Source organism: Diospyros lotus, chromosome 13 (genome assembly GCF_014633365.1).
Source record: "Diospyros lotus cultivar Yz01 chromosome 13, ASM1463336v1, whole genome shotgun sequence".
Classification (NCBI taxonomy): Eukaryota; Viridiplantae; Streptophyta; class Magnoliopsida; order Ericales; family Ebenaceae; genus Diospyros; species Diospyros lotus.
The window spans coordinates 6,086,972-6,159,060 of record NC_068350.1 but is presented as its reverse complement, the minus strand read 5'-3'; the positions used below and the strand labels follow the sequence as shown (position 1 = coordinate 6,159,060).

The 72,089-nt window shown below is 35.1% G+C and overlaps 3 protein-coding genes and 1 long non-coding RNA gene across 8 annotated transcripts; 2 read left to right on the top strand and 2 right to left on the bottom strand.

Annotated features, from left to right (window-relative positions):
- Window positions 1–14,015: 14,015 nt before the first annotated feature.
- On the bottom strand, window positions 14,016–16,382 carry LOC127789146 (heavy metal-associated isoprenylated plant protein 3-like). The gene is made up of 5 exons (XM_052317945.1): window positions 16,218–16,382; window positions 15,978–16,128; window positions 15,383–15,612; window positions 15,056–15,143; window positions 14,016–14,955 (listed from the first exon to the last, which is right to left on the bottom strand). The coding sequence occupies exons 1-5, from the start codon at window positions 16,224–16,226 to the stop codon at window positions 14,336–14,338; spliced, it is 1,098 nt and encodes a 365-aa protein (XP_052173905.1). The 5' UTR covers window positions 16,227–16,382; the 3' UTR covers window positions 14,016–14,335.
- A 13,289-nt stretch (window positions 16,383–29,671) lies between these two features.
- On the top strand, window positions 29,672–41,342 carry LOC127788438 (uncharacterized). 5 transcript variants are annotated; one of them, XR_008020392.1, is made up of 4 exons: window positions 29,684–30,059; window positions 30,152–35,879; window positions 36,259–38,416; window positions 40,465–41,342. It is a non-coding gene; the product is annotated as an uncharacterized LOC127788438 (long non-coding RNA). The 5 variants fall into 5 exon arrangements; XR_008020394.1 differs by having other exon boundaries at window positions 29,687–30,059; window positions 36,259–36,427; window positions 40,465–41,336; XR_008020393.1 differs by lacking the exon at window positions 36,259–38,416 and having other exon boundaries at window positions 29,688–30,059; window positions 40,465–41,335.
- A 2,728-nt stretch (window positions 41,343–44,070) lies between these two features.
- On the top strand, window positions 44,071–46,839 carry LOC127787957 (uncharacterized). The gene is made up of 4 exons (XM_052316053.1): window positions 44,071–44,221; window positions 44,343–44,451; window positions 44,543–44,605; window positions 46,347–46,839. Exons 1-4 carry the CDS (start codon window positions 44,137–44,139, stop codon window positions 46,447–46,449), a joined length of 360 nt encoding a protein of 119 aa, XP_052172013.1. The 5' UTR covers window positions 44,071–44,136; the 3' UTR covers window positions 46,450–46,839.
- A 9,948-nt stretch (window positions 46,840–56,787) lies between these two features.
- On the bottom strand, window positions 56,788–63,524 carry LOC127788686 (ABC transporter B family member 1). Its single transcript, XM_052317255.1, has 10 exons — window positions 62,793–63,524; window positions 62,541–62,595; window positions 62,261–62,436; window positions 61,839–62,039; window positions 61,298–61,557; window positions 60,899–61,215; window positions 60,527–60,750; window positions 59,155–59,528; window positions 58,355–59,069; window positions 56,788–58,239 (listed from the first exon to the last, which is right to left on the bottom strand). Exons 1-10 carry the CDS (start codon window positions 63,207–63,209, stop codon window positions 56,947–56,949), a joined length of 4,032 nt encoding a protein of 1,343 aa, XP_052173215.1. The 5' UTR covers window positions 63,210–63,524; the 3' UTR covers window positions 56,788–56,946.
- Window positions 63,525–72,089: the final 8,565 nt, after the last annotated feature.

Here is a 72,089-nt window from a genome sequence, read left to right as displayed (position 1 = left end):
ATCTAGTACATGAAGAGGTGATCGAAACGGTACCTTACTACATACTAGATGTGGATAGACTAGAATTGTCACAACGTGAGATGGACACGGTCTCAGTACATAAATAGTTTTTGTACCCGAACCTTACATCAGACAACAGGTATGTGATTTATTTATGTATTCAATTATTGAATATGCGTATTGTTTAAATACCCAAGTTATGTATGGTATGTATATAATATTCCGCTACGTGTGTCTGATACAAGGTAAAAATTTTATTTTTTCCTATTCCCTTCACCTACCTTCCCCAATCTCTCTCTTGTTTTCCTCAATTCGTTGCACCTGCCATCGTTCGCCATTAATGCACACGATGTCGTTGAAGCCATCGCCATCGGCAATTCTAGGAGTTAGTTTACATCGGTCGTTGTTCGCCTCTGACGCGATGGAGTTGGTTTGTGATAGAGGCTGCAAAGGAGTTGATTTGCAACATGATGGACAAATGGAGGCTGCGACGACTTTATCGAAGGAGAACAGTTTGGCGGGTGCAATGTGGGCTACCTTCCAATTTCTCAGAAAATTTGATTTACCCCTCTAATGAGAAAATATTTTTCAACAAAAATGAGAAAATGACATCAAGTGACCAAAAGTGAGAAATAATTTGTCAAAAAATTTAGCTAATCAAATACCTCAAAAGTTAGAATTTGGGTAGAAAATGTGGCCAATCAAACGCGCTCTTGATTCCATGTGAGTCTCAACCCCTATGAGGCTTTTATTTTTATTTTTTTAATTGTAGAAAAATTAAGGTTAATTTTATATTAATTACACTTTAATCGAAACCATTAATAATAGAAGGGGCATTTGACAATTTGATTAAAAGATATGGATTAATTTAGCTAAAAACAAATCATAATCGCGTTTGAACAAAAGTGTCAAATCATAAGGGGTTTATGGTTAATTTACCCATATATTTATTATACATCATTTCTATGCTTAATTTTTTTTTAATTGATAAGAAAAAAATACATTTATTTAAAATAAAATCGACCAATAAGAAAGAAAAACTAATAAAAAAAATGCTTCGGTCTAGAAATGAATTGTAATAAATACTATAGTTTATATATAATTATCTAGAAAAAATATAATTAATAATATGTATGAATATCATAAAAGTTCACATTCAAATTGACATTATAAATATATAATTATATCTAGTTTTAGGATTTGTCTTTAACGGCAATAATATAGGTATAATAAGTGTATTTTATTTTCAAATAAAGTGTATTTATTACATATTTTTTAACATTTAAATAATTTAATTAGTTGGTTAAATATTTTAACCAACTAAATATGGTACATTAATATCAACCAACTAAATTATTTAAATATTATACCAAAAACAAGACACTTTTATTATACCTTAATCATTACCCTTACATGAGCATTTATAACAATTATTTATATATATAAGAATATATACATGCCAGTAAGTATATATATATATATATATATAAATAAGAACTAAAGTAATCATGATTCTAAATTCACAACCATGGTGTCATGTAATACTTGTAATTAGATGATTAACTACTTAATGAATTATAATTAATAATATTTTTGGTAAAAAAACAAAAAATCTCATATGCATTCTGAACACCATCTTTTTTAGAAAAATGCTATTTGTACAAACAATTAAATTATCGAGAAGATGATTGAAGGCGCCAAATGACAAAAATACTCTCATCTAATTTGTAGATTCACCACATCTACCCTTGACCGCCTCCTTCCTCCTCTACCATGATCGCCTCCAACAAACTCCGACTTCGCCTTGCCTCGCCTCGCCTTATCACCGCATTTGCCTTGTCGACTGTCGATGCATCATTTCATTGTCTCGTTGTAACGTCTCGCACGACTGTCGTTGCATCTTGCCATCGCCCCGCTACAATGGCTCACGTGATCACCGTTGCATCCTGTTGTTGCCTCACCTCATTACCTCATGCTGACCATTGCTGTCGCCTCTAGATAAAGCCTGGTCGGATTTCATGAAATCTAGGCTTCTCCCTTTTGCAATACCTTGATTATTGATGATGAAGTTCGATCGGACTTCATCAATATCAGATGAAATCCAATTTGGTCATTGAACTTGTCATCCTATCAGTACACATAACACGGTCCTCATTTTTATTTGCATATATAGATTATGTTTCTATTTTTATTGTAGCGTGCAAATCAAAGTGATGGTATGTTACTTGAAGAAGTCTTGAATGTTACGACAAATACTGTATTCCCTTTCACTTTCAACTCTACTTTGAAGGCTGGATTAATTCTCTAGGTTTAATTAATGTTCAATGGTGGAGCCGTGTAGGGTTTGTTCTTAAGATTATATATCAAACTACCCATCTAAAAAAACAAAACAAAATTATGTTGAACTCGTCATCGATCAAACTAGATTAACTAACAATCGATTGTGAAATCGGTTTGAGAACCCGAGAAAATCAAACTGGGTCATCGTGAGTTTTTTGTTATTAGTATATATGTTATTTTTGAAATCTAAATTGCAATTGTGTGGTCTGGGTGTCACTTGATTTGCATATATAAAAGGGTCTGTCTTATCTAAATAATTAAATCCCTTTTTCCTACTGGTTGGACCTGTTGTGGCATAGTTTGCATGAGACAGAATATCCAACGGGGCATCAAAGGTGATTTGATTTGAAATCACTTTGGCTTTATGCCAAAATGATTGCCCTAAGAAACAGAAATAAAATGAAACAGAAACAGACATTTCCCATCAATTATCGATCGATCAATCGAGACCGCCCAGCCAGCTTGCTTTTGTAGTTTCTCTCCTTTTGTTTGGGCATTTTCTCGGTGTTCATATTTGAACTGGATCGATGAATTTCAAATAAATTCTGCTTAATTTTGAATTTAATAGAGTTCAGATGATCCACTAATTGATTAATTAATAGATAATCTAACATATTTTTGTAGGGAAAATAAACATATATTATCATTAATTAAGTGCGTTCCAGCCAAGGAAAATGAGATTTCTAAAGATACTTAAATAGATAGAGGAATGTGACTTTGCTTCCAATGGGTGTGATTTTTCTCGGCCAACAGGAAAGAAAATAAAATTTTTCTTGGCCAACAAGAAAGAAAAGGAGAGAGAGAGAGAGAGAGAGAGAAAGGTGGTGCCTCAAGAAAGCAGAAAGAAAGAGAAAAGTGGTCCAGGTGGAAGAAGCGATTGGGGTTTTCAAAATCAATCAAAATCGAGCATTTGCAGTGGAAAGTGTAGGGTGATGCAATGGAAACATTACCTTTCTTGAGTTTCATTCTTAATGTATATATAATGATTATATTATAATAATAATAAATTTCACTCAAAAATATTTACAACTTCTTAATCATCACAAATCTGAATAACTAAGCATTCACTCTCCACAAAATAAAAATTCAGTTGCCTTGCAGTTATAGTAGGGCAACTATTTTTATTTATGTGACAATATTATTGGAGTTAAATCTCTTATAGTCATTCACATTTCCTATTTATAATAAGATTGAATTTTATTTGATAGGTTGTAGGAGTTAATTTATATTAAATTTTTTAATTAAAAGAATAAGATTAAGATTTTGAGAGACAATCAGGGTTCGACAGAACAGAAGCAAAAGTCACAACAATATTTTGTTAGATTTTTGTGATAACACCATTAATTATTCATCTAAAGAGGCTTGTGAGAGCCCAAACTCAAAGCAACAAAGTTTACCGATGCAAGTACCATCATCACCCGGGGCCGGGCTATCTTACATGGGTTGATTGCTTCTTCCTATTTGTTGATGCGAGGAAATTTAAAAGCAAAGGGTGTTGCGGTACTGTACTGGAGAAGAAGATGACTTCTGGGGAAGAAACACCTTGATGATAATCATCAGTTTCTTTGGCATAATTTACTTAATTCTTTTGCGTTATCATCTCCACACCTTTAATTACCAGTTGACAATTTACATATATATATTTATATATTGAGTAATATATATATATATACACACACACACACGATCGAAGCTCCTCAAGCAGTACTGTTTTGTGGGCTTGGCTTGTTTGATTTTCTCAAGAAAGAGAGATGGGAATCTTTGACTAAAGCTGAGAGCTCTAGAAGCCAGTCATGTGAATTTCAATCTGTCATTTCGCTTGTAAGTTGAAGCAACTACTGTAGAAGGTGACGACTTCATTGTTTCGATAACAATGTGCCCTCCAATCTATATTTGGGGTGTGTGTGTGTGTGTGTGTGTATAATATTTTTGTATAAATTTTCTGATTTTGGTCGCTGCCCTTCACAGTAAGCTTTCGTCTGGTTCGTGCTGTGGGGTAAGATAAGATAAGATAAGATAAGGATCGTACGTTAACAATCGGTTTCTGGGATTTGGTATTCCAATGGGTGATTGAATCCACCACCAGTTAGCCACTAGGAGATATTATTGGATTAGGATATTATTTATTTTTGTTATATATATCCTGTAGTTACTATATTTTTGGGGTCATTGAATACACAATAACTCATGAAAGACTGTTTCGGGTGTGTAGCACTGGGTAGGATTATTCTTTGAGTAGTACTGTTGGACTAATTTGGCCATGCATGGCTGCCAAAGTGGGCATGCAATGCATCTCTTGAATGCCGTTCTTCAACGTTTGCATGATGATTTCTCTCTGCATATTGCCAACTCAAATGGTTTGGGACGATGATTCAGTTTGGTTGAATATATTTTACATAAAGTTGGGTTTAATTAAATTCAGAAAAAGGGTTGATATTGTTGGAAGAAAATGGATAGAGACGGACAACAAGTATATGAAGTTTAAAGCGTGATAGTAAATGTCACTAATCTTAAGGATCATTTTCACCACTCAATAAACGATACAAAGGCTCAGGTGGTTATTCTCAAGATATAACAAACTCTTCCAAACACATATGCACTCACGAGATTCGGGAATCAAAAAAGAGTAAGAGCCCGTGCATGGACCTAGCAAAATGATTATAGAAGCATTAGGGAGAATGAACAGAGAGAAAGGGCAATGAATTTCGTGACTCATAAGTGCAGCAAAGGACTGCTTTTATAGGTGAAGAAATGTGAATGTTGGGAGAGATAATTAGCAATTAGAGTCTAGATAGATAGATAAGAAGAAAATAAGATAAGGTCACTATAAAAAAATCAGCATTTGGGAGAAAATTTTATTACTACTTATTACTTCAAAGTAATTGAAAATTTTAAATTATTAATGTAAATTACAAAATATAAATTATTAATACAATAAATATTAATTACAAATCATTAATTAATGCAAGTTTTAGGAGGAAATTTCTTTTTTCAAGACTATCATACTTTTATATATATAAAGATTTTGTAATTAATTTAAATTAAAATTTTAATTTCTTTTTAAGATTTTATATTTCTTTTTATTAATTTAATTCAATTTAATTTTAATTTTGAATTATTTAATTATTTTTAAATTTAGCGGCGGTTAAAAACCGTAACTAAATTAAATTTTTTAATGAATTTTGCGGCGATTTTTAAAAATCGCTGTTAAATTAAATTATTTAATGAATTTATAATTTAATTTTAATTTTAAATTATTTCATTATTTTTGAATTTAGCGGCAATTTTGAAAAACTGCCGCTAAATTAAAATTTTTAATGAATTTTGCGGCGGTTTTTAAAAATCACCGTTAAATTAAATTATTTAATGAATTTATAATTTAATTTTAATTTTAAATTATTTAATTATTTTTTAATTTAGCGGCGATTTTTCAAAACCGCCGTTAAATTAAATTTTTTTATGAATTTTGCGGCGGTGAGGTTGGGGAAGCAAATTGTCAATTTTGCCTTAGATTACCCTAATCTTATGCGGGCTATACTCAACTCTCTAAGAGTTTTCGTTAAGTCCAAATAGACTCGATGTATATAAAAAAATGAGAAAAGTTTTCTATCTACCAATGAGAGACAAAGACTCTATAGACCATTTAAAATACCACTTAATTTATAATAGATATACAATATTTAACTCAAAATCAGTCATTAAGGGCTTGTTTGATTTTCCCAATGAGAACTCTTATCTGAGTTCATTTTCATTTTTCTATTAAAACAGGCCAAGTATATGTATATGGCTTTTGGATAGCGTTTGATTTTCATTTTTATTGAGCCTAATTAATCCAATTCCATCGATTTATGTGGTTTAGTTCAGTGTTCAAAACATTCCCCTTTTTATAAGAGATATACATAAAATTAATATAAAAATATTTTTATAGATATAAAGGCATGGAACTTAATTTCCTTCTAAATTAATTACGACATCTGTGCCCAATCTACTCCATTTTGAGGGTAAGCAAGCATTAGTTGATGAACAATGTATCTTAATAAATTAATCAAAAATAAAAAAATAGAAAAAAATTTAATTAATTAATTGGGGGATGACTCTTAAACGCAGTGGCGGATTTACACCTGAGCTCGGGACAGCTCATAATTAAAATTATTTTTTTATATTAAAAAATTAATTTTTAATATAAAAAATTATTTTTTTTAATAATAAATTAGTCTAAAAAAAATTCAACCCACCCAAAATCTGTAATGTATAATTTTGCATCTCAAAAAAAAAAAAATAAATAAAAATTTCAGCCTCCCCCTATCCATCCCTGGTTAAACGATTTTGAAATATCTTAGCCTTTGTTTGGACGAGGGGGCACGTCTTTAATGGTCTTTTAACTGAAGTCAAAGTATACTTAGGGTTGAATTAACATTTTGGCAGCCACCCATTAAAGCTCATAAAAGGTCATTCAAATAATGATAACAACATTAGTGATTAATTTAACAAATAATTGCAATTAGTGGATAACATATATATAGGCAAGGCAATTAGAAAAATCACAATTGGCTTGCATTAGCAGCAGTAAGCCCCTTATTTATTTACTCTTGTTATAGATGAGTTCATCAAATACGTCAAAATTAAATTTAATATTTTATGAGAAGATTGGTTCAACATCTAGGATTAATTAAATTATTTAAAATGATGGGAGAAATAAATTATTGAGAATATTTTCATATAAATACGTAAAAAAAAATATGATGTGATGGTATTATGATAAATACATAATTATACAACACAAATAATAGAATTAGAATTTAGGTTTCTATCACGTTATAAAAAAAATATTAATTAAATTTTTATCTCTAGAATTAAGGTGGTTTCTCTTAAAATTAAAATAGGATGATTCAAAAATTATTGGAGGAATTATGCACAAAAAATAAATGCATAAAATCAGAGAAGTAAAAAGATTTAATCCAGGCATAAGGCATAAATATGGCTTTCAACTATTTGTCCCCCCAACTTGAAATATGACTTATTATATGCGTAAACTTTCAATTTTGCTACAATTATACACCTCATTTACCAAATGAGTGCTTGTGAAATACACGTGCGTTGTTGGTGGGTTGCCAACGAGAGAGGAGGAAACCACCGTTTGTGGCGAAGGGAGGGAGGATCGATCGACGAAGCTTCCTTGGCCAACCGACCCACCAAGCAAAGAAGAACCTTTGTTGGTCGTTGGTGCAAGAAAGCTTTGTCGAATGGCCTTCCTTCTTCCTTATTGTCGATGTCGGTTTCCTCTCCTTCCCTCGCAGATGACCTTTGTTTTCTCCCCCTCCCTCGTCAGCAACTTATTGACAATGCACGTATATCTTACGTGCACTCATTTGAGAAATAATATGTGCAACTACAATAAAATTGAAAGCTTAGAAGTATGATAAGTTACCTTTCAAGTTAGGAAGGCCAAATAACTATTGTTATAAGTATTTCTCGTACTACTTCTTATGGGCTGGGCTTGACTCAGCAAGCCGGCCCAATAGGCCCGAGCTTATCAGAACAAGGTTGCACGCCGTTGAAACTCGAGCTCAAATTGCGGAACCAAGTGAGCTCCTAACAAAGCTTTCAGCGAGCTCTCAGTGATTTACCCAACAAACTCCTAGCGATGCTTTCAATTCACTAGCTTAACTGTTCAGCTCGCCAGTCAAACTATTCAGCTCGCATAACAACATTGCTGTTGAATAACAGGAGGCAGGGACCTATCTACTTTATCTGATGCAAACCAGATCCCTAGTAATACGGAGCCCCGCTCCCAATTTTATGGAATTGATAAAGACATCTTATCTCCATGATGTCATTCTTCCACTTTGTATTTTATGCAACTGTAAACACCACTCACTATAAATAGGGGTAAAAAACACCATTGTAAGGGGGCATACCCATAATAATATACTGTTACTCTGCCGAAATGCCAGAGAACAGTCGTAGAGTAGGTATCGTTCTGGCCGAACCACATAAAAACCTCATGCGTACGTTTTATTCCGTTCATCCTCTTTGCATATGGGCTAATTTTCTTATTACGGGCCTACGAATCACGGTCGGCTAATTTTGAACGTTAACAATTATAAGGGTGAGTTTGGTTGCAATGATGGAATTTGGGGGGAAAGAAAATGAATTCCAGATAATTGAATTATCTAGAATTAAATTTCAGATAAAATATCAATTGAAAGTGTTTGACTGACTTAATTGAATTCTAAGAAATTGTCTAAAAATAAATCAAATATACTACACAAAAATTTTAAAAAATCAAATATATATACACAAATATACATATAGCTTGAGGATGCCATTGTTGCCGCTGCCTTTATCGCCGTCGCTCACCCTCTTTCTCGCTCGCCCTTTGTAATATCCTAAAATTTGAAAATAATTAATAATTATTTAAGGCGGTATTTGAGGATATTATTGAATAATTGAGAATTTAATATGAGATATTTATTTATGTGGGTTTGAGGAAAATAAGGAAAATATTAATTTATTTGGGTATTTAGAGATTTAAGAAAAATATTTATTTATGTTATTTTGGGAAAAAAATTATTTAATTGGGAGAAGTCTTAGGGTGTAAGTGAAATAAGAAGAAAATAGAAGTTAGGGCGAATGAGTAATTAAGGGAAATTGTGGGTTTAAGTATAAATTTCTGGAATGGACTGAGAATCACTTTAAAATTAATTTAGAGCACACATGGTATGAAGATGCGGCTGGGTCAGGCGGTTGCGCGCGCGAGTGAGGAAGGCGAGGTCGCGGATTCGAGGCTGGTCGTGCGCGCGCGGTGGAGATTTTGCTGGAATTTTACCAGCCCAAGGACGCCAAAACGGCGTCGTTTCAGCAAGGCGGTGGGCAGCCAGCCGCGGCCACGTGGCGCGCGCTGGTGCGACCGCGCGGCTGCTCCTTTGCCTTCTATTTTTGCACGAAATTTAATGCTAAATTAGCCATATTTTTGGGCTGATTTCTGCTGCTATTAAAGCTTCAATTGAAGCTTAATTGAAGATTAAAAACAGGAAGCATTTGGGAGAAGGAAAAATGGCGCGAGGCAGCGGCGAAGGAGGAGAAAATTAGAAGAAAATATTTAAAAATTAATTTTATGCTGTGCAATTGAAGATTGAGAGAGCAAGATAAGTTAGTTAGCGTGTATTAAACATTTTTTATGGATTAAATCATACTTTTAAATTGTATTTTGATTTATTTTAGTATTAATATTATTTTACAGTACGTGAGCATTTAAGGCTGAAAATCTGGAAAAAGCTAAGGCAAGCTCCTAACCCTCTCCTCGCGTTATTTATTTCTTGTAAAAGTTTTCGAGGTTTCTTATACTCTAAATCCTCCCTCACCGTAACTCGGTTCTACGCATAAATAATAATAATCCGCGTAGTAATCATTTTATGACTTTTACTTTATTAATGAGTTTATGGTTAATGGGATAAGCTAAGTAAGGATGTCATCGCGTCTTTTATTTCGACCGTCACGAAGCTTCGTATCGCTCCGTTTTCATTGGGAATGATGGCGAACCCCTTGGGGTTAGATTCTTAGAGAAATTGATTATGATCAGAATTAGGAGAATGTGTTAAAAGAGTCTATTATATATGTGAAGATAGTTTTCTATAAATGAGGAAGAATGAGAATGGTATCACGATGTCATATGGTTACGTACGTGAAGAGTTTTGGAGAGAAATGATAAGTTTATAAGCTAATAAGTTAATGATGTCAGTAAGTGTGTCTAAGGGTATGAGTACAAAGCCACTGTCTGTTGACCGTGGATCGTGGCAGTTGATGGCTGGATGTATGGGCGCCAGTCATTGGTTGTTACGATAAGCGCTAGAAGGCCAGAAGAACTGGTACTCTAGATTCCCGCCTTGGTTTGTGCATTTTATGATGTGTGTGCTTCAAGGGGCCGGGTTGCATTCACGTGGGGACATGCTTTGTGTGTGATGGGACGTATGAGCATTTGCATGACCCGGTTGGTCTAAGGGCCAATTTGGGTATCCTAGGCGAGCATATGCATTTAGAGCATGTTGCATATGTGTATTCCTATGTGAGGCTGATGCTTGGTTTGTGGGGGCCTTGTCATCACGTTTATGCTACAACGGCCATTACATCTCCTATGTGTTGCATTGCATGATTTTATTATTATTGTTATTCTGGACGGGAGTACCTTGCCAGGCGTCGGGAGTACCGACTCATGTCAGGATGTATCAAGTATCAGGAAAAGTCGACCATGTCAGGAAGACGGGTCTTTATGGATCATGAAATGGTAGCCTATGTTAGGCTACAACAGGTTTGTATGTGGGACCCGAATGCCAATGTGTGACTTATGTGGGCCCCTGGTTCCTTATGTGCAGTTAACTTTATGTTATGCATGTAGAAGTAAGATACGTATGGATCATGACATGGCATGATTGCATTGGCATGAATCGCATGGGGTGTCATGGAAAGAGTCATATCCTAAGCCCTCAGCCTTTCTTTCATGAGCTTGCTGAGTCTCGCGACTCATGTTGTTTTACATCATTCCAGGTACATTTATCGGGGTTTGGGTTTAGGCCGTCAAGTCATGGTAGCAAGTGCAGAGCTCTCCCAAAACTAGATCCTGGGTGTCATCGTGTCTTTGATAAGGTTAATATTTATGTTTTCGAAATTTATCGTATGTTATGTAAGCCCAGGTGGGCCAAAATGATGAATGGTTTGTAAGGATCATGATGAAATGTTATAATAAAGAAAAATTATGATTTCTAAAAGGATTATGTGTGTGTTGTAGGTGCGTCATTGTTCGATATCATTTTAATAATGACCCTCTCATGGATCCTCTATGCTAGTAGGGGCTCCGGGAGACGGGCCGTTACCTTTCTCTCCCTCAGTCCATCATTGTCGTTGCCATCGCCGCCATCATTGGTCATTACTGCTAAACTTTGTTAGATTTGTATAGCAATGGCAACAATACCTAGCTAGGAGGGGGTGAATTGGATTATTTAAAAATTTGATTGAATTTTGAAAATCTTTTTGATGAAAAATGAGATTTTAGTGCAAATGAGGATTAATGAAATGCTTGGAACAATAAATGGAATAAAAAGTACAAGCAAAAGAAGGGACACAACAATATATAGTGGTTTGGTTTAAACTAAGTCTAATCCACTACCTTAGCTCCTCACTAAGGAATTTTCAACCAATCTACTACAAATCTCCTATCTCTCCGGATAGGCCCTCTAGCAACAAGTTAGAAATTTACACCCTCTTACTTAACCAAACAGGCCTTCTAACACAAAACTAGGTATTTCAACCCTTTGCTTCAATAAGCAAGTCCCCTAGCATAACAAGGTAGGAATTTTACAAAGTAGTACAAGATAAGAGATGATATAAGAGTTATCACTCTTAGTTACAAATTCTCTCAATAATACAACAAGGCTTGAAGATAAATTTACAAAAATAAGCACAAAGTCTTTTTGGAGAGAAATAAAATCACCAATGAAGCACACAATAGAGTAAGCACTTGGAAGCACACAATAAAGTCTTTTTATTTATATTTTACTTTCCATTTACTTTAATACATAAATGTAAATAAGAAAGAACCCCCATTTGGATTCAATAAAAAAATCAAAATTTATAACAATAAGAAAGTAGAATTTTGATTTTAGTACAAATTCAGGATTTAATAATTTAACCACTCCCAAAATATATACCTTCTATTTCTTAAAAATTTCATTAAAAATAATTTTATCACCAATGGATATTAGCTATCAAAGTACTGTCTGATAATTTTTCAAAATGAAAACATTTTCATATATGTTTCCTTATAATTCACTAACCTTAAAGACTTAGAAAAATTATTGAAATCTTATCAAAAGGAGTTTCGAAACATAATACATGAACTAAATGATTTTTTAGACATTTGAATTTTGAGCCAAAACCTTTCATGCATGTTTCAAAATATGAAAAGCTTATTTTGAAATATGAGATTAACATAAATGATTTTTCATATTTAAGATTAGTTTTTCATCAAACACATTTATATTCTAGTTGGTCTTTTGCCTTAGAACAATTTTAACTTCATGTTGACTAACGACTTCAAAACTAATTTGAAAATCATTTTAGGAGATTCTTTTAAGATTGAATATTTGACTTTGCAAATCTTTAACTAATATAGAAAATCATAAATTATTTTGGTTTTCATACTTAACAAAGCACTTGAAATTGATTTTTGTTGAAAACCATAAACTTGACTCATGAGTTGGGGATAAAACGAAGTATTATTTTTCATCATCAAAACTAATATATAAAAATGTGCAACATCAAGATTCCCCTGTCACTATCACCATTCACCCCTCGGTTGCTGTCTCTCCCTCGCTTAGACCGCCGGTCGCACTTCTTTTCTTTCTTGCAATCGTCGACCACTATTTTTCTCCTCTGCCAAATCGCTACATCTCTTCTTGGGTTGATTTTTCATTTCCCTAGAAAATATATTCCAACCTCTCCCATGGGAAAATCTTTTCAAGCAAAAGTGAAAAATGAGATCAAGTGACCCAAAGTGAGAAATCAATTTGCTTGAAAAAATTGGCTAATCAAACACTACAAAAGCTAGAATTTGGATGAAAATTGGCCATTTTTCATGGAAAAAAGTATGCAAGTGTGTTTGATTAGAAAAAGATAGAAAGGGAAAATGGTTTTCAATTTCATGGAAAATAATTCTCACCTCCCATCTAATTGAGCTAGAATTTGGATGAAAATTGACCATTTTTCATGAAAAAAGTATGCAAGTGTGTTTGATTAGAAAAAGATAAAAAAGGAAAATATTTTTCAATTTCATAAAAAATAATTCTCACCTCCCACCTAATTGAGTTAGAATTTGGATGGAAATTTACCATTTTTCATGAAAAAAGTATGTAAATGTGTTTGATTAGGAAAAGATAGAAAAGGAAAATGTTTTTCAATTTCATAGAAAATAATTCTTACCTCCCACCTAATTGTAATTTTTTATGAAAATATTTTATGAAAAATAATTCTCACCTCATACCTAATCGTAATTTTCTATGAAAAATGGGTCAAAATATATTTCAATATGTTACATCATAAAAAAATTTCATAAAAACTGTTAAGCAATCAAACATGCAAGTATGAAAACTTTTTCATTGATATGTTATTTTTTATAAAAAATAATTTCTATCAAACACATATTAAGAAAAGACTTGGAGTACATATTTATGACTTATGCCTTTAATTCACCATTAAGTTATGATCGCGATTACTGTTATATATGGAGGATGATGCCTGCCCTTCTAAAAAATTAAATTCACCATTAAGTTAGTATCTGATTGGACACTTACCTGCTGTGTATATTACACTATGTATCATATATAAAAGCAAATTTTGTTTTCGATCCATCTCACCCTTTATGTGAACACTAAGTGTAACAAATTTTTAATTTTTAATTTTCATTTTTACCTGTCTATGCAACTTTCATTTTTTTTTTAAAAAAAAAAAGAATATCTTCAACATATATATTCTTAAATAACTTTGATCATATTTCCAATTACGTTAATTTTTTTTTTTCTTACTTCCTTTACCTCTTCACTGGTTGCCAGTTACTTCACCGACAAAAGTCGTCAATTGCTGGTAGAGAGAGAGAGAGAGATCTTAGTCCGTGACAAAAGTCGTCAAGGGAAATCGTCCCATAATAATTTTATTAATTCTGGGAACACAAGACAGAATTACAATGGAAGGGATGAGAAGAAAATTGACATTAATTTCGCATCACTGTACGTGAATATATATATATATATATAGTGCAAAATTGAACTTAACAACTACGTAAAACACAAACGAGTGCAGCAATTAAAACCCGATTAGGCAGGCGGCTGGGATCCGACATGCATCTCTTGCGTGCTATATTCTCTATATATCCTTGCCCGTATGATTTATTTACAATTTCAGATCGGTGGGCCTTACCTCGCAGTTCCCCCGCTTTGTATTTTAATTACATGACGGAACATGCATTAGGATTTTCATCGCTAAACATTTGGGGGGCATGGATGTATGACGGAGGCGGGTACGGCTGGTACGCGCCCGGGTACGAGTTCTCTAACATGTATCCTGGGTTAGGATGCCCTTGGACTTGGCTGTAACTTGGATCAGCATAACCCTGTTGATGATACATCATCGGATGAAAGTAACTTTGGTTATACATCGGCGCACCATAACCTTGATTAATGTAGCCGGGATTCATCATTGGTGGGGTATAAAATGAAGTCGAGGCTTGCCCTTGGTACTCCAATTTTTTCACCTCAACCTTGGACTCCTCGCTCTTTTTACCATCTCCACTGTCAGCTGTTTTAGCGGGTTTTGGCTCACCACCACCACCACCACCACCTTCTTGCTTCTTCCCGCCCCCTTCACCTTCCTTCTCCTTTTTGTCTCCGCCACCGCCGCCGCCTTTCTCTTTCTTCTCGCCACCATCGCCTTCGGGCTTTTTGGGGGGTACGACATCCACGCTTCGCTTCAATTTTTCTTTCAAGTACGGTATGAATTGATTCACGTCCATTGTTCCTGTTACCGTGACCAAGTCCTTTTGTCCGTCCATTGTTACAGATTGAACCCCTGTCAGCCATGTTGTTAATAAGATTGATTTAATTAAGCTGCTGATAAACAATTGATCAAATATATATATGATTTAGTGACTTGGTAATGTCTCACTCACCGTTGAACTTCTTTGTGATACGTTTTATTTTATTCATGCATCCATCACAATGCAACCGAATCTTCATCACCACTGTGCTCACGGGCGGCTAAACAGAAAGAAAAAAACAAAAATAAAATAAAATTAATTTATTACCATAAATAAATTGTTTCTAAACTTCGAAAACCAAGCCGAGCTAATCCAAACGTCAACTACAGCCCCCAGTCCCTTGCTAACATGCGCCATGTGCGCCTGGCACCATCCAAATTTTGATGAATTGGCTGCGCACATGGCGCATGTTAGCGGGACCACGTGATGCGGACGCGTGAAGCAAGTTAGGAGTGGTACCGCTTTAGGCTTGTTGTCCTCGGGCTTCTTCTCCAATTTCTCGTCGGGCTTCTTCTCCGATTTCTCGTCGGGTTTCTTATCACCGCCGGCTGCATCCTTCTTCGGCTGAGAGATGATCTCGGCCTTCTTATGGATCCTCTCCTCGACTCTTTGTCGAACCTTCTCGGCGTCCACCTTTCCGGTCACCGTCAGTTTGTTGCTCGCCATGTCCACCTGCACCTCTTCCACGCCTGGAATTCATCAACCACCGACACAAGCAGTGGAAAATCTTAGCCTCAGAGGAGCTCTATCAACAGCCGTGTTCTTACACACGCTGCTCAACGCATATATGCATAAGCGCATGTCGATCCCAATCTTCATTCTATTCTCAGCTATAAGACTAATTTCGGTTCATGTAATTCGTGAATTACATAAACCGAGAATAGAATGAATCCAGATAATATAATTCTACATATACCCAACCAATTTCCGAATTCTAGCTGAGAATAGAATGAATAGATAATACAATTCCATACATGAATCACATGAACGCAGGGGAATTGAGGAAAATTCGACCAACAAAAATGGTTTAGCAATGAAAATCTGTATTCATTACCATCGAAATGACGGACGGCTCGCTTGACTTTCTTAGCGCAGCCTTCGCAATGCAAGTCCACCTTCAACACCACCGGGGCCGGTCCTTCGTCCTTCTTCCCCGCCCCGCCATCGGCCTTCTTCACCTCGCCTTCATTTTTCGGCGCTTCTTGCTGAAAAAAATACGCAAAATTAAAGAATGAATTCAATTCTGAAATTGCAGCAAGAGAATCGAAGAAGACGAGTGGACCAGAGCACCAACCTCTCCCATTTGGGGATATAGCCGAAGTGTGAAATTGGAGTGGGAATTATGCTTTGAGATTGGGCAGTTTGAAATGAGAAAATGGAGGCCAAGGATGGAATATATAGAGAGACGGAATGAACCGGAGGGTTCTGTTGCGGCTAGAAGATCAGTATCACATGATGATGATGATGATGATGATGATGCACCTATGCTATGTATGATTGATGTATGTATTCATAATGTATGTATGTTAAGATAATGGGTATTGATGGTAAGAAACCGGATTGGGCTAACCGTTGCGGACGCATACCCCGCGGTGATGTTTTCGTGCAAAATAATCCAACCTTCTCAAAATACATATTTTAATACTTGTATTTAAACGTTTTTATATATAAATATTTAAATTTTTAATTATTTCAATTACACCAGTGTATAGTTTCAAATCAATTGTATTTTTATTTTTTTATTATTTTAATTATACTTTTAAACTATGCTTAATTTATTATTCTCAACAAATTTATCTACAAATTTATCTACAAAATTATATAGTTAGAGTAATTTACTCAAAATTATATAGTTTAAAAATATAATTAAAATAATAAAAAAATATGTAAATACAAGGACTAAATTAAAATATTTGAACATCAACTTTAGTTTCTGCATGGGCTTGCGAAATGACTTTGACTGCCCTTGCACCAACTTTCTGACCCCAACTTCAAATTTACGGCACATAATTTGAAAATTTCATCTGTTGTTAATGATATTAATTAAATTAAATAAAGTAATTCTTCATATAATTAATTATATTACATTAAAATCAATGAATGAAAAAATGCCATAGTAAGTGAATCATCCGTAGAGATAATGGTTAGGTTTTGACAATCAATATTGTTTGCAACAACAATAGATTCAAGAATCATTAGAACAAAGAGAGATATAAGAAGAAGAAAAAGAACGAAGCTATCATATCACCACTGATAGAGTGAAAGTTTTAAATTTGGTTCTTGCGGGTTCAATTCTATGCAAATCGAACCCATTAGTTCAACAAGGGTTTCAGGTAGATTTGGACTATGTGGGTTCAGTTATTTGCATATTACGGTCCGTTTAATAGAGGGTGAAAAGTATAGGTGAAATTTATTTTTTATCTAAATTTTAAGAAATTCTATCAAATAATTTTTTTTTTCCATAGAATTCGAATTCTATTTTAGTTCAAAAAGTTAAAATTTTTCTTAAAATCAAGGAATTGAAATTTCTAAGAGGTGGGCTGAAAATTGAAATTTTAGGAGTGATTGATTGAGGGGTGGAAAGTAGGGCGAAATTTCAATTCCATAGAATTTCAATTCTCACCAACCCCCAATAAAATTTAATTTCTTAATTTGAAGGAAAATCTTCACTTTTTAAACTAAGAAGAATTTAAATTCTATAGAAAAAAAATTATTTGATAGAATTTCCTGAAATTTGGATGGAAAATGAATTCCACCACCATTTTTTTCCTTTATTAAACGCACTCTTCATAAAATTGAAATTTCATCCCACTTTTCACACCCAATCAAACACACACTTATTGACACAATGATTTTAGCAAAGAAAAAGCAAATGAATTAGCAAAAGCTTGCGAAAGAAGAAAAAAAAGACAATATTAGTAGCTTTGGTAAATTGTTGGTGGAACGAGGTTCTCCTCCTTCTTCCTTCTCTTTTCTTTTCTCTGGTTTGAGATTTGGAACTCGTGACTAGAAACAATTCTAGAAATCTCTTACGTTGACAGATTACTTCCTTGAGCTCCAAACCAATAGATTGGAATCAAGAAATACACAAATACCACTTGTAGACTTTCATGTAATCTTGTAGCCTGCATGGTTTGCATCGGTGTAAACTGTTAAAACTAAATCAGATATATTAGGTGTAAACAACAGTCTCAAGCCAACAATGCCTTTCAAATATCAAAGTAATCTGGTGGGTCTATTCTCAAACATAATGCTCGTTTGGTGGCTAAAGGTTTCTTACAAACACCTGACATCAATTATGGAGAGACATTTATCCCTATTGTCAAGGCTCCAACCATACAAGTTCTCTTTTCATTAGTTGTAAAATTTAGCTGGGATATACAACAAGTTGATATAAACAATGCTTTCTTGAATGGAAATTTAACTGAAGATGTATATATGGCACATTCAGAGGGTTTTACTAATTCTCAATTTTCTTCTTATGTTTGCAAACTTAATAAGTCCCTTTATGGGCTAAAACAAGCTCCATGAGCTTGGTACACCAAACTATGCCAAGCTTTAAAAAGTTAGAGTTTTACTTGGTCAGTTTTTAGATGCCTCATTGTGTATTAAACGAACTCCTAAGGCTGTATTGTTTCTTTTGGTTTATGTGGATGATATCTTTATCACGGGTTCTGATTCTTCAACTCTTAAGGCCTGTATACATTATTTGGATACATATTTTTCAATCAAAACCTTAGGTTTAGTTAATTACTTCCTAGGATTTGAAGCATTTCAGGATAAGACTGGCATTTACCTTACTCAATCTAAATATACGATTTACTTGTTGCATAAACCTGATATGCAGGATTGCAAGCTGTGTGATACTCCAATTAACTTGGAATTTCTTTTATTGATGAAAGTGATGAGTTTTCAAACCCATCTCTATATAGAACAATCATAGGTTCACTAAAATATTTGATCTATACCGAGCCAAACATTTCTTTTGTGGTGAATAAGCTGAGTCAGTTTTTTTTTGCTCCTAAAATACAATATTGGACAGTCTATAAAAGATTACTTCGATATTTGAAAGGCATTGTTGGCTTGGGACTATTGTTTACACCTAATATATCTGATTTAGCCTTGATAATTTACACCGATGCAGACCATGCAGGCTACAAGATTACATAGAAGTCTACAAGTGGTATTTGTGTATTTCTTGATTCCAATCTGTTGGTTAATTTGGAGCTCAAGAAAGTAATCTGTTGTTGCTTAGTCCCGTGATTTTTACTCTTTACATTGAGAGAGTTTTTCACGTAAATTGGTTGTCTCATTTACCTTGTGATTGCACTTGGTATTTGACTAATTATTTTGTTTTCTCACAAGTTTTCATTAGAAAGACATTTGGTATGTTGATCCCAACAAGGATATTTGTGAGAGAAGAGATATTTAAGCAAAAATATAAACTACAGGGACTCTTAGAATTATTTCTAAACCACAGGGATCTCTTGACAAATAACCCAAGCTAAAATTGGTCGTATGCAAAATTCAATATATGTATTTGACACATATAATAATTCATTAATGATCATTCTTATTATATAAATTTAAAAAAATAAAACAGTAAACAGCAGCTTCTTCAGGTTTTCCCTGTTAAAAGCCAAAAACGTGCAACGGCTGGCAAGACAAAAGAATTGTTATAAAGAAGCAACTGGGGCAGGGAGGATGCACCATGGGTCGTAGGATGGGGCTTCATTGTCAATGTGGCTGCTTTTCCATGCATTTAAAGTTGGACACGTTGGACTGTCGTGTTTGGAGCTCAAAAGTCCAGTTTTTTCTACAAGGAAATGAACTGGTCAATTTCTCATCTTGAATCTGCCACGGATCCGTGTCATCTCACGTGCTTCTCATATGGAACATATATTAAATCGTAAAATTCCACGGGCGCGTGCCGTTGAAATAACGAAACCCATTCATTTTGATTGAATAGTATCATAATTAATCATTTTAATTTTTTTTTTAAAAATATATATTATTTTAACACCCAAAATATAATATGTTAAGTTAGTCCTTGTACATGAAACTAAATAATGCAGTAACGATACAGTCAAGACATCATTAACGAGATACTTAATTGCCGAACAATCATATTTTTATGTAAATTTATTAAAGAACAAGTACAATGTCAAGATTATATCACATCAATAGTTAAATTTGATATCTTATGCGAGGTTAGCAAGTCGGTAATACAACATGAATGTGGGCTTGAGCTCAACCCCTTTTGTCTTCCTTTTAACTTGAATAACTTTGAATCAAGTCTAAATCTCTTTTAAATTCGGACACGACATCTTCTTGGGCCTCTTAATTAAATTTGGGTTGTTCGATTATATGTTATCTCCCAAACGACATTTTTGTATTTGTCTCTAGAGTTGTTGGGATGTCCAACCATAACAAAGCACGCATTGAAATATATATTGTTTGTAAACAAAAAGATTTTATATGTTGTTTAGAAAAATCATATTTTTTTCCTAAAAAATGTTTTAATTTATAATCATTGTTTGAGCTAAACCCATAAGTTTGTAATGGGTAGACACTTTTTGCCTACTATTTTTGGCTTTGTTGGTTTGAGGATGGACAAGAATATATAAATTCTTATTAATAATTTTATGTAAGAAGAAAATTGGGTTCATTTATTAATAATAATATTTGAAAGAAAGGAAGAACAATGACGAAACCGGGCCATTGTCCGTGTTTGACTCTAACCGCATGCACTGCCTGATATCACTGATGATGCAATGAACCAAATCCAAAGAGCCAAAATCAAAACAAGGAACCTTCACGCACAACCCCCCAAAACAGTCCTCCATTTATTTGGAGGCTTGGACCCACGCACTCGGTTAACGTATTATGTAGCCAAACATTCTTCTACATAATGATGTAGTAGTTTAGGGTTTAATTTTGTTTAGAGACGAGTATATTATATACTCAAAATTTCATTTACTTATTAAAATTTTGTCAGAATTATTCAATTTACGTGTTATATAAGACCTTTTAGAGAGTGTTTGGCTAAATGATTTGACTGTTTATAAGTTGCTTATAAGTTATGTAATGTTTTTCTCTCTAAGTGTTGGACAACACTAATTAGTTTAAAAGTTATGTAGCTTAAAACACTACTACAATAGTGTTTGAAAAAAGTTTGTGTCCCTAACTTTTGCAAAAATGCTATCACCATCTTATTGCATTGATCGACTAATTTATTATTTTACCCTCAAACATTTTTAATATTTACGCTCCTTGTCCCTGCTATCTTTCTCTTCTATTACTCTGTTCTCTCATCTTCATTTCGCTTCTTTCATTATTGTTGTTGTCATTGTTGCCCCTTCTCCAAATTCATTGTCGCCATCGTCCAGCTGGGTTGTCGCAAGCTGTTGTCTCTGCCTCTTGCCACCCTAATTTTTCCAACTGTCACCATCAGCCGTCGTCGTCACCCCCACTAGTCGTTTTCCATCGGCCATCACCACCATCGACCATTGTGCTTCTCCCTGTTGCATGAATATATATATATATATAATACATATAGTAATATTGTTTTAATATATTTTTAATAATTATGTATAATTTATTAATATTTAATAATATAATTTTATATCATTTAACATTATGTCTATTTTGGTCTTTTTATCAATTTTTGATAGTTTACCACCTCTTTCAAATCAAACACATGACTATTAATTGATAGTTTAAAATCATATTTATCTAAATACATTATCAACTTAAACGCTATCTAATTTTTAGCTTAAAAGTTAAATAGTTTAAAAGCTATGAAAAAAAAAAAAGTAAGCCAAACACCCCCTTAATTAGGGAAAAAAATACTCTTTTTCAACGTAAAGAATTGTTTTGACTTTCATCCTCCTGTGCATTCAAATTAAAAATTGTAATTAACACTTATTTTTCAAACCCCACGGGTCACGCACAACTATAAACCCCACACCAAATCGTACTCTGTTAGGCAGAAAGAAATAAGAAGGTTAAAATGTCAATATCTAAGGCGATGTACAACTCTTGACTTTAGTAGCAAGTTGTTCATATGCGGGACCTAAAGGGAGGGACAGGTATGATGATATTGATGTTGAAATAGGGCAGAGGGGTCCCTGGCAATGGCATTCGAGGAGGAGTGATCTGTGGGAGATGCTCCTTCCTGCCAAGCCATTTTCAGACTACCAATTGGGTTTGGATGGATTCCCCTCGTCCCGTCGTTTTAGGATAGTTTTTATAAGTGAATTTGAGTCTGATTTGCTATTTGTTGGCTAACGTTTTACGCAATACATTCATCAAAAGGGACAAATTTCGGCCACATAAAGACACTTTTTGTTACTTTTATATACACGTTTATCAACACAAAATCACACACACACACTCAAATGACAAAAATACTACTCTCTTAATTGTAAAATTATCCTTCCCTTCTCTTGTCCGTCTCTTCTCTTGTCTTTCTCCTCTTCCTTTAGCAGCCCACTTTCCTCTAGTCGCCTCGCCTCTCACGGGTCTATCGGTGTTATATTCTCCCTCTTTGATATCATGATATTTTAATTATTAAAATATGACAATATATTATTTCTGTAAAGTTGTCGATAATTCTCTATGTACAAGTAACAAAACTCCTCTTATGATGTACCAGAAAAACGTTGTTTGATACGATGTTATCATTTCTTTTTAAATCTTTTTAAATTTGAATTACATCACAAGTGATTATTATTCAAGTAATAATTGGATATTGAATTTAAATTAGTAATTTTAAATTTTAGTGTAATGAGAATTGATGGTGGTTGGAACCGGTTATTAAAATTTGTTTTGACGCAAGAAAAGACAAAGGTTAGCATCAATGAATAGTATGTAATGAAAAAATATCACTAGGATACATAAAAAAAAATAAGATGCATTATTTTTAAAATTCCCGAACTTGACAAATACGAGTTTGATGGAAGATTTGTTTAATCAAATTTGGATAATAGCGAATTTAGTGTATGTGTATTGGATTTTTTAAAATTAATATTTGAGAATTAATGGTGTAATATAGGGGTACATACCATTTTTCTTTTGTTTGTCAATAAGAATAAATAAACATATAAATCCCATTGCTTTTTGGAAATAGTTTAAGTTGCGTTCTTTTTATTATTTTCAGATTATTTTTAATTTTTTAAAATAATTAAAACATATTTACTTTATTATTTTTTAAAAATATATTTTCCAAAACAAGAAAAAAATTTGTGAAAAAAACTCAATTGTTGTGATTGTTTTCAATCAAAATAATCTCTAAGCTCAAAATATGAAAAATACAATCCATGTTACGTGTTTTGGCTCTCTCTATTCCTTCTCCCCCTTTTTTATTTTTTTCCTATCTCTTCCTTTTAAGGCCATCACCACTACGACTATAGTCGACCACCATCTCCTAGATATGTCACCTCTAATAAGCAAATAGCAAACAATCTCTCAGATTTGTTATCTCTTCTTCCTTCTCTTCATTCTCTATTCAAAACTATCACCGCCACGACCATTGTCGATTGTCGTTTAATGACAATTGTCGACCACCATCACCATCACTGCCACCGCCACCGCCATCACCGTCGTGACCATCCTTCTCTTCTTTCTCCTTTTAATCCATGATATATATATATGTATGTATGCACGATATGTATTTTGCTAAATGTTTAAACTTAGATCTATGGAGATTTGGCCGTTGGATATTGCTGATTTTTTGGTATGTTGGTCGATAGGGATAAGAGTGTCAAGTGGTTACTTTTGATTGTTGGAAACCACCGCTCATGGTGGCTGATGGCTATTGCTAGTGTGTTTTTTAATTTTGATCGAAAATTAAAAATCAGATTTATGAAAATTCATCTGTTAAATTTGGCCCATTTTTGTATATGTTAACTTCCTTGGCTTGGCATTTCTAATGGTAAGTTCTAATCATATGAATTTTTGACCGGCGGTGGTCGTCGATGAAGGAGAAGACGCAAGATGTTGGAGAGAATAGAAGAAGAAAAGAGAAAAAAAGAAAAGAAGAAAAAAAAATCAATTCTTAAAATTTATAAATAAAATTATATATTTATTTAATATTTAAAAATATAGAATAACATATAGTATAACATATAGAAAATATAGAATAATATATAGTATATTATTAAGTATATTACTCATATTATGTATAATAATATTTAATATAAACTATCACTCAGATGTCAGTAATTCATTAATCAAATTTATTATTTTATTTTAATAGTAAAATTTCGTAAAAAAAATTAATTTTATGATTTAATAATCTAATTTATTGAATAAAATGTTATACAATAATTTTTCTCAAAATTTCAAAGTAAATGTGTTTTTTAGTTTTCTATTTTAATGAATTTTCAAAACTGAAAATTAAAAACACAAAAAAAACGCAATCTTAATAATTTTATATTTTTGAGTATTCTCCAATCAAATATCACTAACAAAGTTATCCTTTTAGTCTTAGTTGGTGTTATTAGCAAGTTTTAGTTGAGCTAACTATAAGACAAAATAACTATTTTTTAAATGTCTTTAATATGTTTGTTTGTCACGCCATCCCATCTATTACATATGAAATTAAATAATTTGGTCGTACATCTTTCAAATTTTAGTTCTTTTACTTATATGCCATTAAATTTTTAATTTTATTTTTTATCAAATCAATTTTTGAACTTTCTTAAAATGGTTAGAAACAATGTTAATTGAACTAAATTAAATTAAAAAATTATCTCTAATATCCATTTAATTAAATTAAATTTAACAAAAAAAAAAAATAGAGCAATTGTCATCTACAACTAATAGAATGAGTTCTAGCAAACCTAGAAAAAGAGAGAAATAAGGCTCATTTGGGCAATATTTCCTATCTTGTTCCTTATTATATTATAAATAATTCATTTCTTATTTTAATTTTATCTCAAAAATTATGTCTACTTCAACAATATTTCCTATTATATTTTCTATTTGACTCCCTATTTCATCTATTTATTAATAAATTTCAATTTCATTTATTTTAACATACACATAATCAATAATTAAATATACAAAATAATCAAATATACACATATACAAAATTAATAAGTAAATACACAAATTAATAATCAGATACACACATATACAAAATTAATAATTAAATACACAAATCAATAACCAAATATACACTATCACTCACCAATACAAAAATAAATACAACAAAATTCCAAAATCACAAACTCGGTTGATATGTTCCTCCTCATCGCTAAAGAAGACGTTGTCGTCGCCAGTTCTGCTCGTTGTTACTGTTTCCGCTGCTGCTCGTCGCTATTGGTGCCTCTACTAGTTGCTGTCATCATTAGATTTGATGTTTACAACTCATCCGCCTTTGCCTTTGCTTGCAACTTGTCTTCTCCAGCCGATTCAACTTTCATGCATCTGCTTGGCCTTTTCTTGCGTTGATGGTCATTGAGGGAAGAGAGATGGTGTGAGAAATCGTTCGCCAATGTTGGCAACCCATTTTAGCTTCGCCAAAAATTTAGCGATTGGAGATGGTGATGGCGAGTGCTGCTGGAAGAGAAAAATTGACATTCGTTCGCTAAATTTGGAGATGGCGATTGAGATTACACAAAGCTTATCGATAGGTTCAAACACAATTGAATGACAAAAATACCCCTTACTCAATTGCAAAATTACTTTTTCCTTCCCATGGCCGCATCTTCTCTAATTTATCTCCCTTTCTCTTGGTCGCTTTTAGCAATCTTCTCTCGCCACCTTCCTCTTGCTGCCTCGTGACCTCGCCTCTCGCAAACCGACCGTCGCTGCATCCTCCATCTTCGATATCACAATATAATTTCTGTAAAATTGTTACAAGTAATGAAACTCCTCTTGTGATATACCAGAAAAACATTGTTTGATGTGATGTTGTCATTTTTGTTATATCTTTTTAAATTTGAATTACATCACAAGTGATTATTATTCAAGTAATAATTGGATATTGAATTTAAATTAGTAATTGTAAATTTTAGTGTAATGAGAATTGATGGTGGTTGGAAATGATTTTTAAAATTTGTCTTGACACAAGAAGAGACAAGGTTGGCACCAATGAATGGTATGAAATGAAAAAATGTAAGTCGGATTCATATTTTCTTGCCCTTTATATAAGTTTAATGAAGTGAAATAAGATGCATTATTTTTAAAATTCCCGAACTTGACAATTACAAGCCTGGTGAGAGATTTTTTTAATGAATTTCGAATAATACTAAATTTAGTGTATGTGTATTGGATTTTTTAAAATTAATATTTGAGAGTTAAATCCGTTCACTTATATCTTGAATCAAGACAACGTGATACAGGAGTAAATATCATTTTTTTTTTGTTGGTCAATAAGAACAATTTTATATTTTTGAGTATTCTCCAATCAAATATCACTAATAAAGTTGTCCTTTTAGTCTTAGTTGGTGTTATTAGCAAGTTTTAGTTTAGGTAACTATCAGACAAAATAACTATTTTCTAAATGTCTTGAATATGTTTATATGTCACGCCATTTCATCTATTACAAATGAAATTAAATAATTTGATCGTACATCCTTCAAATTTTAGTTCTTTTACTTATATGCCCCTGAAATTTTTATTTTTATTTTTTATCAAATCAATTTTTGGACTTTCTTAAAATGGTTAGAACATTGCCACCGGTTGCTATCGCCGCCAGATCTAGTGTCTGCAACTCGTCCGTCTTCACCGACCGATTTCACCTTCGCCTTCACCTACAACTCGTCCGCCTTCACCGATCGATTTCACCTTCGCCTTCACCTACAACTCGTTTTCTCTGGCCGATTTAGCCTTCGTGCGTCTACCCGGCCTCTCCCACTTTAATGGTAATTGTGGATGGAGAGATGGCGATGAGATCGTTCACCAATGTTAGTGACCCATTTCGGCTTGGCCAAAAATTTGGTGATTGGAGATGGTGATGGTGACTGCTGCTAGAGGAGAAAAACCAGCGTTCATGCCTCAAATTTGGAGATGAGGATTGGGATAGGAAAGTATTGGAATCAGCCTAATAAGAGAGTCCAATCATCAATTATGGATTTCAATGAACCATAGTCAGTATTTCTGAGTTTTATTTTCTATTTTGCATTAAAATTGACTTGATTTAACTTAATGAAACCGATATTAAGGATAATTTTTATTTATAATAGTTTAGCTAATTTTTTTTACTTGTGTAAGGTTTAGAGTTTAGTTTTTTGAGGGTGTCGTGGTCTCTTTAAAAACAGATCAAAAACTAATTTGACTAAAAATAAAAGTTCCGGAGATATACAATAAATTTACTTATCACCTTTAGTAACCAAATTGGTATTGTGACTAATTTTAAAAAAAAAAAAATTAAAGATTAATTGGGCAAATTTAAAAATTCGAAACATTCCCGACTGAAATGATCAAAATTTAAAGAGTATATGGTAAGTTTATTTCTAAAACAATTTTAGAAGTAAATAATTTTTATTTTAGAAATTAAAAAAATATTGGATGACTATTTTTTACCCAATGAAAATGAAGATAAGAAATGAAATACATTGCTTGAGATGAAGAAAGATAAAGGGAAACAATAAGTAAATATTAGAAGAAGGAATTCATAATGGAAACAAAGTGGAAGTACTGTTAGTCTGTTATCATGGTGGAGTTTACCTAAAATACATATTTCAGGAATGATTCGTATCCTGTCATATTTTCAAGTAAAATTTGATAATTGGTTTGAATGTGCAAAGGCTGAGATGAGCTCAGATGCACTCCAATCTTGAGAAAGGGCAATCATGTCGGGGAAGACAAAAAGTCACCCACTCACCCGACACCAAATTGAATTGAAGCCCCTTAACTCCATTGCTTCGGTTTTTGATTTTAAAATGTCAGCACAATTATTAATCACATTATTATTCCACCCATGGGTTTGTTGGCCAGCAAACCGTCGACATTTGGATATTAAAACAATGGGTGAAATGTTACTTTAATGCTTCATCTGTTTATTCTGTGAGTTGATGTTAGATGCTTTTACCTCGAATAAGTAAGAACAAATCAAATCAAATCAACAGAAAACACAGAAAACGGAAAGATCGAATGGATTGAACAAAACAATAATAGAACAGAACCCGAAAAAAAAAAATCAAACAATTACACGAAGAAGAATATAAGGATTTACGTGTTTGGATTCGAATTAAATCCCACTCATGGTAAGAGTTAGAACCTCTAGTCAATTTACTATATCGTGGCCACTAGTACAATGATTACAAAATTATACAAAGTTTTTGTTAAATTACAAGGTCTATAATCCTAAAACATTTCTAATTCTCAATCTTTCACTATCTCTCCCCAATAGAGTGATACACACAAAGAAGAGAATCAAAACCTAGGGTTTTTAGATCGACCATTGCTTCTAATTTCACGAATGCTCGATAATCAATTTTTCCTAATTTATTGCTTTATATATATGGGCCATGAGATACAGATGTAATTAATGAATTTAATGAAATACATGAGATTGGGCTGCAAACACTAACGGCCAACCCATTTTATTTATATGACTCGATGAGGTATTGAGTCACACTCCTAACACGGTACCGCAACTGTAGGAAGGCAAATCAAATACCTGTGTGTTGTTCATCTGATCTCAACGCCAATATCATACATCCCGGGCATGTCAAATTAAGTTATTGGGGCAATTGGGTAGACCTGAGCTAGCAGGTTTAGTATACTATTTTGATTTTTTATTGTATATTGAATATTTTTTTTTTCATTTTATTAAAAATCATACAAGAGACTAGAGGTGTTAAATGGGTTGGACAGGTTGTGGGCCAGCTTGGCCCGTCTGTCTGGAAGCCCGGCCCGATACAACTTGGTATTGCAGGCTCCGCCTAAGACCCACGGAGCACGGCCCAACACTTTAAAATTAAAAAAAAAATTCTAAAAGAATTACACAAAAGAAAGTTTAATAAATTAAATATCATTAGTTATTATTTTTTTAAATGCAAAAGATAATTATGTTTACAATAATTTTGATTTTAAATTTAAACATATCCTAAAACGTAATATAAAAAAATTCAGAATAACACAATAAGATTTTTTTAAATGCTTTTTATAATTGATTATGCAGCCAAGTGTTATAGCTGTTTAAAATAAACAAGAAAAAACCAAATTTGTCACCCCCATGGCAACAACGCATGCACCGAGACACCGAACACAGCACCCACACTGACACCACCATCCACCACTGACACCCAAAACAATCCAAATAATCTAGCTTCACCCTGCAGCCTCCAGCATCATCCTACATTTATTTATGCCTTAGCGTAACATGGTTTGTTGTGGGCCTGGCGGGCTTGCTTGTCCTAGCTCATTTGGCCCATGACCTAGTTTGACACAGCTTGAGCTTGCCCACATAATCATGAGATCGTTCTCTCTGGTAAATAATTGATCCAATCAAAATGAAGGGACCCACACAAAGCTACCATAAATGGGTGATGTGATGTATTACCATTTTGAGATTCCTTTAGTACTTAATGAAGAGCTTCCAGTGAAAAATAAATTAAAAAAAAAGAAAGAACGAAGAGCTTCCACTTAAAGAGACAAAAAAGGGCATAGAGGTGTCAGAGGGCTAGATGAAGTGATAAAAAGAAGAATTCGTTGGGTGTTATTCTTTGGCCTCAACTTATGTACTCGAGTTCGACTTCTGATCAGAAAATAATTTAATAGGTAAGGAATGATTTTGAAAATAAAAAATATTTGTCACTTTTATATTTACAATTATATTAGGGATCGAAATTTGTCTGTCGAATTATTTAATTTACTTATTTTGTTCAAATCATGTGTTCGAGTAGTGTGAGTGTGAGTGACGACTAGTAATTGAAAAAAAAAAAATAAAGAAAGAAAGAAGAGGGAAAGAGAGGCGCCGACTCCGACAGGGTACAAAAAAAAATTGAAAATAATTCTGGAAATTCGATACAGAGAGGATATTTTGTTTTTGTTGTTCGCACCGTCGATTATCAAGTTGTACCGTTTGATTTTGAAATCACCGGCCGTGGGTCGACGGACGGTGACCGGGATCCAATTTCACCTTTCGACTGTAGTCTAGTTCTATCTGGGCAAGCGATTGGTAATATGTCATCAATGTGTGTGATATGTACAAGTGTTATTACGTATTCCCATTAACTGGTTTTGTGGGCTGTTGGATTTTGATCATTTCAGGTTTCGAAATTGAAGGGTTTGGAGAGATTGGTTTTCGCGGGAAGAAGGCGGCGAAGAGATCGTAGGCCAGGTTTCTTTTTATTGCTTCTCTGTTTAGCTGTACCGGATTTAATGCTTTGTATTTCGCATGCAACCCGTTCAAATTTTTCCTTTTTTTTTTAGAGAATTTTTGGTTTTCTAGGTTTGTTTTCCTGGTTTCAGAAACAGAAACAACGGAAACTTTAGGGAAAACAATATTTGATTCACCATTAACAGGGGGGAAATTGAATATGTTGATTCGTGGAACGCTTATTTTATTGAAGGATCAACAAGTGCACTTAGTCCTTGAAGAACAATTTAGTTGTAGTATAGGAACATTATTGCAATATACCCTATGTTGTGCTACAGTTCCTGTTCCCCAGTGCACGAGACTCCTTTCTTTGCAAGGTTCGGGCAGTGTCGTATTTGTATGTAGCTTTTTTCTCTTGTTTTTTGGCAAAGAGGTTGTTTCCATTTTGGCAGTAACATTTTTTTTTTCGCTACAGTTGCCTGTATTTGGATAAAATAGCCTCCAAAGTTGTTGTCTAGCTTAGCTTGTGAAGCTTCCTCCACCAGGACATTCCCTATCCAAAGTTAAAAGGTAAACAGATAACGGGTGTTAGTGATTGGTTGTTGGATATTTTTTGCCACAGTTAGCTTTTTTAAGTGAATAATTCGTAGGCAGTTGAATAACATGTACATCAATCTACTTTAATTTTAAATGGAATGTAAATGACCTGAAAATAGTGAATAATGTTAGACGTGGATTCTTGTTTCTTCCTGTAGATGACGAGTAAGACTTGGTTGAGATAGTTTAGAACTTTTGCAAAAGCAACAGTCTTGGTACTGCCAAGCAGGAAAATTGATTATCTCCATTCCGCCACTGGTATTGCACGGAGTAGAGTACTTGGTTGGTTACGAAATCTCTCTAGTGTAGTCAAACTAGGATAAATTACTGAATAGGCGAGGTGTCCTAAATAGATTGAGGCAAGTGCTTCGTACAAAATTCTTGGTAGGACCAGAATGTGGAAACTTGAAGATACAGTTGAGTTTACATAATAATTACAACTGATTGCATTAGTTTCGGGACAACTTGTCCAAGTAGAAGATTTCAGGTCATGGAATAGAAAGAATGATGAGTTCAAGTTGGGAGAAAAACCTACTTTGTGAAAATAAATATGCAGCACTAGACAGGGTGCAGGCTTTGGGTTGAGGAAGACTTCGGAGTCTTTGAAACCCATCTGGCTCCTTGGTATCCGGATATCTCATAACCAAGATGTTGGGGGCTGACACAATTATTTGTGATTGCATCGTGTCTTAGTTCATGGTAGTTGTTCTCCCAAAATATTCACCCTTGGAACTGGAACATTCCTCACATAAATGTTTATGCTGAAGAGTCATGATTTAGGATAACTTTTTTTAAGCTCACTCACTCTCTGAAATTAACATTACTCATTCAACATAGAACAACAATTTTATAGAAGACAAGTTGACTTCAAAGGAAAAACTATTGACACTTACTATAGGCATTATTCGGTTTCTACGCATACTACTGATTCCCAATAACTTCCTTAATAACTTACGCTCTAGCATTCTAATAGGTACACTCATCACACCACTGCTGCTCTTACCTGGTTCCCTCATCCATCATGCTACTTTTAAGCCCACTGCATATGTTTACTCTTCTCGGCGGCTTGAGTTGTTCATGTAAAGCTCTAATTGGAGACAAATGTCCCAACATACCCAAATCCGACTATGAAGAAAGCTCCAGCTTGCAGCAAAAGATATATGAAGAAATGATCTTTACCAAAGAGTAGATCATAGATCGCGCAATGCAGCATAAACATGCCCATTAGAATCTCCAGGACATGGATCCTGTTTCAGAATTATAAATATCAAAATTATGCATTAGAAGATTCAACAAGGTATTATTGTCATATTCCAGAGACTAGAGAATAACATGCTTCTTGCTTTAATGACGAGTTCTTTTTTGGCTGAATGAATACTCAAGTGAATGATAGTGATGTATGTTTGGCAAGTAATACCTTTCTCCGATTCGTGATCGTGGTTTCTTTGATGCTTTGGCATTGCCCTTATGCTTGCTGGTGTTCCCTAGCTTCTCAGTTACAACCCATTCATTGACTCGGTTGGCTTCTAGAAGTCCTATAATTGCTGCCTTAGATCGATGTAGAGACATTACATTCTCAAACAGGATCCAGAAGACAAGAAGATGCAAAGACCTATATCTCAATGAGCAAGCAATCTCCCATAAACAAATGTTATTTTGTGAAATATATAGGGATGTGACAGATATTTTAGATAATAGTTACCTGGGAGTGCAGACGGCATTCAGAATGGTAATGGTGGCTGGAATATATATGGCTATTGGTTTGGGAAGGTGGACTTCGGGAACTAAGATGCTTGCTGGTATAATAATGCAGTAAAAGAAGAAAGTGACCCAATGTGCTATTATTTTCCTCACAAAGAAGAATGCATAAATGACATGAAATTTCTTCCAAAAGGTCACTCTCTGCATAATATAACAAAGGTATTACATGAGTTTCCTTTGAAAAGAGTTCCTGAATAGGTTTAAGAAATACGATATTAATTTCCTCACCTCACAGAAGATGATTTCCTTGGTCATTTTCCTGAATAAGTTTGCTGGGCCACATGACCAACGATGTTGTTGATACCGGTAAGCCTTGAAGGTGCTTGGAAGTTCGTTTTTGACCTATATAGAGAAAAATATGGTTTCTTGGTTTACTGAAGAACTCCAATAAATTGCAACAAATTGTGAAATTAAAGGATGGCCAAAAAAACTTACTGATAAGTCCCCTACGAAGACAAATTTCCAACCTTTAAGGCTAGCCCTGACTGCAAGATCCATATCTTCCACTGTGGTTCGATCTTTCCATCCACCAGCATCATTCACTGCTTGGATCCGCCAAACACCAGCTGTCCCTACAATTTTATTCATGAAAATTCTTTCAGTATTATTTTTTTGGAATGGTTTCTTACTATCCACCTGAGGAATGATTCGTATGGTAGTAAAGTTCTAGTTTATTTTACCATTGAATCCAAAGAAGGAACATGTTGAGGAGCCAACTTCTTGTTCAACACTAAAGTGATAGTCTAGTGACATCTCTTGGAGACGGGTCATCAGGCATTCATCCGCATTAACTACAAAGTTCACAGAAAGCAATTAATCTGAAGATGAGTGGATAACAAATATGGCTAATTATTTGTGTGCATTTGGCTTGTTTATTATTTTGGATTGGACACATGCATGGATGAACTAAAAAAGTTATACTAGTTGATAATAGAATAAAATTGCTTTGATGGGCCATCAACTACCAGGTGCTCATGCAGTTGGAGATTGGATTACTGTTAGCCTTACCAAATTTCCATCTGGCCTGAACCAAAGCCAACTCTGGATTCTCAAGAAGATAAGGTATTGTCCTCCAAAGAAAATCTTCATCAGGTTGGAAGTCTGCATCAAAAATTACCACGAATTCACAATCTTTCACATATTGTTTCTGCAGACCCTCACGTAGGGCACCGGCCTTGTATCCATGCCTGTTATTCCTTGTCTCATACTTGACATTCACTCCCTTTTCTATCCATTTCTGGCACTCCAGTTCTACCAAAGCCTGCACATACAAGCAAATGAAATCAATGCAAATTTCCAAGTGTAATAGACTTTGATTGGAGGTTCTGTTAGGCAAAAGGAGATACCCTCAGGACTTCGTTGGTGGAATCATCAAGCACCTGAACAATGAAACGATCTGATGGCCATGAAAGTCCACATACAGCTCCAATTGAAAGCTTGTAAACCTAAAAAGAAGTAACTGGGGATTACTTGAAATTGCTTATAAGTTTAGCCGTAAAAGTCTCTAGATAGTCATACTTAGGAACTGTAATACATCCTGTCTGCCTGGTTATGGTTGGAGGATTTATGTGTATGGGTATGTAGTTTCTTTTATAAAAGAGCTACATCACCCAAGTTTGTAATGATGGCGCTAAAGTTGTTAGAACACAACATAATACGACGTAACAATACAGTTAAAAATTAGCCAGATTAGGCCAACCACATGCTTATTTGTGTTTTATCAGAAAAGAGGGTAATTATGGCATCTGATGAATATTCATTACCCATTTGCATTTTGCTGCCTTTGTTCATTTCCTCAGATGATGCTTGTAGATGGTTATGTCATGAAATGTCAACTAGGCATTTTGTGCTGTGTTTGCATTTATAAGGTAGTAGAGGATGATATCAGAGTTAGAGTTGTGGTCTATTACTAAATTGAGAAATGTCACAATTCCAAGGCATGTGCAATATGGACATGTATTGCTTCTGTTACTTGTGTGTTCTTTAACTCCCTAATATTTGAACATATAAGCATCTTGATTCATGAACATAGTTGTAAATTTTCATGCCATAGAACTGCAAACAATCTTTCTAAACCGATATCTTGCTGTATGAACATTTTATAACTAAAAGATAATGATAACAACATAATTATTACTGTTGATGAAGCAATGCTAGAAATGCACTTCAGGACAAATTTTGACTATATTCACCCACAGATTTTTCTCAGCAAAAATTGGAACAGCTGAGATAAATTGTTAAAATCATTGTCTTTTTTATTACCTCACATGTTGCTACAACTTTAACAAGCTCATGAACCAAATCCGTATAAATACTGGGATACTTTCCTCACTGAGCTTCAGAGCTAACATAATATATTATAAATCAGGTAACTATCAGTAATTATGTACGTACCCAGAAAAAAAACTAAATAAATTGGCTCAGAAAAAATATCCATTCCTGAATCCAGAAAGAATTTAATTATTGTTGATTGTTGAACACTGGAAAATCTTTTTCCTTTTCCATTTTGCAATGAACTTTTATAACATACCATGAATAGGAAAATAACAAGCCAAAAACTCTTTCAATTTAAATGTGTGCGATACTTGTGGATTGAGTGCATTGAATACGCAGATTACTTTTAGAAAACAGTGGAGTGAAGTTCAGTTTGTATACCTCCCTTTCATTGAACATAGGTATTTGAATCAACACCATAGGATAGCTTCTGTTGTGCTCTATATCCTCTTTCAGGGCTTCCAGCTTGTACCTGGTATATCTTTTCTTCCCCAGCAGCTTGACACACAGGATTACGAAGGCCATATAAACACGTTCAACAAAAAGCATAATTGACATGCTCGCGCATATGTAAATTGCAACTGTTAGGAGCGGCACAACGACTGGAACTCTGATGCGCTGCCAAGCAGAGCTGAGACTGGCTGTAACATCATCTATCACTCCCATCTCGGGCTCTTGAAGCACTAAATTTCTCATGGTCACAGGTTTATGATAGGGAGAAAGAAGACCGAAATTTAGAGCTCAGAAAGATATAGTGAATTACTTGAGAGATGAGGCAACAGATTGATACTGGAAGCGCATCAAGATGTTGCAGTGCGTTTGGAGAGTACTGCTTTAAATAGAAATTGGCAAAATGAAGGTGAAGATAAAGATGCATTTTCGGCTTAGGTGGAAGAGTTCAGTACGTTTAGTAGAGTGATGCAATAAAGGTTTTAATAGTGGGAGACACCCGGTCTACATGCAAGTGAAGATACTGCAACGTATCACCTTGCTAGCTGGACTTCTGGCCTTTCCTGCCGACAATGCGAATGAGATATTTGAAGTCAGGTGACTTAGATTAAGCTCATTATTTGTGTTCTCATCTGTATTATTTGCTTACTATGTACTTTTACGAGTCAAATTAGCTTCAGACTCTTTCCTTTCTTTACTTGCCTTTTCTTTCTTTATTTTTTTTCTTTTTTTTATCCAAAAAAATTGAGAGATGTTAGTGTACTTAGTTCTGGAATTGTGCAACTTACCACAAAAATTAGAATAGACATACATAAAGGAAAATAACATGCTTGCATTTTTTCCTTATCTTAAAGGCTTACATAAGTTGTATTTTCATGTTATACAGGTTGGTTTCACAATATCAACTCTATGATTGAACGCAACTATATTAATTATCTTCATTCACTGCCATCTCATGTAACATTTTTATATGCAGTTGGCGTTGGAATTTTATCTCATTCCTCGCTACAGGGTTGCATTAGGAAGGGCATTTGGCGGAAAATTTTATCGCATTGTTCTTTTGCATGGATTTGAATTGTCAATATAACTTTTAGAAGTCAATTGACATTGGAATGCCATGGCACCGACCCCAACGTTAGTATAAGGTGCAATTGATGACAATAATGACTTAAAGGCCTACATGTTCTATTTAGTTAATCCTGAATTTTTCTTTTCATTTTCCTTGAATTATAACCAAGTAGATAAAAATATTTGAGCTTTAATTAATGGCTGTTCTCATCATTTTTGTTTCTTTTGAAGCCTTTGTTGTATGATTTGAAAAAATTAAATGGATAGATTGAATAATTTAGATATGGGTTTAAATTGCAAAGTAGACAATGGAAACCTTAATGAGCAAGTTGAGTCTATAATGCTTGATTGTGTTGACAAAAACCAATTATGGTTAATTTAACTACAATGGTCTGAAATACCAAAGAGCGCATCAAATAAAGAAATGCATTCATCAGAATTTTTCCAAGGTGCTGGTGCAAAATATCTTATGTGCATTTAAGCCAATTGTTGGCAATAAGGTTTAACACCTTATTTAAGCTGTTGGTTTCCTCAAGAAATTTATTTGCTGTTGGAAGCTATGGAGCCTATGATTAACGCGGAATCTGCAATTGGTGCCGCCACAATCTACTGTTTAAGGTTATTCTTTTGGAGTGAATTGAAATGCTATAATTGTGAGTAGAATTTTAGGAATTGACGTAAGTGCTTGATTCTGTAGCCACTTTGTTAGTTTGAGCCTCTTTGTGAGTTTTGGAGGAATATTTTAGAATCTAGTGGTTTTAAGTTAAGTAAATTGAAAATCAACTACATGAAATGCAAGTTTATTAAAATTTAGATGTGGATAATGTTATTGTGAAACTTGGAAATCAAGTCATTCTAAGAAAAACTAGTCCAAGATCTAGATACAGTGGATCAGTCATCCAAAAAGATGGAGAGATTGATGTGGATATTACCCATAGAATTAAGGTGAGATGGTTAAATTTTGATGTTTTATGTGTTAGTAAGATTTAGTTATAGCTAAAAAGAAAAATTTTATAAGACAAACAAGACCATCTTTGTTGTATGGCACAAAATATTGGACAGTGAAGCGCTAATACGTGCAAAGTATGAGTTTAATGGAGATGGGAATGTTGTAATAGATGTGTGACTATACAAAAAAAAGAAAGAAAAAAAATTAAAAATAAGGTTATTATTTGTAATAAGGTTGGAGTACCTTCTAATGAAGATAAGATGGTTAGATAGAATTAAGATAGTTTGGTTATGTGACAACAAGTCTAGTAGTTATAAAGGTTGGAATGGAATGGAGAAGAAGAAGATTGGATGGAATGGAACAAGTCTTTTAGCAAAGGAGGTAGAGGAAGATCAAGAAAAACTTGGTGGGAGACTTTTAGGTATGATATGAGTGATAAGAGCTTTCCAAAAGATATGGCTTTGGATAGAAATGATTGGCAATAATTCATGTAGCTGACTGACTAAGTGAGATTAATGCATGATATATTGTTGTTGTTTTTAGAGTTAAAAGGGCCTTATAGAAAGACCATAGATAGAAATGATTGATGAGTAAGAACTCATGTGGCAGAGTAGGATTAGCACTTCATTTGTTGTTGTTATTATGAGTTGCATGTTTCTATTTCTTATTTAGTTATTGGCTGATTCAGAAAATGTTATGAAAAATAGCACAAGTACATTGCACCTTATGTGGCTCACATTCTTCCAATTCTTTTAAACTTGTTCAAGTATGGTTCGGATGTACTTATCCTATTCTTTTGCTTCTATAATTACATGTTAATTGACAGTTTGAAGTGACTAATGTCTCAGATTTTTTAAGAAAAAAAAAAAAAAAGGTGCACGTGGCATCTAGCTGAAAAAAAGGTACAAATGGTACCTTGTGTCGCTATTCCTGCTCTTTCATAGTTTACCATGTTTAAATAGATAACAGTGAAGATTTGGCTAATTCCTGTCTGTTAACATGGTAACTTGTGATTACAATGCAAATTTGGATGTATTTCACCATATTGGCATTAACAGAGTGCTGTTAGTTCTGCCTGATTGATAGCTGCCAAAAGGTTTCTACCATTAAATTCAAGGTAGTTATTTCGTTTTCTTTTCCTATTATTTCTATTGGCATCCCATATATTTATTATTTGCTTTCTTCGCCTTCCAAGTTGGGTGGCTTGTAGGTTGACATATATTATGTTCAGCCAGCTTCCTTTCCTCTTCTTTCATTGCTTTTTTTATTTTTTGGGGTTGGGGTGGGGATTGGGGGGGGGGGGGTCCTCTTCTGATTAGCAGACTTTATGCATTCCCATTTAATCTGGAAAGTCCTTTGGCACATAACATGGTCTAACAGGTCCTTTTGCTCCCCTCCCCCCTCCTGTTTCCACTTAGTAGATTCTTTTACCTAAAATAAGAAAAAAAATTAAAAAGGTTTTTGAATTGAATTCTGTGCTTCTGTGCTATGAATAATGTCTGCATGCAACTAAATATGGACTCTATTATCCTTGTATAAGGTCACTTATATTTTTTCTGACACAACATGCTTTTTTCTAGTTTCTGGGCTAGCTAGCTCGACTGATTTATGCCAAATTACTTATAACTTGCATCTTGAGAGTGAGCAATTATAGCAATGCCAATGTTACTCTTTCGTGACTAGAAGGTCATGAGGTTGAGTTGTAGAACCAGTTCTTTTAACAAAGGGAGAGTCTGCATACAAAAACAACCCTTTATGACCCTTGCCAAGTGGGGGAGTTTTGTGCACTTTTGATCTCCTTACAAATACTTGCATTTTTGCAGACAAATTTTATTTCAATTCCAACTTCCTATGGAGGTGTCCTGTATATCTAAATTCAGTCTTATTCTCTGTTCTCTTTTCTATAAACTAATGCAATGTTATCTCATTTTGGTGTTTTGATATTTCAAATGAATTTGATATTGGATGATTATCATTTCTCCTCTTTTACATTTAGATTATAGAGCATCATGAATCTTAATTGTCCTAGAGCTTTTTTTTTTGGATTGGAAATTGCCCTAGAGCTTAAACAGGGGCCTTTATCAACCAGACATGGACCTCACCTTCTAGAAGATTATACTGGAACTTGAATTTTTTGGTGGATTGGAGACAGGCTAGACCCCTCAATATGAATATAAATGCATTTATGATTGATAAATAAATGATATCTTAGAAGTTATAACAACTACCCAGACCTTCATAAATGTGATTCAAGCATTTATAATATTTTCACTTGATTATGAACCTTAAGACATAAAAGGGGGAAGTCATAAAGGTCGGTCAGGGTAACAGAGCAAAAAGTTCAGGCACCAACCCAGCAATGGCTTAAAGCTTAACCTTTAAGGGGTAATGGCATCTTATGTACCCAATAAATGGCTAATTCTGCTTTCTAGTAGGACCTCTATTTTTTGGTTTTACTGATCTTTTCTTCAACTGTCATTTTGATTTCTAAAGAGGTCCTTGTTGAATTTAGTTAATCACCCTGCCTTTCAATTATAACAAGTTACCAAATTGTTGAGCAGGTTCTTGATACTGTTATCTAATTCCTTATTTAATTCTAGATTGCCAGTTGGTATTTGCAGACTACAGAATCTGTTAAAGAAAAAGTTTGACGCTGATAATTCTTATTCATTTTATTAAATTGTTGAGCGGGTTTTTAAGGGTTTACTATAAATCACTATAATATATTTGTTTGTTGATCATACTTGTGCGTATATGTATCAAATTCATATGCATACAAGCTTAGTTGGTTTAGCTCAAGGAAAACAATGGTTCTGCCTGAATCAATGAACCTCAAAAGAGAACTTTTTTTTATCAATTTTTTGGCTTATTGCCATATTTATATCTAGTTAGCGGCTGCAATTTGATATAGACTCTGAGATACTAAGATGATGTATCCTTGCGAAGATTCACTATGTTCTTGGATTCTCACATTTTTTTTTCCTTTTATTGTTGTTTTGATTTTGCATCACTTATAAATATTTTGATGCTTCCACATGGTAAGATTTCATCTTTACTCGACCAAGTTCTAGCTAAAAATTTTAACTTAGATTTCACATTTTTATTGCATTAGTTTGTAAGATTTGTATTCATTTTGAACTTGGGAAATCATAAACATGCTGCCAGGAATCTGGTCTACTGGAATGTATCAGAAGATAAGAAGCTCATTCTGACAGTTACGAAGACCTTATGTAGTTATTTAAATGTTCTGGTTGATGTTAAATAGAGTATTCTCTGTTCCTGAGTTCTGTTACTCTGATATGAAACGAGTCTATTTTGATTTGTGAGTTATGTATGCACTCTGATATTCGATAACAAACTATTATACATGAGTCTCTTTGGCTTATTTTCCTTAGATATCATCTAATGCTTGTCAATAGAAATTTTGTTGACAAACCTTTTTGCCGCCTTTTTTTTTTTTCTCCCTGAAAAGACAAGTGATTGTCGATCATAAACTCTAATTCTCTTGGATGTGAACTGTGGAAAATATTTTGCATGATAGCTGGACTCGATACAATAACTTTTTGTGCCAGTTTACAAACTCTTTGAGGGGGCTTAATCCCGGTAATCCTGCGGTCTTCATCCCTGGTACACCTTTAATACCTTTTTATCATTTTGCTTTTCCTCTCTTGGCTCCTTAGTATTTTGGAAACGGCCCCTTTACAAAAATATAAGGGGAAAGAGTGTGTACAAATGTAATGTGATTCTCTCTTTTTAACACTCGACTCTGGCAAGGTTGAAAGACTCGATGCCCTTTTTATACATGGATGATTGCTCAGCTGCACTCGAATTTGTAAAATTCATTCAACAATTCAGGGGCTTATTAGCTGCGCTGGGTTGGGCTTGATTTTAACCCATTGAGTTAGAGGGTTGGGTGGTTGATATTTCAATTATGTTGACTGGTACTTGTTATAAAGAGAGCAAATGTTGAGGCCTCCAAGGAAAGCTACTCAATGGGTTTGAGCAAATATTGGAGCAAATGTTCTAAAGTTTACGAATTTGAGGTATAAAAATAATTTTTTTTGGTAAGTATAATATGATTACATATAAAATTAATTATTTACATAATAAAAAATCTCATGTATTGAAAATGATCATGTTATTTGTATATCATTTATGTACATCTTGAATTATACAAGGCACTTAAATGACATATATACTCCTCATCTTATTGCGCCTCGTTGTGCCTTAGTGTTTTAAGTGAGGGTATTTTGGACATTAATATATCATTGTGTAGTTCAAGATGTATATAATGATATACTAATAACATTTTTCTATTAAAAATGCAATTTTGTGGAGTGGCAGCAATTATGGCGCTTGCCCTTGAGGTGCCCCTGATTTATCTCCATTTGCACCTGCACCTCCGTGAATCATCTCTAGGGTTTTGTTCTCTTGTCATCTTCACGCCTACTTGCAAGCATTGTTATGGTACAAAAACCCTAGATGACATAGCTAGACACTGGGGTTCGTCTCTAGGGTTTTGTTCTCTTGTCATCTTCACGCCTAATTGCAGGCATTATTATGGTACAAAAACCCTAGATGACATAGCTAGACACTGGGGTGCAGGTGCAAATGCAGACAAAAGTGGCATCTTGCTTTTCTCTCTCTCTCTCTCTCACCCATGATTGGTATGGGATTAAATTATGCTGCTCCAACATCCTAATACCAGAGGTATCAGTCAATATCTTTTATTATCGACGTATGGTATGTATTGTTCTACTACTTTGTTCTTTTCTTGTATTTTTTTTCCTGATTTTTTGTTCCTTCTTTGCTTTTACAGAAGCCCTATGATTTTGGTGCTAAATTTAATTTTATAACTAGTTGCTGTGAATTCTAATGTACTATAAAGCATTTCTCAAACAAGACTTAAATAATTTTATGTTTTTGAAATGTTATTTCGTATGAAAAATTTTATTTCATTCTTACATATTTTTGTAATATATAGTATTAATTTATTTATAGCAATATATTTAAAATAGTATTTGGTGTTGCTTCATATTGGTATTACACTACTAATAATAAGTTGGGTGTTTTGTCCTCTATTGTATTCACAACTATGCACAAACATGGTACATTAGGGATGGCAATGGTAACTTATTTTGTGGGTGTTTATCAAAATTTCACTTTAATGGGGGAGGATTTGAGTACAAAAAAAAATGTACATGGAAGGGTAGTGATAAGGTATTTAAGGTACTCATTGGGTACGGGTAGACGTGTCAAAATAGGTAAATGGGTTGAGTTAGGGTTTGGGTGGGGTCACTAACAGGTCATGATTTGTTAAGAGTTAATCTAAAATTGATCTATTAGCTTATTGGATCAAGGACACTTGACTTGAACTTAAACATATTAAATAAATAAGTTAATTTGTTAAATACCTGTTAGGGTTAACATCTATAGATCATGTTGATTCATTATTTAAATTTAAATATTAATCAAAATATTAATAATAAAAATATATAAAAATATTTTATATTAATGGGTCATAATATATCAATTTTAGTTTCGGGTTTTGTGTTGACTCATTTAGACTTTTTTTTTTTTTTTATTGGATCATTTTCAAGTTTTTTTGAGTTGATATGTTATCAACTTAAACATAATAAATTTTCCTTAGGTCAATCTAATAATAATCCAATCGTGATAAAGGTTGATCCAAATTCACTACTTTCGCGTTAGTTTGGGTTGGATCATCAAATCAGATGGTCTATTGAGAGCTCTAGGTGCGGGTAGGATGGCGGAAATATAATTTTCTTTTCTTATCAAAATATTTTACCCATATCTTATCCCAATATAGTTGTGTGAGTATTTATTTATTTATTTTAAATTTATAAATTTTAAAAAAAACCCCTTAAATTAGAGGTAATCTTAAAAACTTGGAACCTAATTTAATAATAATTTTTCTTGCCTTTTATCTTGCCATTGAACCAAGGTGGTATTTTTTTTTACTTAATGTATTGGAATAATTTAAAATATTATAGTTATTATTTTTTAGTTTTTTTGTTCGCCATAATGTCAAATATTTTTTGTTATCAACATTGTGGGGAAGTTATTTAAATTTTAAATATAAATTTATTAGAATAAATATATCAGATATATAGATATCCATCCTTTTGTGTATGGAAATGAAAATTAAACAAAATATCTTAAAAATATAAATTTTAAGATAAAAATAAAAATATAAATTAAAACACAAATATGAGAATAGGAAGTCTCATACTCACACTGCCATTTCCATGCCATGGAAATGTAAATGAATATGTCACTTTGGGATGATGGTAATCGTACAATTCTCGATATTCGTGTTCTTAATTATGTTAGGAAAAATAAATCGTAGATTAAATTTTTGACTTTTGTGTAGAGTGAGAATTGAAGTCGTAATTTATTAAATTGACATTTAATATATTACTTATTTAATTGCTCGATTTATGTTTGGGGACAAGATGTCACCTTGTTATAGTGTAATGTTGTGGGTTTAAGTAGTGTTCATGCTTATATTATATTCAGATATAATAATTAATTAAGTGTGAGGACCGATAATATTGCTAAAACTACGGTAGTTGGGCCGGCTTAGTTTGAACTTCTAAGAAAGTAGGAAGTTAGAATGATGGTTGGTTGGTTAATTCGGCCTCTTGGGCTCGGACTGAAGGTAAAAGGGAATTGGGCTGGGCTGGGGCTTGGTTGGTCTGGCTGTAACAACATTCTGCCAAACCCCAATGCTTTAAGATAACTATAAAAGGTTAAAACCCTAACGTATTGCCGGTCCTGATCGAGAAAAAGCTTCTCGGAAAACCCTAGCAAAGAATGGGGGGAAAGTGTCCGCACAGGAAGGTGAAGAAGAGAAGGTACTCTCACAAGACCTCTCGCCGCGCCAAGTTTCTCGTCAAAGATATCCTTTTCCATTGCTTTCTTGCGTTTTCTATTCAAAATTTCTCTCCTTTTACGTTAATTCTATTTGAGATTTTCGTTCTTAATGGCGATTTCCTTGACTATGGGTTGGGGTTGGTCACGTGACGATGCTGTGTATGAGGATCTTCAGAAGACAGACGAGCAGAGGAAGCCCTTGCCCGTTGATGAAGATCTTCCCGGAATGGGTCAATACTACTGCCTGCACTGCGAGTAGATTATCTGAAAACAATTTCTTTGTTTTTTTGGTACTATTTGGGTTTTCTTTTGGTTTAAATTTGTTTGCTTTGGTCGATCTATCCAGTCGATACTTCGCTAGTGTGGCCGTGAGGGATGAACATTTCAAGACGAAAAGACATAAGAAACGGTACGTACTACTTTCTCTGTGTTTCTTTTTCTCCCTTTCTTTTTGGATGGAAGGGGAATGCGTACATAAATCTTCTGCCTTAAAATCTGTTTTATAATATTTTCAAGGAGCTAGTGGTAAATAACGATGCCTTCTTGCCAATTATTGCTACCGCCTGATCCTGGAAAGTTGCAAGGTTATTGTTGTTTCCCAAGATTTCCATCTTTAGTGGCCAAGCGTACCATTCACAAAAAAAATGCACGTCATAAAAAGCTAAGCCAATATAGTACTTAACAAAGAAGAAGAAATAATAGGAAAACAATAGGGCAGAGAAGTAGTCAGTTATTGTAGTAGAAGAAGAAGGAAGAAAGAGGGCGAGGGGCGGGGGCAAACACTAAAGACAAAATCATCAGTACCAAAACTTGTAGATATGACCGGAAAGATCTTGGCATGGGCGGACTGGTGACAACATGATTGTTTTTGTACCATTTTTATCCAATGCGGATTATGGTATTAATAAGTATGTCATCGTTGATATGATAGGTTTTTGCATGGACACCACTAAGTCACTGGAAGGAAAACTATTTGCATGAAATAACTTGAGTTGATTGAGGATAAAAATTTCAATTATTCACACAGCTTTATTTTTCTTTTTCTATTTTAATGGGGTGGAGGTGGGAGAAAGGTGAACACCAACTTGTTCTCTATTTATGTATAAATATTTGGTTGCCAAAAAAATTTAATTGTGTTTAATAATTAGGATTACATATTTGATATTGAGCGCGAAGTGACATTATTTAAGATGTGGCTTTGTTGCTGGTCAATAAATTTGTTGCTTTACTTTTTCATGTGGTCCTTGTTGCTCTTTGTAATGGTAGTCACCTATGGCGGCAGTGTGATGAGGGCACAACCTGGTAAATCATTGCAATGGCTGTTTGATAGGGTTTCTAGATTTCTGTTCGATAGGATTTTGTTTTTTAGTTAAGAAAATGAAAATTGAATGAGGTTTGAATTTCTTTTTTGTTGTTAAAAATTTTGAAATTAAAAATTAAATTTATTTTTTTTTCAAAATTATTTATTTTACCACTTAATAGATTTATATATAATATTGACAAGTGGTCTGGGTATATAGGGCGATGAATAGGTCTAGATTCATGTAGAGCCCAAACAGGACCAGATTTGATGAAGAAGAAGAGGACAGAGGGTGGAGGTCCTAATCAAGGTCACAGGAGAGGGAGCCGGTGAGTTGGGGGCGGGCGGGGTAGAAGTCCTAATAAAGGTTATAGGAGAGGAAGCTGGTGAATAGGGGGAGGGAGAAAGAAGATGAAGAAGAAATGAAGAATAAAGGAGAGAGGAAGCTGGTGAGTAGGGGAAGGGAGAAGGAAGAATGAAGAATTTTGAAGGAGAAATAAAGAAGCAGGATTTATTGCAGGTGTGGTTAACAGGTTAAGACAAATTTTTGGTGTTTTTATTTTTTTAAAATATTTTGACATTTTTTGGGGGAAACTACAACAATCGACCAAACATGTCTTGAAAGTTGCCAAAATTTTGGAAATGAAAATTGAAAATAGAAGGCCAAATAATAGGTTAGATGGGTTAGGTTGTAGTAGTGAGTGCATTCTAGGCTATGTGCTCTTGCATGTTAGGCTTGCATTTGCTAGATTGTTTTGTTCTTTCTAAGTGTGCGTACGAAAATTGTTGTTTACTGTATTTATTTCAGATAAACAGAGGTTTTATAACGTTACCTTTTCTATTAATGTAGATTGAAACTAATGATGGGCTCGGCACCTCATACACAACTTGATGCTGATCTAGCCGCTGGGATGGGTATGCCGGATAATGGTCCAAAGCTAATGTCTATGTGAGCTCCTAGCTTTGTCGACCCTTGTGTGGATATCTGTTTCAAAGGAATGCTCATTAAGCTGCAACTTCACTTCCAGATAGTAGCTCGGTGGCAATTTAAGAGTGGTCATCGTCATATTTGAGCGTGGCCTATAATGTTTATCATATATATTAAATCAATCATCTGTGATGTAATGCTACTGCTCGACTGTTAGCTTTTACTTATTACTGTCCATTTTTCCTTTTTGCGTTTCATGTTTGGATGATTGCTTGATTAAATTTTGACTGAGCTGCAGACCATCACCTGTTGCCGGATTTTGTAAAATTCAGAATGTAAGAATGACCCTTCCTGTCACTGTTATCAACGAACTTTATCAATGTTATATTTATGTTAGCGAAGGATTTTCAGCCAATCTTCTGGTCAGCTGACTCTGATATGGCCATATTGGTTGAAAGGGGCTAGTCTGTTGAAGATTTAAATTGTGTTTTTGCCCCTCATGCCAACCAGCTATGAATTCATATCTGTTGACACTTGATTTAGTTCCCCTTTGGGTCAACCATGTTTGATGAAGCTTATTAAAATTATGGGTAAATTGTAAGAAATTTTTTATTGAACACCTGTAGTGTAGTTCGAATAAGGAGATAAAATGATTATTTTTTTTATTAAAAAATAAATGTAACTCATGCGGGAACCCATTTCGGTCAACACTAACAAGTAACCCATTTTGTTGGCCCTTTGAGAGTGAGAAACACTTTCTAGATTTAAGTTTGAAGAAAAGAGAAGAGGAACTCATATCTTAAACTTAGATTGGGCTAAGGTTGCAAATGGAACGAGTCCATGGTTTGGTGTTTGATTTAATAAAATTTTGTTTGAATTTGTTTGTTAAGATAAATGAATCTGACTTTGAATATAAATTTGAACCTTAATTTGTAAACGACTAAAATTTGAGTTAATTAATAATAAGATAAAAATTATAATATATTATTAAAACAAGAATATTTTTTGTAATTACTCTAAACAATAGACATGTACCATAGAGTTTTTCCTAAAATTATTAGTTAGAGCTCATTAACGTCACCCGTTAAGAGAGACGGATCCAGGGGGGGTGAGGTTGGGAGGGGCTGAAGTTTGTGCTGCCTCTCCTTAAATCTATCCGTAAATGGAATAATAGGGACAATAAATTCATTTAACCATTAATTCTGCATATACATATACATACACAAAAAAAGACAAAAATGAAAGATGGTGTTAAATATCCAACATCCTATAAAACTCGTAATAAGAGCTTATTAGCTGTTTTTATCCGCTCTTAAGCCATGCAGAAAGTGTCATTTTACATTACTTGGTCTGTGGCATGTGAAAGGATCGGTTTTTATTTTATTTCAGTTTTTTCTCCTGCTTTTCAACTAACCTTCTCCCAATAGTTTTAAGTCAGGTATCCCCATTTCTTTCTTTTCTTTTTTTTTTTTTTTTTTTTTCGTGGTGTCACTGATCTCATTTATTAATTTTAATGTCAGAATCATCACTATTTATAATTAAAATTCTTTTTTAAATTCATTTCCATTTTGTATTATGCTCAAGAGTTTCTCATCATCTTTTAGTCTTGCATACCTTTCTTGTTACCAATTTCTTTCATTCCATTGTCACAGATCATTGAAAGAAAAGATGGATGGAAGCTCTTAAAATATTGGGTTTTTATAAGAGATATGGCAGGCAGGGTGTATAGAGCAAAATGGAAACTTTAGAGAGATCGCGTTTTTCACGTTCTTCACTTTTTGTTTGAATTTTTTCTATTTGAACAAGTTTTTTAATTTTTCGAAAGCAAGAACTATTTTTCATAACTAAACCACTACCTTTGAAACCCAGTGTTTCGGCAGTTGAAACATTTCTGGTTTTGAACTCGTTTTGGTATTTAAACACCACCTTAGGAACCCAGTGAAGTTTAAGAATTAATGGCTTGTGTATCACTGTGATTTTATGGGTTGAATGTGTGCGGGCACTCTTATGAATTTTCGCTTTTGGAAATGCATGGCATACTAAATTATGCCCCTGATTTTTGGCTCTTTTATTCCATTATAATCCGAGATTTATGTACCCACGTAGAAGCAATGTTCTAAAACGAGTTAGGCATTAGTTGGGTGCCAAATTGAGGCCTAGAGCCTAGGCCATCTAGAAAAACTGTATTTTTTTTAAACTTTTTAATGTAATTTGATATTATTTCATCACTTACCATAGATTTTGGAAGTATTCTTATTCTTTAATCTTTTAATGTTATGCAGATTTCATATATTTTGTAAAAGTATTTCTTTTAACATGTATCAAACCAAACACACATTCATATAGAACCTATTTTCATATACTGTGAATTTTCCTATATATATATATATATATAGTGGCCAATAAAGGCCGTTCGCATATACGGCGGCTGCTGGAATGAATAGATCCGTCGTGATTCTCCATGACTATCGCTGTTTGCATCTGCTATGGCCGATAGTTTCAGATTTGATCGGTCGCGACCAGTGGGAGTCTGAATTGAACTTCCGACGAAGCGATTGTTCGCATCTCGATGTGGGCATCTGTCATGGCTGATCGGTTCAAACCTTTTCCCATCGCTGGCAGCCATGGTCGCGACCCTCTACCTTCTGTTTGTCGTGCCCGCTTTCTCCTCGTGTGTTTGTCGTGGTTGTGGGTTCTATGTGGCTGACCGGTTGAGTCGTGTCTTCTCGGCTATGTGACCGACCGAACAGCACAAATCCAAACACGTATGTCTTGGCGACCTAGGCGGCGCCTGCCGCCTGGGCCGTCTCGACACTAATTGGGCCCGATCAATCGGCCCAACGCCTAAAGATGCTGATTTGCATGTATTTGCGACGGCCAGAGTTCGCCTAATGTCTCGACGGCGCCTAGGCGGCCGCCTAGACCGCGTTTTACTTTAGAACACTGCGTGCAAGGTTTTTCATCCTGCTTTGCTCAGTCCCCCATGTGCATGACAACAGCTTACAACTAGAGAAGCTGCTTCTGATAAAGAAATGGGCTTTGGTGTGCCTTTGGTTCACGCTCTCCAACAGCGATCTAAACATGAGACTGAAACCAATCAATTTTCATACCATCTTGTCCACACCACACTTTAGTTAACCCTCATCTGGATCTGAAAATCATTTTGTCTGAGAATAGCTGCCTCTCCCAACTGCTCTCTTTTCACCAACTATGAAAAAAAGTTTCTAGTTTTCCTATGATATTTGAGCATGGTATGCTCTTTTCATCATAAAAGAATAATTTTATTATTATTATCATAGATGAAAAAAAGAAAGGCAAAATGTTGACTGATCGATTGCAATTTCCCTTTCTTTTTTGGTTTAGCATGTATCATGTCTATCATCTATACAAGGATAGATGTTAGTTTGGGATTTTAACCTATTTTTGGTTGCTTCCATCGATGGCAGCTATATATCTCTTTCGAAAACTCCAAGCGAGAACATGTGATTTATTTGGCTACCAGTATAACTACACTATTGTTGCTTCCCTCCTAATACATGCATGTACAATCACTGTCATCTTCAAGCACAGAAGCCTACCGAGAGAGGATGAAGATTACAAGATTTCTCTTCTAACGATCATGCTGTTGACTACGATGCATGAACTTACGATAGATGAGATGATGTGGAAAGAGGGTGTTATATTTTGTGAAACATCAAATGAGACCCAAAGATTGGGGGGCCATTTGGCAACCGTGGGTTGCCCTTTTGGGTGCCCACTGGAGGGTCATTTGGCAGCCACCGTTGGCCCAACCCAAGCCCTCTGCCTTTTTGCCTTTGTCGCGTAGCCTGCAGCAGATCACTCTTGCACGATTTCATCTGAGCCATTGCTGTTTCTTTTATCCCGAGCTATCTCAGCTGTCCAGTTGCCTTATTTATCACTCATCTCGAGATTGATGATTTGATTGAGAAGACAAAAGAAAAGAGTGGGGGTCGACTAAGAGTCTGTCATTTTAGGGTTTTTACTCTCTCTCTCTGTGTAAATTCTCTATACAGTCTTCGTCTTTTTTTTGTCCATATGTGTTCTCTGGTTTGATTCAAGGTAAGCTCCTAACATGTCAAAGTGGTTTTGAGCGTATTGTATAGAGAACTAGGCTTGGTTTATTTTGATTTTATGTATGGTTGTAATCGGATTAATTTATATAGTGGAGTGAGCTTTTCTCACCAGAGGACGTAGTCCCTATTTAGGGTGAACCACTATAAATCGTGTGCCTCTTGGTTTCATTTATGTTTTAATATTCACTGTGTTATATTTATACTCTCGGCCATTAGAGTTGTTATCAGCAGTGTATGATTTTGACTGTGTAAGGAGATTTGTTATCTCTGTTTATTCGTAACAGTGGTATCAGAGCCTCCGGCTTGCGTATCCTAGGGTTTTGTCTTAGTCAAAATCGTGTTCGATTCTTTTTGCAGAAATCTAGGGTTTCCTTTCTTTCTCTGTGTCGGTGTTGTTTTAAAGTCCTAGGGTTTTTTCGGAGGAGACTCTGTCAGGCATGAGTTTGCTGTACAAGTCTCCGTCAGTAATCTAGGGTTTATTTTAGGGGCATTTTTCGTGCAACACGAAAATGACAACAACCCGATTTGAAATCGTTACATTCTATGGAAAGGGGGATTTCGGAAGTTGAAAAAAGAAGATGAGGGTTTTTCTCTCTTATCACAAAGTGCTTATAGCACTCGAGCCAGATGACCACAAATGGTCACCTGAGAAGCTAGCTCGAACTGATGAAATCAAAGAAGAGCCTTTCAATTTGATATTCCTCCATCTCAGTGATTCTGTAATCCGTAAGGTTGATGGTATATCTCTACCCCTTGATCTTTGGAATAGATTAGAATATTTGTATTCTGTAATGTCTGCTCCTAATTTGGTTATTTAAAAGGTATGTTGTTTAACTTTAAGATGAATACCTCTAAGTCTATGGATGAAAACATCGATGAATTTATTAGACTTACCTTGTTATTAAGAGGTACTGATCAGCTCTAGGTGATACTAGTGAAGCCATGATTTTTTTAAACTCATTACCTGATGATTATGATGTAGTGAAGCATGCTTTACGTTATACTAGCATAGTCCCTAGTATCGAACTTGTTATTTTTTGTATTAAGGCTAGAGAACTAGAACTTAGCACATCTAAGAAAACAAGCAATAACTTGTTTGTAAAAGGAAATGCTGATAAAAGAAATTATACAGGGAATACTGAACAATTTAATGGGTCAGGTTAGAAGGGAAAAAAGAATGATAAGAAGGGAAAATAAAAACAAACAAAATGGAAGTGTTACCACTGTAGGGAAAGAGGGACATATAAAGAAATACTGTTATGACTATTTGAAAAAACAGAAACAAGGGGGCAATGTAACTGTGGCTAGCTAGTAGTTCTAACTGTTTAGCTGAGGTGTTTAATGTATCTAGTTGTTCTGTTAAAATGAATGGATTATGGACTCCTACTGTTCTTTTCATATGTGCCCTAATATTGATTGGTTTCATAACTTTAATAATAGAGAAAGTGAATAGTATATATATGGGTAACAACCATTCATGTAGTGTTCAGGGTAAATGTGATATTACTCTTAAGTTGCTTGACAACAAAGTAAGAACACTCACTGATGTAAGATATGTACCTGGTCTTAAAAGAAATTTGATTTATTTCGGTACTCTTGATGAGTTAGGATTTTCTTACAAAGCTGAAAATGGTTCTATGAATGTTTTTAAAAGAGAAGATTTAATCCTAACTAGTTCAAAGAAAAATGGTTTATATGTTTTAAATGGTTGTTTTCACTCCTCTATTAGATTAAACTCTGCATGTTATGTTAACACTGATAAGACAGAACTATGGCACTTGAGACTTGGTCACATGAGCTTGAAAGGTTTGCAGGCACTGTCAAACTAAGGATACCTTGGTTCAATGTCTGCTGAGACCCTCGATTTTTGTGAACAATGTGTGCTAGGCAAGCAACACATGATGAGTTTCCATAAGGGAACTCACCTCGGCGAAGGCATGCCTTGAGTACTTACATGTAGATATGTGGGGACCTTCCTAGGTTCCCACCCATGGTGGTAATAGGTATTTTCTCTCTATTATAGATGATTTTACTAGAAAGATGTGGGTTTTTCTGTTAAAAACTAAAGATCAAACATTAGAAAAATTCAAAACATAGAAGATCTTAATAGAAAATCAAGCTGACAAGAAAATCAAAACTCTTAGAACAGATAATAGACTAGAGTTCTGTAACAAAGAGTTTGATGAATATTACAACTCCCAGGGTATAATTAGGCATAAAACTGTTAGGAACACACCCCAATAAAATGGGATAACTGAAAGAAAGAACTGAATCCTCCTTGAAAAAGTGAGGTGCCTTTTGTTCACATTTGGTTTGCCTAAATCTTCTAGGGAGAGGCTTTAGCTATAACATCGCACCTAGTAAATCGAAGTCCTTCTACTGCCCTTAATTTTAAATGCCCTGAAGAAAAGTGGATTGGAAGAAATTAAACCTAAATTACCTAAGAACCTTTGGTTGTGAAGCCTATGTCACCAATTAGAAGGTAAGCTAGAACCTAGATCCACAAAGTGTGTTTTTGTTGGGTATCAGGAAGGAACTAAGGGATATAGGACTATGGGAAAGACAGTCTAAGGGTGTAAAAATTATCATTAACCATGATGTTATATTTAATGAAGCTATTTTCCCTTGCAAATTATCTAACACTGAAGAAACAAACCAACATAGTAACACAGATAATTTTATCAGCTTAAGAGGAACCCAAATTAAGGTGGAGCACCCAGCTATAAATGATAACCCTCGTGGTGCTCCAGTTATGCCAGAACCTCAACTAGAAGGTGATCCCTCACTCATATCAAACTTAGACTAGACCTCTGATCATGAGGAACAAAATGGTGAAACTGAGATTGAGGTAGAGCAACATGACTCCCCTCAACATGATCTTGGTGATTACCAACTTACTCGAGATAGAAGCAGGAGGACTGTAAGACCACCTACTAGGTATGCCTTTTCAGATTTAGTATTTTGTACCTTAGTAGCAAGTGTTGAAATGAGAAGTAGTGAGCCTTTCTCTTATGAGGAGGCTATCAGCTCAAAGGAAAGTAAAAAATGACAACAAGCCATGGACGAAGAAATGGCCTCTCTGATGGCAAACAGAACTTGGGTTCTTGTCCCTCGTCTAGAAAATCAGAAGTTGATCCAATGTAAGTGGCTATTCAAATTAAAAGAAGATATGTCTTCTAATGACCCTATTAGATATAAAGCAAGACAAGTAGCTAAGGGGTTACACAAAGGGAAGGAATAGACTATACTGAAATTTCTCTCATGTGGTTAAATTTAAGACAATCCGCATGATACTTGCAATTGCAGTTCAATTTGTTTTAGAACTTGAACAGTTAGATGTTAAAACTGCATTTCTGCATGGAGATCTTGATGAACACATTTACATGGTTTAGCCCAGTGGTTATGTTGTTTCAGATAAATCTGATCATGTCTGTTTGTTGAAAAAAATCTTTGTATGGCTTAAAACATGCTACAAAAAATTTGATAATTTTGTTCTAGGGGCTAGGTTTTGTTAGAAGCCAATATGACAATTGCTTTTATTTTATGCTCTCCGACATTCTGTTTATAGAGGTGTCAAAAGAGCCGGGCGGCCCGCGGGCCGGGCTTTGGCCCGGCTCGATACTATTCAAACGGGCCAGGCTGGGCCAAAGAAATTGGGCCCACGACCCGGCCCGTGGGCCGTTGGGCCCTTATGGGCCAGTAAGGCCCTTACTCATTTTTTTTTTTTTAACTTTGTTATTCTTTAGTAATTATTGATATTGGATATTAAAAAATTTAATTTTGCAATATATATAAATAATAACCATCAATTTATTTAAAATTTTTAAGTTAAATTTTTTATATATTTAAATTATAAATAAACATTCTCCTTTTTATATGTACATTATTTTTCATATCAATCACAAGAAAATTTACAAGGCATATAGAATTTTGAAATATAAAATGATGAAATAATATTTAAAACTTAAGAATTAAGATAGAAAATATTTAAAAAGAAAAAATTAATTTTTATATATGTATTATTTTGATATTTATATATGTATATATTATATGTATTATTTTTAAAAAATTATTTAAAAAAAGAAAAAAAAAGGTCGGGCCCATCGGGCCCGGCCCGGCCCCTTTGTAGGGGGGCCCTAGGCCGGGCTAGGCCCTATCCATGGCAAAAGGGCCCGGGCCCAACCCGACCCGTTTAAAAAGCCCGTGGGTCAACTCGTGCCGAGCCGGCCCTTTTGACATCTCTACCTGTTTATCTACTATTGTATGTAGATGATATCTTACTTATTAGCAAGTCTAAATCAAAGATTAAAAAGCTAAAATCAATGTTAAATTCAACATTTGATATGAAAAACTTAGACCCTACTGAGAAAATATTAGGAATGAAAATTGAGAAAAATAGAAGCAATAATAGCCTCAAAATACATCAGTATGATTATCTGGTAAAAGCTGTTCTTAAATTTGGAATGTAAAATTGTAAAACTGTTATAGTTCCCTTGGCTGGACATTTTATTTTATCTAAATTACAGTGTCCCACATCCAATTCTGAAATTGTAGAAATGAAAAATGTCCCTTATACAAATGCAATTGGAACAATTATGTATTAAATGATAAGTACCAGTACCAGGCTTGACTTTGCATATTCAATTTCATTACTCAGTCGATATATGTCAAACCTTGAGAAAATTCATTGGAATGCTTTAAAACATTTGCTTAGGTACGTAAATGGTCCTACATGCATTGGTCTAAATTTTAAGAAAATGTTAGATGCACTTGATCTTGTTGGGTATGTTGACTCTGATTTTGCAGGGGATAGAGATTCCAAAAAATCCACCACTGTCTTTTATTTTACCTTGGGTGGAAATTGTATTAGTTGGAAGTCTCAGTTGGAGCCATTTGTTGCTCTGTCCTCTACTGAGGTAGAGTACGTGGCTGTAACTGATGCCTTCAAGGAAGCCATATGGCTTCAAGGTATTCTCAAGGAAATTCACTTGCTTCAAAGCAAAGTGGTGGTTTTCTCAGATAGTCAAAGTGTCATCATTTGTCCAAAAACCTTTTGCATCATGATTGAACCAAACATGTGGATGTGAAATATCATTATGTAAGGAAATGATAGCCAATGGAACTGTGGGCATTCAGAAAATTTCTACAGCCAACAATCTGCTGACATGGACACCAAGGTATTGACTGCAACTAAGTTCAAGCATTGTTTGAATTTGTTGCATATTGATGATGGCTAATTACTATAGTCATCTAGAGCGGTGAAGGTGAGAATTGTAGCATGCTGCACTTGTGTATCATATCTGATTACTTAGTCATTTTATGCTTCAAGGTGGAGTTTGTTATATTTTGTGAAACATCAAATGAGGCCCAAAGGTTGGGGGGCCATTTGGCAACCGTGGGCTGCCCTTTTGGGCGCCTACTGGAGGGTCATTTGGCAGCCACCGTTGGCCCAGCCCAAGCCCTCTGCCTTTTTGCCTTTGTCGCGTAGCCTGTAGCGGATCACTCTTACACGATTTCATCTGAGCCGTTGCTGCTTCCTTTATCCCGAGCTATCTTAGCTGTCCAGTTGCCTTATTTATCACTCGCCTCGAGATTGATGATTTGATTGAGAAGATGAAAGAAAAGAGAGGGGGTCGGCCAAGAGTCGGTCATTTTAGGGTTTTCTCTCTTTTTCTCTGTGTAAATTCTCTGTACAGTCTCGTCTTCTTCTTATCCATATGTGTTCTCTGGTTTGATTCAAGGTAAGCTCTTAACCTGTCAAAGTGGTTTTGAGCGTATTGTATAGAGAACCAAGCTTGGTTTATTTTGATTTTGTGTATGGTTGTAATCGAATTGATTTATATAGTGGAGTGAGCTCTTCTCACCAGAGGACATAACCCCTATTTGGGGTGAACTACTATAAATCGTGTGCCTCTTGGTTTCGTTTATGTTTTAATATCTGCTGTGTTATGTTTATACTCTCGGCCATTAGAGTTGTTATCAGCAGTGTATGATTTTGACTGTATAAGGAGATTTGCTATCTCTGTTTATTCGTAACAGAAGGGTTATGGATAATTCCACGTTGTAGATCGATGATGAATATAGCCTTAGCTAGCTGCGACCCTATTGTTTTTTATGTTGATAAAGAATGAAACGAATAGAATTGCGAGGGAGAAGCGATTTAGGGAAATTACCATGTGGGATAGATGCGGGCATACACCTAATTGAATCTGAAGGATGTATTTCTCATTTGCCAGAAGATGAGAGAAAGAGAAAGAGCAAAAGACAGATGATGAGAAAGAGGAGCATATACTATGGTAGAACTTTAGATGGTAGACATGATATATGCTACACCAAAACAGAAGACGAGAAGAAACTTACATCCAAAAAATCATCAACGAGTGCAGGAGATGGAACTCCTGTCAAGTGGTATGTTTCTTTCAACTTCACTAGGCTTCTCTCTCGTCGTCTTCTCTTGGACGAACTGAAGAACTAGAGCCTGATGCCATGTTCACAGCCTGCCCACGTGTGAATCTCTGTAACTGAATCATCCGAGCATAAATCCCTTCGGGGTGGTTTTTCAGAAGGTGCGAGTGGGAGCCTTGTTCGGCCACCTTTCCATCGTCTATCACAGCAATGACATGAGCGTTTCTTATGGTTGATAGCCGGTGAGCAACCACAATTGTGGTCTTTCCGGAGCAAGCGCGCTCCAGAGCCTCTTGAACGCACCTTTCTGACTCAGCATCAAGAGCACTAGTGGCTTCGTCGAGTAGCATTAGCTCTGCCTTCCTTAAGAAAGCCCGGGCAATCGCAATTCTTTGCTTTTGTCCACCAGACAGTTGAACTCCCCTCTCCCCAGCACATGTTCTGTAACCATCCGGGAGCGATGATATGAACTTGTGGGCATTTGCTAGAGTGGCAGCTTCAACTATCTCCGCTTCAGTAGCTGACTCGCGTCCATAGGCAATGTTTTCATAGATGCTTGTTGCAAAGAGGCACGGCTCCTGTGGCACCACTGCAATGTGTTGTCGCAGCGACTTGAGATTGTATTTTCGGATGTCCTTCCCGTCGATCATGATCCTTCCAGAAGACGGCTCGTATAATCGTTCTATCAAAGCAATGACCGAGCTCTTACCGCAACCACTAGGCCCCACAAGAGCAAGAGTCTTTCCAGCTCGCGCGCGAAGACTGAGGTCTCGGAAAATTGGCACATCAGGGCGCGTGGGGTAAGAGAAGTCCACGTGCTTGAATTCCACCTCCCCACGAAGGCGATCAGGAACTGGGGCAGAGTCCGGGTCCGGCTCATCCGGGTCAATTTCAGATTTGCGGTCAAGAAGGTCAAACACTGACCTCATGGCTCGCCCACCCTTAATGAAGTCAGGGGCCAGTGTCAATGTTTCTGCTGCACCGTTAGCAGAGACCATGAGAACCATGAAGACTCTGATCGTCTTAGAAAAATCGGAGATCCCATGCTTTACAAGCCAGGAGGCATACCAAAGGCCAAGGGCGTAGGAAGCATAGAGTGAGAATTGGGCTATCCCGTACCCACTCCCAGCAATCTGTCCCTTCCAGAAGCAGCGCCTAAGTGGAGCTTGCAGGCTATTGGTGAAAAGGCTGACGATTTTTGACTCCGAATTGAAGGCAGCAATGGTTCTCACATTGGCTACGGCCTCTCCTGCCAGTTGCGTGGCTTTCGCATGCGCAGCTTCTAGGTCGCCAGAGAAACCTTGCATGAACATTTTCTGTTGAAACAAACGTATAGACAACATTCAAACAAAAATGTTAAAAAGAGTCAAGGCTGGGAACCATCTATTTTTCCAAAATTCCTAAAAACCTAGGAGTAAGTGGAGAACGCACCTGAAGGACAGTGGCTGCAACCACCACTGGAAAGACAGCTATGAGGACAAGAGCTAGCCGCCACTGCAAAACGAACCCGGCAGTGCAGGCAACGATCATTAGTGCTGAGTTCTGCATGATCACAGAAATACGGTCTCCAATAGCCGACCTGACATTGTTGGCATCAAGAGCCAGCCGGGCTGCAATTCTAGAACTCTCATTCTCCTCTTGATCGAACCATGCTATTTCATTTTTCAGCACTGCCGCCAACATTTTTTCCCTGACCCGTTTGGTAAGGTTTTCTCCCACAACATCCCAAAAGAAGTGCTGTAACGTGTTGAAGATGAGTGCGGCTGAAGAAACCCCGATCAACAGATAGCAGTATTTTGCGATTTCTCGAATCATGTAAGCATGATCTGGATTGTAGTAGATACTTAAGACTGCACTCAGAACATACGCAAAGAAGGCACTGAGGGAGCCGCAAACAACAGAGCCTATCGAGCCAACCAGCGCATAAGCCCATTCGGGAGAGTTCATTTTTGCGAGGCGCCAGAAGGAATTGGCTTGTTCCTTGAATGCCAACTTTTCCAGGCGATAATTAGGATGTGAAGCGTCCAGCGAGAGGCTAAAGTCAGATGTAGAGAAGTCAGATAGCCGGCGTGAGTATGGGGATCGGCCGTAAGAGGAGTTTCGGGCAATTATTGGTGAACTCACTGAGTTCCTGGCACTGGAAGGCCTGCCAAGGAAAATCCAGTTTTTAAGCAACAGAATCATCATCTACTACTTATATTTAGGATCTAGAAGTGGAGAGAAATAGCTACCTTGCACTGCTCTTTCTGGCATTATTAAGTGCAGTTTCGTGAGCTGTTTCTTGCATCCGGATGAGCTTTGCATAAACTCCATTTTCTCCTTTAGCCATAAGCTCATCGTGAGCTCCGATTTCTGAGACGCTACCCTGCTGTAGTACCGCGACAAGGTCAGCCTTCCGGATAGTGGAGAGACGGTGTGCAATGACAAGGGTTGTTCTCCCGATCATGAATCGATCCAGAGCCTCTTGCACTAACTTTTCTGACTCGGAGTCCAATGCACTTGTTGCCTCATCTAGAAGCAAGATTGCCGGGTTTTTCAGCATTGCCCTCGCTATGGCTATTCTCTGCTTTTGCCCGCCTGAGAGTTGAAGGCCCCTTTCTCCCACCTGCCATTTTCAATTGGTTTGCTTCATGGTAATGTTGGAATTTACCCCCAAAACAGATAAAACAATGCAAGAATTCAGCAACTCTACTGCAACCCAGTTTCCATTCAGAGAATCTGAACCTCATTTGCGGTTAAGTCATTTTGTTAGCTGCTCAATTTTTCTGATCATAGAACAAATTCTTGCTCCACTTAAAACTTTCACCTTTTTAATTTGATTTTTCCTAGCTGTGGACATTGTCCAGTTCTCATTATCCATCTTCTCTCATCATCAATATGGTGGAGTTCAATTTGACATCCTGAGATTAACATTGAGACTCTAGTACTTTATCACCTGGATTATCTTTAAATTATCATCCCGAATTTGATAAAACTTTGGTCATAATTTGATAGATTCTGTTTCCTGCAATTAATACACTTTTTCTTTCCCTCACCTGCCACCGTCCAGCTATTGCTTTCCATAATAATGTTATTGTCAATGTCATATAGTCCCCATTTCATTATCTAATACATTCAACAAAACTTCACATAGTTCTTTATTCTATTGATGCTATTATTATTTCTATAACCTTTGATGAACCCTACGTATTCTTTATTTCATATTGTTTCTTTTTTTGGGGCATATCTGCCTTGCTGCCTCTTAAGTTTATGTAAGGATAAATAAAACCCTATTTATTGTCTGCACATGCTTTGGTGACAGAAACCATGTTACTTCTTTCTATATGCATCATCAAATCCTTCTCCTCGTTGACTTTGAATAAATCTCAGGTTGATTTGTTGACCCAGCAAGCCATTTCAGACATTAAATTAGTGTAGCTATCAACCAAATGCCCTTAAAAATTCTACTAAGCATGTCCCCTCCATTCAAGATCTATGACCAACTTTCATCTTCCAGGCACAGAAAACTAAATATAAACCATCTAAACAAAACCCTCTTATCTTTGCACGTTTTTGTTCTGTGAAGTGGTAATTTATGTTAATTTCTTAGTTTAGCGGGTTAACCTGAGTGTCGTAGCCATCGGGAAGCTTGATAATGAACGAATGGGCGTTGGCGACTCTGGCAGCTTCTTCGATCTCAACCAGAGATGCGCCGGGACGACCCAACAGTATGTTCTCTTTGATGGTGGTGGCAAACAGAGCAGGCTCCTGGCTCACCAGACCAATTTGCTGCCTCAGCCATTTCAGCTTCAAAGTCTTTATATCATGCCCGTCCAACAGAACTTGCCCTGCACATCTTCCATTTATTAACAGAGATTTTCACTGGCAGATGAGCATTAAATTTATCTCCTCCGACTCTCATAAATCCTCTAATTATGTAAATGTATATAGAATCCATTTAATGAATTAAAATGAGACATTTTTACTGGGATTTACCTGAGGTAGGATCATAGAATCTCTCAATCAGAGATACCACAGTGCTCTTGCCGGAGCCACTGCTTCCCACCAAAGCTATAGTTTTTCCAGCAGGAACAGTCAGAGAGAGTTTGCTGAGAATTTGAACTTCAGGCCTCGATGGGTAGGCAAAATCAACGTTTTTCAGCTCAACCAGTCCCGTGACAGCATCTAATTCAACACCCGATTCGCTATTTCTCTCAACACCCGGTTTGTGATCAATTATACGAAATATCTTCGCGGCTGCAACCCTGGCCTTGGCAAATGCAGCCATGCTTGGAGCCGATTGTCCTAGAGCTCTGTCCAATCAAACCAATTGCTGAGCAAACAAGGTCATTAAACTGGAGACATGGAATTTGATTGGTTTAGTAGAGAACTCACAGGCCACCTATCATTACAGCAAACATCGTGGCAATGGCAAGTCCTCCATTTGTATAATGGTGCCTAACCAGATAGCCACCATACCAGAGCAGCAGAGCATAGCAACAAAATACGACGAAGTAGGTTGCTCCGAGCCCCATTCCCTTGGCAAATCCGCTCTTGTATCCGAGCCTCTGAGCAACCTTCAACGCCGAGGAGTAGGCTTGTAATGCTCTTGATTCGCCAACATAGGCCAGAACCGTCCGGATTTGAACTATTGTCTGCAAATTAGCTTGAATGAGGAACACCCAGATGACAAAACATGGAAAACTAAGCAGTCAAGGCTACATTTGGAACTGGGATACCAAGCCTTTTATCTGAATATATGAGGTCGGTTACATAAATTCTGATTCTTCAAGTCATTTCTCATTTCTGTCTATTGCCTTATCTTAAAATTTTGCTGAAGGAAAAATTAAATCTTCTTTTCCAGTTACAGACGAAGGGTATGTTTAGTTTAGTTTCAAACACAAGACTGAGTAGCAGAAATTTCAGTTTCTTTCACCTGTTCTGCAATGTTTCCTGCTTGGGAAAGAGCTTCTTGGCTCTTGGCGGAGAGCTTTGCCAATGTGGTGGTGTGAATGGCTCCAATTATGGCTATGAGAGGAACCACAGCAAGAGTGACCAGAGCCAACTGCCAGATTGCAGTGAAACCCACTACAAATCCAGACACAAACGTTGCCATGTAGTGTATGAAATTACCCAGCTGCAGAAAAAAAAAAAAAAAAATCAAAACAGACCCACTTTAGAACCTAATTAGCTACTAATCAACAATATAACATTCAGGATTGAACAAAATTGGTTTTTGTTTTTAGTTTTTTTTTTTTTTCTAGGGCTCAAAAGCGTTGTCTGCATGACGACAACATTGCACCGAGGAACAAAGTTGGGTTCTTCTTCTTCTTCTTCTTTTTGTATTAATTCATTCACCTTCTCGCTAATGGCGTCTTGGACCATCACGGCATCAGTGTTAATGGCGAAAACCACATCGGATGTTCGGACCTCTGTATCGAAAAATGGAATATCCTGGTTCAGAGCTGCCTCCAAGTACTTGATCCTCATTTTGGTGGATTGCCTTTCTCCAGTCCACATCCAACATGAAATCTCTGTTACCAGAACCAGTTTTCAAGCTCTCAATGTCAATGAAATCAAAATTTCTTCGGCATAAATAGGGAAAATAACACCATTTTTCCAGAACCAAACAACCCACCTGCCCATGAAGATGCCCATATTGCAGCCCCCACAACAAGAAAGTAAAACGCATACTGCAAAATTCACAAAGGATATTAGCCTTCTCTTTCATAGCTTAAATGTGACGCTTTTTTAACGATCGTTGTCACGTAATCAGCTATGATATAACTTGCTTGGAAACGAACTTGATATCATTTTGAGTGGTACTAATCAGTCTTATCGAGCTGATTACCAAAAGAAGATGATGGATTCTTGAGTTTTATTGAATTACCTTGACAACTTCTTGTGTCATTTTGTCAATGTTGTTGGCATTAGACCCAAAAGAATTAACAAGATCGGCGAAGAATCTGAGGAACAAGGGCAAGGAAGAGCCATGAACAATGGCGCCAAACGTTCCAATAGCCATCAAAACATAGTCCAAGCCGTCGGCGAATCTGAAGAGCTCGCCGAAGGCAGATGAGGCCGGAGAAGAACCGAGCTTCTCTTCATGGCCACCATTTTTCTTTACCTCCATTTCTCGTCTTTCTTCGGACGCCTTTCCCTCTATCTCACGGGCTGTTGAATTGGGCGATGGGTTGTCGCCTTTAAAGGTTGTCTCTGAATTGGCTGACACTACGAGCTCGAGGCCTTGCATTTCAGACCATTTCCATTGCTCAATCGTCTTTATCTCCTCGGAATTTTGTGACATTGCTCTCTCTTTCTCTCTCCAACACTTTGGAGCTCGGTTTTCCTCGCGTTCACTTTTCCCTCTCTAGACTTTTCTCTCATCTCTCCCACAACATGTCAGAGAGAGAGAGAGAGAGAACAACTGTTCAAACTACAAAACAAGCTCTGATTTTTATTTGTGTTTTGTTTTTCCTACAGTTTTGGGTGGTTTCTTCAGTTGCTTCTGGCCTAAGCAGAGAGAGAGAGAGAGAGAGAGAGAGGAGTGGAGTGGGAATGAAGAGAGAGAGAGGCTTGGCCGGGCCGACAAGAAATACTGTAAGAAACTTGAGATTGGGTTTTTGACCAAAGATTAGATTCAAAGTGGAGCGGCAAAAAATATGCTCATTCATTTACTCACACATCCCCATCTATGTTCCTTTTCTTTTTTAAAAAAAAAATTGATAAATGTATAAGCTTTAATTCTTATTTGGGCTTTATGGCTTCTTTAACAAGTGAAAACTGTGAGAAGGGCTTGTCCAGGAAAGTTCATGTTCAAACCATACCTCCCTGTCTGTCCCCTTTAAATCCGGCGATCTTTCCTGCAGTCGGCTTTATACACACACTGTTCACGTATCTACATTCCCTCTTGACGTGTCGTGACTAGCTTGAACCTTTGACTCAAAATTTGACAATAGCAAGATCGGATATATATATTGGGTAAACTCATTATACACTTATACTAACAAACAATGTCTCTATAATCTCTTATGATCGACCGAACCCATAAAAGTTTATCCAAAGAATCATCTCTCTGTAAAAAAATTAGCCATATATCTACGTTATGTAAATTAAGGTTGTTGTGGGGGCATGAGAAGATTAGATGAAGAAGAAGCTTATTGGGCAGGCTAAAATTTATAGATCTGAGGTGTGTGAGTCAGAGCCAAACTCCTTTAATCATGCCTTTCGCAGTATATAAAAGAGGAAATACTGAGCCAGTCAGCGAGTCAAGTGTTTTTATTAAAACGAACACAGATGAATTAATTATAAAGTAACTAAGGTTTCTGGGTTTTTCTGAGACTGCCTCACATTTAAATGTGTATATAAAAGTATATGAGAGAGGGAGGGAGAGAGAGAGAGAAACAACAAAGTCTTCTTTTGTTCTGGCAGTGCCAGCCATCAGCCATGAGCATTCCTCTATGCTGTAAAAGAGGTCTGAAAAAGACTCTTTTTTCCCACATATTTACCGGACTGTCCTTTCTTTGTATTTTCTAATTTTCTTTTATTTTTAAGACAGGTTCTTATTTTTATTTTTTTATTTTTACTACATAAAAAAATAATTCAGTGTCAAAAGACTTATATTTAAGAGTTTTTGTTGGGAATAGAAAGGTTAATCCGAAATCAAGAGACCTCCGTATGCGTGCTGAGTGAGGCTCATCCAACACCTTTAGGCTATTTTATGAGCTTAATTTAATACTTTTTTAATAGAAATATTATTAGACCTTTTTTTTAGATCTTAAGTACGACTTGTGACGTATTCAAATTTCACACCCATATAAACACGTACATATGACGCTTTTCACTTATATTTTTACTAATGCTAATTAGTATGAATTTGTTGAGGAAGTAAAGAAAGCCCACAGTGATGTCACAGAAGAGACTGATCTACAACAACTCCATTTAACACGGTGGACTTTGCAACAACCAAGTAGGGAAGAGGTAAAACTTGAGGAGCAAGTAAAGCCCAGCCAGCACTCTTCTGGGTTCTTTCAGATGATGGAATTTGCAAATGACAAGAAAGAAATGGATTCATCCATTTTCATCATTAATTTGAATTGGTAGGCCATCCCTTTGTTTGACACCAACCCTGCATCCACCACTGTAACAAAGACACTTTATATTTCAGATCATTAAAGATTAAATAGTGTGTCACTGTCAGTTAATGACTTATTTCAGTGGTATTTTATAATTATCACTACCATTCATATTATACAGTGAGAGTGTACAATTACGTGATGGACTGACTCTTATATCCACGTCTTTAATGTACCCGATTTTTTATTTTATTATATTATTGTGTTATTATTTTTGTAAGAACAATTATTTTTATGATTTAAACTCAAGATCACAAAAATATTAAACTGATCGTGGTTTCAAAAATTGACCGGGCAAGCATAAAAAGACACCCAATTCACCAAGTGACATCTTCTCATAGACATGGGATTCTGTTGCCTTTGGCCCCTTGAAAATGGGGCCATTATGCCCCAGGACTAAGTCCTCCAGGATAAGACAATTTAACAAAGTAGCAAGAAATTGAAAGTAATCAGTACACGAGACATGAAGGAAAGTGCAGTAAATAGGAAAACAATAATGGTCGCCCTCTCTCGGCATCAAGCCTCAATCTGTCTGTCGTAGCAAGAGTTAAGCAAGGAAAACACTTTCTTTTCTTATAAATTTATGGCAAAAATAATATGACACTGATGTTTGTCTCATTATATAAGAATAGCTTTATATGATTAATTTTTTTCTTTTATAACACTTCTTTTTAGGTAAAGGGCAAAAGTGGGGCTCTATAATAGAGGCCTGAGAATTAAGTTAACTTTGTGGGTTAATGATATGGTAAATGTGCTACATCCAATAAGGTTGTTCGTTGAAGAAATGAACCCTAAAAAGAAATTCAATAAGGCCACCAAGATTAGGTGTGGAGGGTGAGAGAGTTGGTGGGGTGGAACTTCAATAACAAAGTTGAATTAAGCAACCCCTTCTAGAGTATTTTATTAGCTGCAAATCAGCGAAATTTAAGGAGATGGAGATGGAGTGGAATGATTTGGAGAAGTCAAAAAGGGGAGACTCCAATCCTCTTTCTTTCTCTCTCATATTGAGAAGTCATTATGGTGGTTGTTAAAAGGGATTTACTGTTTATTATTATTTTTTTGTTTTTATCTTAATAAAAAAATATATTTTCAAATTTTACTAAAATATTTATGTAAAAGGGGTAGATTCAATCTCTCGTATCTTTATTAAATAAAACTTAACGTTATAAGTTTGTATTAAGCTTCTTCTATTATATTATTTCAAATTATTTATGAAATGATTAATACTTTTTACAGTCTTAATAATATCATTATTAATCTTTTCAATTATAAATCGTAATTTTTCTTATTTATTTTTTTCTATCATTTTAGTTAATATACCATCACGAGCGCTCTCGCTATTTGATCCCACAATTTCAGTAAGAGAGGCAAATTAGAGAATTTAGCAGATAGGTTTCGACCCCTAACACAACCACAAATGTGAGGGCGACAAACATTTTTAATTTTTCAGAATCGCTCATTGTCTGTTGAACTATCTCCTGACCAAGGTTCAAACACGAAACCTGAGAACCCAAAGAGCAACACCCCACAATTCTTCCTTTACCGATTAATCTATGTCTTGAGGGCTATTTTTCTCTATAAGAGATGGGACAAATTTAAAAAAAAAAAACACAAAAATTGCCCCCCTCAATTGGTTCCCATCAAAACTGATACATGCGAGGCTCATTATGCCATTTCATTGTCTTTCTTGTAGCTAATTGCTAATTCTTCATGAAATTCCAAAATTAAAAATATGTAATCTACTAATCTTAATTAAAAGGTGACAATGCACTAACTAATGGCAGTCACATTTCATATGAATGTTTTCTCTTTAAGCTACTAAACCCCCCCCCCCCCCCCCCAAAAAAAAAAAAAAGAAAAAAGAAAAAAGAAAAAACCCTCGTAAGGATGGATGCATGCACCCTTACGACCCTGCCACGAGAAGCCACAAAGGAATATACCAAATGACAACCATTTGTATGGTAATATACATTTGCAAATAGCTTAATATATAGCTAATGTCATTAGATATTAATATATCACTTTGTTGGGCATATTGGGTACAAATCTTGCTTTGTATATATTTGCATCGATAATCTCTCTGTCTGCTTGATTAGCCCAAATCCAGTTAAAGTTTCCTCACGTTGTAGAACCAATGCCCCTAATATAGCACCTTCTCCTAGCTAGGGTGCTAAGGAAGCAAGCCTATATCAATAAAGTATTAAGATAATGGTCATATATAACCTCTAATTAAGCAACATACGCGTTGCCTAGAAAACTAGCTTCCCAACTGGTTTGACCATTTGTTGGGTGCGTGCATTACATATTTTTCTAACAAGTGAGGTTTTGGTTTCTGTGAGGTTCGGGATATATCATATTTATACATAATTTTTTATATAAAAAAATAGTTTTACCTCTATGATCGAAACACGCCACAAGAAAACTGCCATATTTATAATGATTTAGTTATTTTTGGACTTATCTTTGATAGAATAATAGACAATGGAAAGGTAGTGGGATATAATAATTTAAGGAACAGATGAAAGTGACAAATCTTTGAAGAAGATTTGATTTGAAGCCAAATATTTACCCATTCCACACACATTGACAACCAGCTAGAGAACTAGGTAAGCATCACATGGCTGTTGTTGCATAGAAATTTAAAATAAACAAAAAGGAGAAAGGGCAAGTCAAAATCTGGGTTGAAATGATCCTCATCATGTCATCTACAGACAAAAACTGAGTGCCCAAGCACCCATCTGGGGAGCACTTGAAATTGCTACTTCACCTAAAAGACAATTTTAAATTATGGGCCTAGCTAGTTAATGACCATCTTTCTTCAAAGAAAAGGGATTAATGGCTATGATAGTAGACACAGCATCATTTTTCTTTCACCGTTGTCTTCTTTCTTGTATGGTAAGAAAAAGAAAAAGCTCTTTAATTAAGTGCTAACGTTCGGTTTCTTTCTTTAGGTAGAGTCTGTTTTATATATAATATATATATATATATATTTTAATTTTTTTGTGAAGAAATTGTTTGCATGACATAGATATAAACGCATGCATTGTCAGCATATATCTTCTTAAGTAGCCACTATTTGAATCTAAATATATTTACACGAAGTTGCTTTGATCGATCTTAACAAGATTGGTGCAGTGGAAAGTTAGTGCAGACCCAAATTTGGCAGCTAATATGTGTATGAATCTGCCTCAAGGAATCAATCCAGCTCCTACCTAAAATGAAGTGGAAGATCTTATCTTATTGTGTTCTAGATTGCAAATCTGATACTGGAACCCCACTCTCATTCAATAATACAAACGGTTCTTAAATTAACTTGTATGTATCTCAGTTTTTTTTTTCTCTTTCCTCTTTTTTATTTCTAATAATAAGGATTAAGTCTGAATTTTAATGAATGTCTATATATAAAAGGGTCGGATTTAGCCCTTCATCCCCCGATTCCTTAAGTTACTTGTATTCAATATTGTGTTACTACTCTTATTACACTTTAGTGATAGAATTCATAGTTTTGAATAAATTTAAAATGAGTAAAGAGATGTTGCTCACAAAATACAAACAAACTTATAAATTATATACTAAACCAATCCCATTTTTTAGAATTATATTCTATAGTTTTTTAATATAAATTAAAAAACATAAATTAATAGATTATTTTTTAAAAGGATAATGGAATAAATTTTAAATAAATTAATTAGATTAAATTAAATTAATTAATTGATTAAAAAATAAAATGAAGATTTTATATATTTTTTTAAATTTCATTTTAAAATTATTAAAATTTTGCTGGGTGTTTTTCTTATTTTTTTAAAATTAAAGTTTTTAATGAAATTTTATTTTTAATGATTTAATTATTTTTTAATTAAATAATTAAAAATTAATTATTTTTTAATTAAACTTTGCTGTAAATATTAATTTAATTATTTTTTAAATTTAACTGGAATTTCTAAAAATCACCACTAAATTGATTAAAAAATTATATTTTGTGGCAATTTTTCAAAATTGTCGCAAATATTAATTTAACTTTTATTTAATTATTTAATTTTATTTAAATTTAAAGGCAATTTTTAAAAATTAATGCAAATATTAATTTAATTTTTATTCAATTATTTAATTTTATTTGAATTTAACGATAATTTTTAAAAAATCGTCGCAAAATAAAATTTAATTTAATTTTTTAATTATTTATTTATTTTTTAAATTTAGCGACTATTTTTTGAAAATCGCCGCTAAATTTAACTTTTTAATGAATTTTGCGACGATTTTTTAAAATTGCTATTAAATATTAAAAAAATAGCCGCAAAATACCATATTTTGCGATAATTTTAGAAATCGTTGCAAAAAAATCGTTGCGAAAAATTAATTTTTTTATAGTGTTAAAAACCATTTTTAAAGACATTTAAACTCTTATACTTCTCAAACTATCACATTGATAGTATTTAAAAGCTTATTTCAAGTATGCATCCTTTGGCCAATTTTTTGCCTCACATCAAAGTGGATAGGGCATCCATGCATGCTCCAGCTCAACCACCAAATTAAGACACATAACATTGGTATTTGTCAAAAAAAAAATTATATATATATTCGATTAGTGGAGAATGGCCTGTTTGATTCTAACTAGCAACTAGTTTTGAAAGTTTTCTTAAACATTTTTCCAGTTGGTATAATGGGAATCCGACTGGAAAGAATCAAGAAAAAGAGGGAAAATAAAGGGTCTTCCTTTAATGTTTTTGTTTTTAATTTAGGCAACCTTAACGGTATCAAACCTATGCGAAAAAATCTTGTTCTTTAATAATTAAGTGGAATATTGTACCATACTTAGGTGGTTTCTCTAATATCTTACCTTAAAACTTTTTCTCCAAAGTGGAGATTAGCTCATCAATTAATTGGCGTTTGAAAGCACATGCTTTTGGCATCTTCTTGATTTATACAACTTCTTTTAGTTGATTATAAATGAGCTTTAATTGGATTCGATTCTAATTGTTTTCTTGATAGAATATTTTCACACATCCTTGTTTTACACACCTGTCTGTCATCGTATTCCCAGAAAAGAAAATCTATTCGTTAAGCAAGAAATTGAATATTGAAGCATAACTAAACTAATTACTTGCCCAAAACAAGGAAGATTGAAGCATAAGTATAATCTTTTTTAGGGTGTATATTTAATCGCCAAATTGGACATCAGAGCCAGCCAAGTACGGACCTGTTTGGTTGTCCATGCAGTGAGAAAGCAATTTTTTATTTTTTTAAATTGAAAATTAATTTCTACATTTCTAATATTTGAGTGTTCTCTATATTTTTTTATAGAAAATAAAAATTAAATATTTTATAAAAAAAATAAAGATAAAAAACTATAAACAGCACTTTATAGTTCCCTCGGCCTTTTTCAAAGGACAAGAAGATTATTGGTTTGTTATTTATTTAAATATAAGATATATTTATTTTCATGGTGAAGCTACATACATTTTCTTTTAATCTAAGATCAATACGTGGGACTACACTTGTTTATATGGGGGCCCATTTGATTCATTGTTGATTTCTTGTTTTCTTCTGGGTTGGTTTTCTAAAATTCTAAAAACAAAAACTGAAAATAGTGTTCAATTATGTGTTCTGTGTTGAAAAATAGAAACATACCTTAAAAAAAGTGGGAAAAAAACATAGGAAAACTACTCATTTTGTTTCATATGTTTTATCATAAAATGATATGAGATATCCTCATTATATTACAATAACATAATTCATTATTGTTTGGGTGGAAAATGAAATTAGTAAAAACCCAACTAGGGTAATCAACAAGGTTGATGAGTCATGAGTGTGTCCTAGAGTGATCCAAAGGAGCAGGGCAGGGGCGGGGGGGCAAGGCATCAATCAATATAATGGAAGTTGACCTGCACTGCGGCAGCCAGCAGTGGCAATTGGCAAATGACAAAAAGGAGGAGGCGGTGGTGGCCTAACAATGAAATGAATAATGGCGAATGATTTGTGATTATTAGTTTGGTGCTTCCACGCTGCTGCTGCTGCTGCCGCTGCCGGTGGCTCTCCATTGTGGCTTCCATGTGTTTATGTGCATGCTCATGCCCCTGGTCCATCTCCCCTTTTTGTCTTCTTCCTTTTCTCTTCTTTATTTACCTTTTCTTTTTTGTATGGGTAAAAGATTTTTTGTAAAACAAATAGACTTATGAGAAAATGGAAATTTTTGTGGACATCGGTAGGGCATAACAGAGAGTATGCAAACAAATGAGAGTGTAGGCTCATTCATTATTTTTTAAAATCGATGAGAATTCGTAATTACTACTCTTGGCATATATACTCAATAACTAATTACTAAGTTGCCGTATATCAAATAATTAAGCACACAGAAATCTAAGAGTAAAATTGATATTCAAGAATCAAAATTATGGTGACTTTCTTTTTGTTAAAGAGTCACGCATGTCCCCCAAGCTTTGATTTGTGTACGGACAAGGGGGGAAGAGGGCGATGCTTTGGGACAAAGTGGGGCATTGGCGCTGAGCTAGCTGTGCTTCACCAAGGGAACACTCTGGTGATGCCTATTTCACATGCCTATCATTTGGCTCCCACCTGCTTGTGACATCCCCTCTTAGGTAATTGATGAGTTTACAAAAAAACAACATATATTCTTGTCAGGAAAATTGGGCCAACTAAGCCCTAGCCCATTATGGGTTAAATGTGTTGCTTAACATATATATATATATATATATATATATATGGTCCCAAAACAAGGACTTTAATGCCCAAATGTGGAGTTGCAGGTCAGTTTTTAATGGAAGATCTGCTTCAGTGGTGCAATTCTGGAGAAGAGGCACAGGTTTTATGGGCAAGGAAGGCTAAAGAAACATTAATTGTTTGAAATATCAGGTGTAGTACCCGAGTAGGAGAGACAAGACAATTTTGTGCTAAGTCGGATTGGGTTGGGTCTGCTGCGTGCCCATGGACGATGTTCTCTATATCTGTACGTAATTTTTATTTTTTATCTTATAGAGGAAGCCCTCAATGTAAGCACGTGAGATCTGGAGTGGGCATCGGGCCACCACTCTTTT

Coding starts and splice junctions, on each gene's coding strand:
- LOC127789146 (XM_052317945.1), bottom strand. Junction 15,144..15,382: donor AGGACAACAAGCCTAAAGCG/GTACCACTCCTA, acceptor CTTTCTGTTTAG/CCGCCCGTGAGCACAGTGGT. Junction 14,956..15,055: donor TATCACAAAGAAGTTCAACG/GTGAGTGAGACA, acceptor CATGGCTGACAG/GGGTTCAATCTGTAACAATG.
- LOC127787957 (XM_052316053.1), top strand. CDS start 44,137: ATGGGGGGAAAGTGTCCGCACAGGAAGGTGAAGAAGAGAAGGTACTCT. Junction 44,222..44,342: donor CGCCAAGTTTCTCGTCAAAG/ATATCCTTTTCC, acceptor GGGGTTGGTCAC/GTGACGATGCTGTGTATGAG. Junction 44,452..44,542: donor TACTACTGCCTGCACTGCGA/GTAGATTATCTG, acceptor CGATCTATCCAG/TCGATACTTCGCTAGTGTGG.
- LOC127788686 (XM_052317255.1), bottom strand. CDS start 63,209: ATGTCACAAAATTCCGAGGAGATAAAGACGATTGAGCAATGGAAATGG. Junction 62,437..62,540: donor ATGGGCATCTTCATGGGCAG/GTGGGTTGTTTG, acceptor TTCTGGTAACAG/AGATTTCATGTTGGATGTGG. Junction 60,751..60,898: donor ATTCTATGATCCTACCTCAG/GTAAATCCCAGT, acceptor GAAGATGTGCAG/GGCAAGTTCTGTTGGACGGG.